At 38.3% G+C, this 72,089-nt stretch overlaps 3 pseudogenes; all 3 read left to right on the plus strand.

The window, feature by feature from the left end:
• Positions 1–25,360: 25,360 nt before the first annotated feature.
• LOC149243358 (vacuolar protein sorting-associated protein 36 pseudogene) lies at positions 25,361–26,200 on the plus strand (annotated as a pseudogene).
• A 6-nt stretch (positions 26,201–26,206) lies between these two features.
• Positions 26,207–27,238, plus strand: LOC149243359 (protein phosphatase EYA pseudogene; annotated as a pseudogene).
• Positions 27,239–31,051: 3,813 nt separating this feature from the next.
• On the plus strand, positions 31,052–31,787 carry LOC149243360 (protein phosphatase EYA pseudogene; annotated as a pseudogene).
• The last annotated feature ends 40,302 nt before the right edge of the window (positions 31,788–72,089 follow it).

Genomic DNA, 72,089 nt, shown 5'->3' on the forward strand with positions numbered 1-72,089 from the left:
GAATCCAACGGTGTGAATGACAATCAAATTCAAGATCATATGCAAAAGTTAGAGCAAATCAAAGTTCAGAGCTGATTGGATGACATGGAAAAGTTCCTAGAGAATCAGGACGAACCAAGTGGTAGGTTGCCATTGGCCCCCGCAAATCGCATATCACATAATGTTAAGAATTTGCTCCCGACACAATCAGGGTTATGATGCGATATATCACAATCGAATATCGCACCCAGTACCCAGCTAAATATATGTGTGTGTGTATGTGTGTGTGTGTGTGTGTGTATACACATATTTTTGTGTGTGTGTGACTGTCGATAACGTCGATTGCAATAGGACTGCAGGATGCGATGTTTTATGCATTGAAATTTATAATCTCGACAGGTTCGTTTTATCGCATAATGCTAGTTGGGTTGATACATTGAAGGTTTAAGCATCGATTGTGATTGCGATGGGGTTCTTAGATGCGATATGTTATATGTTGTATTTAATAATCCTGGCAAGTCTACAAAATGCCTGATGTAAGGGTTTGTATGCAGAGGACATCGCTGATTGCGATATCCGACGCGACTACAGAACTGTAGACTTTTCTGTCGGACCACCACTTCACATGTGACCGCTCTACCCTTAACCTTGAGATAAGCTACAATCATTGTAGAACTACAATTTTTACCTAAGGATAATGAATTTAACTCGAAGTAAGCTTGATTTGGAGGAGAAAATTGTGGAAATACCAACATAATTCATAACTAAGGAAATTTTCGACCAAATGGGATGCAAAAAGGTGCTAGATTACCTTTTTTGGACATTCTAAACTCATTGGAATAGGTTTCAGGAGCATAGGAGAACTTATGGATAGGGTTCTTGTAAATTGAATCTTATGGGTGCCTTAGTCATCGAGAGTGTTGATTCAATTTATGGAGGAGTATGAAGGTGGAGATGACTTTGTAGGGGTCTTCCAGCCTCCATGTAGTTTCTAAGGCAACCATTAGAGTAGAGATGTATCTTTACTTCTTATTTTCTCTATATGTATATGGAGAAAGAGACTTGTTTAAGTACTTCAAGTGGATTGTTGTACTTGTTTATTCTCTTGGTAGTTGAAGTATGGGGTCTTGATTTGAGAGCCCTTAGCTTTATGATTGTTTCATGACTAGCTGTAAGTTGTCATATGTTTAGAGTGAATGTTCTTTGTAGAATAATGTTTCCTTGAAGGGGAAACTAGCCACTCTTTTTTTTTGGTACATTTATGTACTCTTTACCAATGAATAATTTTGAGCATAATGAGAAGGGGTCATGCCTTTAGAGATGATCCAAGGAGATATAGCCCAGGAGAGGTGAAATCCTTTATCGATGGCTAGTGTATTATTGTTTGATACATGCTTCCATTCAATGTTTTAGTTTCATGTTTTAAGTTTTCTCATGAAACTAACTTAATTAAAACACATAAAATTCATGCTTTTACTTGCTATTTTGGAGTCAAACCTCAAGCACATTTTTATATTCTAATGAGGGGAATTAGCACAACATTACTAATCTACCCCAATTCAGATCAGGTTGGTATTAGAGCTATGGTTTTCTTTATGCAAGGAGGAATTGACTATTGTTTCCAAGTGATTTTGTTTTGAAGCTCATTGAGGAGAAGGTTTTGGAAAGGAGAGCAAGATTGTTACAATCTCTACCACCAAGTTCTACCTCAAATTGCAGTAGAAGCTTCAAGCAAAGCATGTCCCAAGGAGTAGAGCCTGCAAGAATGTCAGAGGATGTGAAGGCTTTTAGAAAGAATTTCTTAGACATGGAAGAAATGGTGAAAGTCCTCTATGAAGAGAGGAATACCAAATTGCAAGATGAAAGCTCTAGACCTCCAAGAGGAGAATATTCTGCAAGGGAAGAAGGTAACAAGAATGGTGATAAACCACCATATTCTTATTATAGCTCCAAATCTCACTCTTGATGTTTGTGATGCTGCATTTATGGCCTAGGGCAACCCGTCCTTCCAGACTTGGTTCAAATACTTAAAAAACAATGTTTTACTCCCTATACGCGACATTGCCCTGAGCTAAACGCGTGTGTAGGCGGGTCTGAGTATACCCAACCTGCGTATATGTTTTAAAACACTTAAAAAAATTAAATCTCCTTAATTTCAGGTGGAGATCATGTGTTTTACCTATTGATTACCTATTAGTGCCCGTGGTCCAACTATTCCTAACCAATTCCCAACAAAAAAACTACTTTGGGAGAAGTATAAAAAGGCTTCAATGGGAAGGCCTAAAGGAGGAGAGAATAGAGAGGAAAATCACTCTACTGAGATTATCCTTGATCAGTTCTGAAGATCCTTGTGCTTCCAACACTTCCCCCATTACAGGAAACCTTTGTTTCCTTGAGTTATGATGTCTTTTCACTAGTTGACATATCCTTGTGTGAGTCATGGAAGGAGCCTTTTGAAGACTTGGGATTATACGAATCCGGAGGACAGTTCTGCTTGGAGCCTACAAGAGGAAGATTCAGGTGATATCATTCCTTGCTTTATTTTAGTTATCTGCAATAAAGAAACATTTGTCTTGTTCCCAAAGTCAATATTCTTCATGCTTATGATGTTGTTGTTATGGTTTGCATCTGAATAGTTTTTTCAATTGTATAACTAACTACCTTTTAATATGTTATGAAGTTGATTTCTCTATGATACTTGGTCCATATACTACTATGCTTCTTTGAATTAATTGTTTTGTAGGTTTAAGGATTGAAAATAACTCCAAAAGGGTTTGGACCTTTGCTGGATCTACCCGAACGAAGGACCCCCAGGTGCACCTCTCTTCGCGTATTTTTCTTATTTTAGTATCATGGCTGTGTGGAATGCTTTTTTTTCATTGTAGATAAATCCCTCTCTGCTACAGTATTGACCCAAAACCCAAGGGGACTTTGTCCCTCAACAGAATTGGCGACTCCACTAGGGACAATAGTATTGATGTTCCTAGATAGGTTAATTTAAGCCAATCATGGCTCAGCCTTTGATTTTCTTGTTGTAACTTAGTTGTTTGTTCCTATAGCAACTCAGAATTTAAGCTTGAATAGTTTCTTCAAACCTGTTTTTTGTTTTTTCTTGTGAACTGTCATATATGCAATTTTGTAAGGTTACAGAAGCATATGTACGTAAGTTTCCCCATATGAACCCGCGTATACACAGGTTTCTTTGGGTTGAATTGCATATACACGCAGCTGTGCATTGACATAGTCACGTATACCCTAAATTTCCAAGATTTTTGTAAACATTTGTTGTTCAGTAAATTTGTTTGCTGGTCTGAGTGTTTCCTGAGCAGTCAAGTTTGGTTGTTAGTCTTTGTTTTTACAGCAAGTTTCTGGTTTCGAATTCTCTCTAGTTGTGGAAAGTTTTGGTCTTGTTTTGTTTTGTTGCAAGTGTCATCATTTGTTCTGATTACATGAGATTTCTCTTTGAGAATATTAGCCATTTTGGTCTTCTAGGGTAGAAAGATTGGTTTCAATCTTTGTGACAAATGTTATCTTTGTGATCTTCTTGCTTCGTGTCAAAACTGCATCTTATGGCCATTTGCTTTTCTTGCTTTTTGAAAGTTGTTGAGAGACGATTTTGAGAGTTGTCTTTCTTGATCTTCTGATCATTGTCACCAAGCTCTTTTTGTTGCTTTTGGTCGCTAAGAGCATCTTGAAACACCTATTTTGTTGAGTTTTCGCCCATTTTAAGTTGATAGCTTGCAAAGTGTTTTTGTTGCCTATCTTTCGGTCTCAAAGTTTTCAATAGTATTTGGAGCACTTTTGAAAAGTCATTCTTTTGTTTTTTCTTTTGAAGAAAACTTCTTGAAAACTTGGTTTTTTCTTTCTTTGGCCTTGTTTTGATTTAGTTTCTTTTTGCGAGTGAAAGTGCATTTTTGTTTGTCATGAGATTTGCTTTTAGTTTTTGGACGAAAATGAGCATTAGCAACTTATATTATATCTAAACATCTTAAGTGGCTAATTAGAAGCAATAAACAAGTTACTTTCATTCTTTGCTTTAGAGTAGTCTTAAGTTTTTTCTTTAGCATATACTCATTGCATTAGGATAGTTTGTGCATTTTTTAGGGCATCCATAGTTTTTGTTAATTTTTGTGAGTGTGAAACTTGTTAAAAGAAAAGAAAAGAAAAATTTATTGCTTTCTTAGAAGTTTCATAGAACCTGGTAGAAATTTATTTCATCGTAGAATGAAACAAATGCATTTGCATATAGTTTGTTTTTTATTAATTTATTTTTCATTGAAAAACACCACAAGTTTCATTTCCACTTATCCCTTGACTAAGGAACAATGCATTTAAAAACAAGCACTAATTAAAATATACTAGAACTTTATATTGTCATTTTAAACACACCAACAAGTTTTAGGATATTTTAGGGCCTTGAACTAGGTGTGTGGAGAGAAAACTCTCCAAGGCCACTTTAAACTGTCAAATATAGAATTCTGAATAATGAGTGCAAATCCAATAGCATTAGTGAGACCAAGAGAGATATGGATCTGGGAGTTAAGCATGAGGGTTTTTGAAGATAAGGAAGAGAGATACTCCCTCTCATACTTGTCAAATCTTACCTCAAGACTGTTCCACCTGGCATCTGACACCTTAGTTGCTTCTCCTAGGGATCTACACAAGTGGCTGCGAAGTGGAATACCATGGCACCTGAAGTCGACCTTGTATCACTCTCAGAGACACTTCTGGAGGGCACCCTTGCGAAGCTTGGGGGCTTGCACCAGCATAGGTTGTTGTTAGGAGGTCACCGTAACTTCCTTTGTTACCTTTGCTGGTAGGACTAGGCAATCATTGTCCCAGACTATCTTCGGAAGGCCCCTTACTTCACTTCCTTGTATTTTGGTGTTTGGTCCTCATCACTTGGAGCAGAAATACTTGAAAGTTGTTTGACTAGATGACATGTTTTAGGGACTTTTTAGTGTGTGTTTTGTGCTTTTAGTTGGCCTAGATTTCATCTTTTCTTGAGTATTTAATTAGATCTTAATAAAAAATTCAAAGTGGCTGATTGATTGCCTAGACGGTCTCAAAGACTTCGTGGTCTTTCACCACCAAGTTTAGAGCCTTCTCCTAGAAGGCACGGAGGTAATACTGCTCGTGGGTTTCATCCCATGGCAACCGATGCATCGGGGATTGATCCTCTCCCCGGGGGCATTAGTGTTTAGGATAGACCTGGTACTTCCGCAGAACTAGATAGGAACCCCGCAGTTCTTTCTCGAGTTCTCTTTCAATCAGAAGATAAAATTGAGGTACAAGAACTCCCAGAGTCGTTAGCAGCTTCTAATTCTCCTCTACCTTCTAACCATCTAGACGTATTACAATACGTTGGGACTTCGACGCATAGACTGTCAAGTCCAGGTCATATTACACACTTACCTTCGATGACCACCACTGGAAGCATGGCTTCTACCGCAAGTGCTACAACCATGTAGACTCCAACATCAGTACAAGGGGGAGGAACTATTTCCATCCCCTCTGCATCTTTATTTGGGTCTTTTTCTATCACATCCTTAGTTGGGTCTACCTCTATTCCTTCTACGAGTGGAAATTCCCAAGCTAATATATCTAGTTCTAGAATTTTCTCATTTGGCACCCAATCATAGGGTATTTCGTCAGTTCCATTTAGTGCCTCCACTCCATGATGGGTGGGTCAGCTTCATTTCAGGGCTTTCCTTTTGGAAGTGGTCATATACCACATTCCAGGTCGACGATAGGATCTATGCCTTTCTCCTCTATAGGTCAAGGCAGTAATCCCTTTCAAGGTTGGACTAACATTGCAGTTAGTGGCATAGGAACTGGGAATCTATTTTTCGGCCAACAAGGGAATAGGCCATACTCCACAATTAGTTCGTTTTGAAGTATTCCTCCCTTAGCTTTTGCTTGTAATCCTTATCAAGGGTTATCGACTCCTTATGATGCTTTAGGAGAGAGCTTCACTGGTTATGGAGGGTTTTCAGCTGGAGTTGGTCAAACTCTGAGTTTTGCTGGATCACAAGGTTCACCTTTTTGTTTAGCTAGTTCTGTTGCCTTACAAAATCCAGGCCAATCTTTTCAGAACTTTGGGAACTCCACCCAATCTGGGTGGAATCCCCAAGGTCCTCCTAGGCTCCCTTTTCTAGCAACGCTGAATTTTCCAGATCTCACGAAATTGACAAACAATCCAATCAAATACAATCTAGCATGGCCTTCAGTCCCAACGAAACTCCCATCAGACATTCCAAAGTTCGAGGGCAAGGGTGGTGAAGACCCAGGTGACCATGTAACCACATTCCATTTGTGGTGCTCATCAAACTCCCTCATCAATGACTTGGTTAGGTTGAGACTTTTTCAATGCACCTTAACTAGAAATGTGGCCAAGTGGTATATGCTTTACATTGTTTACCAATTTGGCTAACATTTTTCTAAATCATTTCCAGTTGCTCATCCGTTATGATGCCAGAACTGAACTTCTGGCCAATTTCCGTCAGGATACAGAAACTCACATTTTTGATCATATTCAAGAATGGAGATAGAGAGAGAGGCTCATTAAAGCCAAAATTCCTCATGAATACCATCTCAAATGGTTTTTGAAATCCTTACAACCTAAGATATCTAAGGATGTGTCTCTGTCTGGAGTCTATTTTGAAGAGCAAGCTAGTTTTAGGGCCCAACAATTAGAATTGATTTACTCTTAGTCTGGGATTCTACAAAAAATCTTACCTGATGCTCCTGGGACTAAGGCTTATATAGCCAAGTCGAAGCTAGGTCCCCATGCAGATGGTATCGTTGGATCCATAGACACCAATGCGGTGAACCTATTGAGCCAATTGCAGCAGTTGTCTTTACAAACTACTCCTACCAATCAGGTCACATTGTCTAACCCTTCGTCTTCTCAACCCTCTTCCATTAATGTTGTCCAATATTCCAACCCCAAACTAAATCAAAATTCCAATGGGAAAAAGAAACGACGAGGTAAGAAAAATAGTCAAGATGGGAAGGCTGACACAAATAAAACTAGCAATAATGTTGCTGGTGGTGGAAATGAGTCTAGAAAGAAAGTCAAGTTTCCATGCAAGCTATGCAATGGAGACCATTTAACTCATATCTGCCCAAAAATTCAAGACACTCAGTGCTTGTTAGGGCACCAAGGGACTTCTAGCTCTCAAGCTGTGTTAACCAACCCTTTTCCCCAAGGGCAGTAGATGCTTGCCGGCGCGAATTCAAATCCTGGTACCTCTGCTGGGGGTAACCAGGAAGGGGAGAAATCATCAAATGTTTTCATGATGGGTTCTAACGTCCATTTGGCCACTCAGTCATGTGACTACAGTGAAACTCAAACATCCAAGGACAAATCTACTCCTGGAACTACCGACCTTCATATTGAGCGACCCTCTTTAGAGACTATACCTAGGATACCGAAAGGTTCGACTAAACGTGCGACTATCAATCCTAATGCTAGGGCTACCCAGAATTACTCCATTGTTGAGGATGTGGCTCAGAGTCCATGCACTATGTCTACTTTAGAGGTTCTCCAATCGTGTCCAGCTTAACGAAGCGCTTTGCTTTCAACGATAGGGGCAGTAGATCCAAATAATTGTTTAGTGCTCACTTTCGACATGCTTAATGTCAAAAAGTGACTCCCTCATCACATGGATTTTCAAATAAAGTCTACATATCGGAAAATTAACATTTTTCAAACCATTATTGATGAAGGAGCTTCCACATACGTCATGTCGATGTCATGCTGGAAGGCCATTGCATCGCCTTTGGCTATTCCTTCACCTACCCTTTTGACAACATTTGATGGACATTCTCATACGCCACATGGGATTATCCCGACCTTTCCCATATGTGTTAGGGGAAAGGTATTCAATATCAAAGTAGAAGTAATTGATGCTAACCTAGATTACAATCGCCTCTTAGGAAGGAACTGGGTATATGAAATGGATGCCGTTGTTTCGACTCTGTTTCGTGTCATTTTCTTTCCTCATGAGGGGAAAATTGTCAAGATTGATCAATTGGATTATTCTTCAGTTGATCCCCAAGCAACTTCAGATTGTACTGTTCCTTTAGTGGATAACCCTCATCTGCCTACTGAGAATCTGGGAGTTGGGATGTATTCTTCATTGATGGGTACATTTTATTTTCCCTCTCCTATTGCTAGAATCAATGTCGTTTCATCATCCAAGGAGTCTTCATGGGAAGAGTTCTTCCGAACTCATTATTTTTCAGACCCTTAGACCTTTCCTTCACCTATGACCACATTAGATAAAGGACAATTTGGTGGAATGGCATTTCCTATGTCCGCAGCAGAGCTTAGATATTAGTCTGTCATCAACTCTCCAGACAACCATTCTACTTCTTTCTCTAAAGATGAGTTAGATGGTGATGTGGCCCCAGCTTGGACCCTTAATTCTACCTCTGTTATGGATTGCTTAGATATGGTTTTAGCATTCGAAGAAGAAATCCTAGAAGTAATGATGGGTGTAGATTGACCTTAGGAATACTTACACCATCGTTCATATTTTCTTCCTCCATTGTAGGAAGTAGAATCTAGGTTCTTCGAACTGTTTACTAGTGATGTTTGTATGGTGTCAAATCCTTTGGCTCCAGCACACTTTCATGCCGAAGGTAATATGTCGGTGATTTAAAAAACGATATCTATAAACATCTCTAGGAACCCTAACATGATCAAGAATCTCTTCATCGGAGCCAAATGTTCCCTTGAAGAAATTAAAAGTTACACCAACCATTTTAAGGAATTTCAAGATGTATTCGCTTGGTCTTATGAAGAAATGGCTCGCATTGATCCATCCATAATTCAACATGAGATCAAGACGTATGCAAACACTAAGCCTTTTCATCAGAAGCTTTGGCCAGTGAATCCTAGGAAAGTAGCAGCTATTAAAGCTGAAGTAGAAAAGCTGCTCAAGGCGGGTTTTATATACCCTATTCCTCTTACGGATTAGGTTTCTAATCCAGTCCCTGTAGATAAAAAGCAAGGAATAGTCCGAGTATGCATTGAATTTAGAGACCTAAACAAAGCTTGTCCTAAAGATAACTACGCCATGCCATTTATTGATCATATTATTGATGAATGTGTGGGTAATGAGATTTTCTCCTTCATGGATGGTTTTTCTGGTTATAATCAGATCTCTATCAGTCCTAAGGATCAGCATAAGACAACTTTTATATGTCCCTGGGGTACGTTTGCATATAGAAAGATGCCCTTTGGTCTTAAAAATGATGGAGCTAACTTCCAGCGGGCAATGTCATATGCTTTCCACGACATCAAACATATCATCGAAGCATAATTGGATGATTTAGCTGCTTGTTCTCGAAAGATAATTGATCATCATAGGGTTTTTGAGCGATGTCGATTTTATAAGATCCGGTTGAATCCCAATAAGTGCATTTTCGTGGTTACATCTGGTTGGTTATTATGGTTCATTGTGTCAACTGAAGGGATTCAGGTTGATCCCTTCAAGGTAGAGGTAATAATTTAGCTACCTCCCCCATCCTCAATTCGAAAACTTAAAAGTCTTCAAGGGAAGGCTAATTTCTTAAGAAGGTTTATAGCAAATTATGCTGAGATCACTAAAGGGTTTATGTGTTTGCTACGGAAAGGAGTTCCAGTCATATGGGATGACTTTTGCAACGGTCGTTTGATGCCTTGAAAAGGGCATTAGTCTCTACCCCACTTTTGAGTCCACCATATTATGGTAGGGATTTCATTTTATATCTCGTTGTTGTAGAGTCAAACATAGGTATGGTTCTCATTCAGGAGGACGATGCTCTCATGGAGCATGTCATTTATTACTTGAGCTGAGGCTTGGTAGGTCCTCAGCTCCACTATTCTCCTGTTGAGAAGTTGGCTTTGGCAGCTGTCCATGCTGTCCGGTGGCTTTGCCATTATATCTTGCTACGAAAAACGTTTTTCTTAGCGGCTGTCAATCCGTTCCAATTTTTCCTCAGTAGGAGAGTGATTGGGGGCAAATACAATCAATGGATCATCATTTTACAAGAATTTGATCTCGAATTATTTTCCGCCAAGTCTAAGAACTCTATGGCTTTTGTGGAGTTAATTTCCGAGCTGCCTTGTGGAGAGGATACTGTTTATGAGGAAAGTTTTCCCAATGAACATCTATTCCTCATCTCTTCACTTGACCCTTGGTATGGAGATATCATTGTCTATCTCTAGACTTCGAAGTTTCCCTCTACTTTCTCTAAGGGTGAATGTCAAATATTATGTCACCTGGCTAAGAACTATGTCATCATTGGTGATACATTATATCGTCGAGGGGTTGATTCAATCCTTAGGCGTTGTTTAACCTTAGAGGAAGTAGAGTCAGTGTTCAATGATTGCCACAATGGAGCTTGTGGTGGTCATTTTTCAAGGCTTGCTACAACCCAGCGTATCTTGCGTGCCAGCTACTTTTGGCCTTCGCTCTTCAAAGATTTTGTTGAAGCAGTCAAACAATGTCACCCCTATCAAGTCTATACTCAGAAGATGCGTGCACATCTAGCTCCTCTTTTCCTCATCGTCATTGTCAGTCCTTTTACTAAGTGGGCTATTGATTTTACAACTTGTAATCCACCTTTAGCAGTGAATCACAAGTACATTATCATGGTTGTAGACTACTTCACGAAGTGGGCTAACGCCATGCCCACTTATAAAAATCATAGTGAAATAGCGACATTGTTCCTTTTCAATCAGATTATCTCAAGATTCGGTATCCCGAGAGAGATTTTCACTGACCATGGCAGTCATTTCCAGAACCAACTAATGTTTGAATTGGCTCTTAAATTGGGTTTCCGATAGGAGCACTCATCTCCATATTATCCTCAGGCCAATGGACAGGTCGAGGTGGTGAAAAAAACCCTTAAGACGATCCTACAAAGGATGATCAACAAAAATCGGTCCAATTGGAATCTTATGTTGTATCTGGCTCTTTGGGCATACCGATCCTCCATAAAGACTACTATAGGTTTTACACCTTTTCAGTTAGTTTATGGGATGGAATCTATCTTCCCTGTTGAATGCAAAATTCCATCTTTTAAGTTAGCTATTGAGCTCCTTCCAGAGACATCTAGTCTCGAAGAGTGCCTCCTTCATTTGGAATGTCTCGATGAGCAGCGTTGATATGCCGCCATAATCAATGAGGCTCATAAGAAAAGGGTTAGAACTCGGTACGATAAAGTTGTCCATCCTCGAGTCTTTTTTAAAGGCGACCTTGTCTTGGTCTATGACCAAGATAAGGATGCCTTGGGGGCAGGCAAGTTCAAGCCTATGTGGTACGGTCCATTTATGATTAAATGAGTTTTAGAAAAAGGGGCGTATGAGTTAGTCGATTTTGAAGGAAACAAGTTGGCAGAGCCCCGAAACAGACTCTACCTCAAGAATTACTTTTCTTAAGTAGCAGCTAGGTAATGGATTCTTCGTACATTTTGTATTTTTGTACATACCTCATCGAGATTTTTTTGATATCAGAACTTTTTGGTCTGCTGTGGCAGGTGTTGATGGATGATTTGGTCTATTTTGGATTCCCCGATGGTGCTAGTCGGCACGCTCGGAACCTCGCTTCCACAGCTTGGGTAATTTACTATCCAACTGGTTAGTTGATGGTGTCAAGGGGAGTATGCATTGGTCCCACATCAAAAAATATGTCTGAGTATACTGTCGTCATTAATTTACTATCTGAAGCAATTTCTTATGGAATCAATTCGTTGGTAGTCTATCTTGATTCACAACTGATAGTGTCACAATTGAATAACATTTATCAGGTAAGTGATCCATGTTTATATCGCCAGTATTTAAGGGTGAGGTTGTTGCAAATATCATTTAATTACATTAATTTTTTGCACATTCCAAGGTCTCATAATTGGTTAGCAGATTCTATCGCTAATCAAGCTTTAGACTGGCACATCATTCATTCATCACAATACAATCAAGCATCAAAAAGTCGAAGCTATATATATATACATCATAAAACATCTCAAGTGTACATGAGTGTGTCCAAAATAATATACAAAAATTGGGACTCAAATGCCCATAATCATGTCATGTACATTTAATGCCCTAGCTTTGAATGAGCGGCTAAGTATGCGACTACTGCTTTGGCCACACGCCTAAGAGTCTCAACCCAGTCCTGTGGCATGCCAACCATGTGACGCTGCATATCTATAGGGAGATCCTCTATAGCCTCCATCGGTACTCGGTGAGTTAATCTCACCAAGTGTCACTGAACCGTGTGTAGGAGTCGCTCTATATTGGCAGTCACCTCTTCGGCACCTCGGTCGCGACTTCCATGCCGTGGGAATCCATCTGGTCGTACTGGCCCAATATGTGGAACATGATCGTCATATTAGTCATTTGAATCCTATCAAAAATATTTTTCAAAGTCCATTCTTATATTTGAAAAAAATCATAAAAATCATAAAATCATAAAATAAAAAAAACTTTTTACCTATATTGCCCCATGTCACGACTGGTGGTAAAGCTAGACCAGGAACTCCTCGAAAGTCCAAGCTGACATAGTGGTAATCATTCACTGCGATGATCTGCTGCTCCCACCAGGAGAAGAAGTCATCGTCGAAAGCAGTTCATGGTACATCCCCACCTCCTAGTTGTTTCATTAGGTCAACCCACCTACCCATTCATGGATCTCGCAGGTTGCTAATCGAAACTGATACTCTAGGGTGGAGTGTTGGGACCCTCTTAAAGAAGAAAGAGTAGAAAATTGTTCCATACTGAAAGTTCTTGTTCTGGACCTTTTTGATAGATGTTAGCTGGCTCTTCAAGTTGGCAGGAAGAGGAGTACACCAATCAAATACTGTGGTGAGACAGTCTACCGCTAAGCTCATGGCAAGCCGTGAAGCCTGGTGTAAGGAAGTTGATTCGTTCAATCTGGCTATAGTGAAGAGGATGATCCTCAATGATAAACTCTCCACGTGCTTGATTGGAATTTGGCTTCCAATCTTTTCTGGATGACCTGGGCAATATATATGCACATAGTCCTCGATAGAGAGCCTACCTCATGATGTACCCATGGAATGTACTACCTCTCCCCTCCGGGAAAGGCCTGTGATGAAATAAATATCCTCAATATCTATCTTTAATGGCATTTGATCGGTCATGAATGAGTCATCCTTGATGCTCCAATAGTGAATGAGCATTTCAAGTAAGCGAGTGTTTGCTTTCATGTTTGGCATTTTGAAGAACTTTAGCAAACCACATCCTCTTAAGGCATCCAAGGCCTGTGGATTGTTCATAACCTCATCATCCACTGTGGCATGCTCTCTTTCCCTCCAAGTGATTGGCATCCTAAGGAAAGAACAAGTTTGGACCGTTAGTTTTTTGTTTTGAAGTTTTCACAGCATATACACAGGTCTGTTACATACACAGTTGCGTTTGGGCCTGCATATATGCGGGTTGCATATAGCCAACCCACATATACATCGCGGAATTTTTTTTAACATAAATTCAATGATGAAACTTGAATTTAATTTTTTAAAACCAATCACAAATGAATGCAAAATTAGTTTAAGGGTTACTTGGTGATTTTGGGAAGATTTGAATGGTTGAATTCGGCAAATGGAAAAGCTTGCTTCTTTTTCTTCACTCCTTGTGCTCTCAACTCAACAGTGATAATGGTGTGTCAAAAAACTATTTTATAAGCTTTGAAAATGTCAAAGTTTTTCAAAACTTGATTTTGTTTTGTCTCATGTAACTTTTAACTTGGGAGATTTGAATGTCGAGAATGGTTTGATTTTCAGGACATTTTGGATGCTTTTTCGACACTTTCGAGACGGTTCCATGACTGCTGACCCATCATGGCAGGCATTGTTATCTTACTGGCATATAGGTTAGGGAAGCCATTTTTGCATTGCATTATGCAAACTAGCCTCCATTTGTCGTTACACTTGCCATAGGGTCTATTCCATCAAGTTATGGTTTGAAAACCATCTTCACTCGCCGATTTTTTTAAATCATAGCACGATGGTAGAGCCATCATTTTCATGGGCATCGTAGTTAGCACCTCACTGACATTTGTTGCCCATGATGCTTCGATTTGAGTAGGCTCAGGAGTCCCCTATAATCCCGCCATGACTTATGTGATGAAGACTCATTCCTCTTTGCTTCTTTGCTTTGTTCTGGCCTTATACCCTAGAGGCTCCTTTGTGTTGATTTGTACTAATGCATTGCATTTTGACCATTTTCACCTTTTTGCCTTGAGCTGTCTTCACTTGGACTCATGTTTAAGCCAACTTTTTACCATGACATCTGCAAAATCAAACTTGCATCCACTTGACTTCTGTAACTTGACACACCCTGACCTGTGGAAGCAACATACCTTTGAGTGTCTTTGACCAGTTTTTGCCTCCCTGCATTAAGCATAGGATTGTTCCAATCCCAGGAACTAGATCATCTATTTCACTAACACTCCTTCTTTCCACTGTACTATAGCATTCTTTTATTCTTTTTCCAGCTTAAAGAAAAAGAAAAAGAAATTATATTTGAAAAAGAGCAGGAATGGGACAATATTTCCAGTTATTGTTGGCAGCTAGAGTCAGTCGTGTCACCCTTTAACAAAGCACTCAAAACAAAGTCTCCTCCATTTGGGCGGGATCTAGTTTGACTTAGGTACACCTTAACCTTGTTATTGAGCCAGTTCTCCTACGGTTGCTTATCTCTTCCAATCATATGGAGGGTTTTTTCGTGCCTCCTACTTGACGAACTTATACAGAGTCATCATATGATGCCACATAGTCACATTGAGTCATGCTTTTGTTCAAGGGAAGTTAGCCTGAGCTGGCCTCTCTGCGGTGTCTCTTGACTCATTTTTCAGTCGGCCATCCCTGGTTGTCAGTGTCTTTTCTATCATCACATTAGTTATATTGGTCCTTTACTCCTGCTAGTTTGAGAAGGTCTCCATTGACTTCTTGCTGGAGGGTCTTGTCCTTATCGACGATGACATATTTCTCTGAGGACAGTCCTAGAGCCACACCCTAGCCCTATTTTCATTATTGATAGGTCACCTTGTGCTCAACATCGATCAGTATCATGGGTCTTTGACTGAGTGGTTTCCCTTGTGTTCGACATCAGCTTACATTATCACACATTGGGATTCATGCAGTACCTTGGTTTCCATTTGACCCTATTGGTGGATACCTCGCCTCTATGTCAGCTTTCATTATTCGTTGGTTCAGAGGGTTTCTGTCGTGCGCTAGCCACATCTTGTGTATGCCAGAAACGTGCTTCAATCGGGTTACTACATCTTTTTTGTTCGATTCCTTCCACATTATTGGTATGTGGGTTACACTCGCGCTAGATTGATGAAGGATGCCTTAATTCCTTCCTTCTAGTAAATCTTTGCCCATTGACTACGACTCATTGCTCTAGGGCAAAGGTCTAGAGTCCATTTGGTAGTACCTTGGGGTTTGCAGTGATTAGTGGCAGATCCTTCACTATTGAAATTGGGAAACCATCATTGTCTCCTAATTGGTAGATTCTTATAGGTGTTCGACTCCAGCTCATCTATTCACACTTGTTAGATTATATTGGGTAACTTGACCCTCATTATCATTATCGGTGAGTAGTCTCGCGTTTGTTAACAGTATACATCAATGACGGGTAATCAAACGATTTCTCACATGGTTGACTTTAGATCATTTATTCCTATGGTGTAGAAATGTACCACAGCGGTCGGTGAAGACCTCGAGTTGCATCAGCATTCACTGGTTCACTTGACAGTTGCTCCTGTTGCTGCTAGTTGATACCACTCCACTTTATATGTTGAAGTCATTCATGGAAACATTCTATATGTTGGCACCTGAGTTTGCAATGTAGTACCATCTTACTCCATCATGTTCATTTGGTACTTTTGGGATCAGTCTTTGATATCAGTGATCAACTTCATCCTTTAGCATCATTGACATTCTTATATGTGATATTCAGACATGTACTTGTTCGATCGTGATCAGATGATCCATTATGTATTTTCCAGTTCTCTATACTTGTATACTTAGTGGATCCACTTGTACTTGATATGCATACATGCTTTACTTTCTCTAAGCATGGGTATGCCCGCCTCAGACAATGTTTCTTTCTGATCTCCTTTTGTGGCTTGGCAGGTTGAATTCTAGTGAAGTCATTTTAGTTTTTTGACAAGTTTCCTCTCCATGTACTTACTTAATACATTTTGGCCATCATGTACCCCTTATGACCTCATATATTAGGGGTATCTGTTATAGCTCCCAATCTCACTCTTGATGTTTGTGATGCTGCATTTATGGCCTAGGGAAACCCCTCCTTCCAAGCCTGGTCCAAATACTTAAAAAACTGTGTTTTACTCCCTATACACGACACTATCCTGAGCTAAATGCGTGTGTATGCGGGTCTGAGTATACCCAACCTGTGTATATGTCTTAAAACACTTTAAGAAATTAAATCTCCTTAATTTTGGGTGGAGATCACAGGTTTTACCTGTTGATTACCTATTAGTGCCTATGGCCTAACTGTTCCCAACCAATTCCCGACTAAAAAACTACTTTGGAAGAAGTATAAAAAGGCTTCAATGGGAAGGGCTAAAGGAGGAGAGAATAGAGAGAAAAATCACTCTGCTGAGATTATCCCTAATCAGGTATGAAGATCCTTGTGCTTCCAGCATTTCCCCCATTACAGGAAACCCTTGTTTCCTTGAGTTATGATGTCTCTTCACTAGTTGAGATATCGTTGTGTGAGTCATGGAAGGAGCCTTTTGAAGACTTGGGATTGGACGAATCCAGAGGACAGTTCCACTTGGAGCCTGCAAGAGGAAGATTTAGGTGATATAATTCCTTGATTTATTTTAGTTATCTGCAATAAAGAAACATTTGTGTTGTTTGCGAAATCAATATTCTTCATGCTTATGATGTTTTTGTTATGGTTTGCATATGAATAGTTGTTTCAATTATATAACTAACTAACTTTCAATATGTTATGAAGTTGATTTCTATATGATACTTGGTCCATATACTGCTATTCTTCTTTGAATTGATTGCTTTGCAAGTTTAAGGATCGAAAAGAACTCCAAGAGGGTTTGGACCTTGGCTGGATCTACATGAACGAAGGACCCCCAGGTGTAACTCTCTTCGCATAGTTTGCTTATTTTAGTATCATGGATATGTGGAATGCTTGTTTTTCATTGTAGATAACCCCTACTCTGCTAGGGTATTGACCCAAAACCCTAGGGGAATTTGTCCCTGAACAATTCTCCACAATATTCGTGCTTTTCTACAACTATTATGCAAGATGCTAGTGTAGAAAGTCCCTCTGAGAAGGTACATGGACAAGTTTGTACCTTTTGTCCACATGATGAGGGAGATGAGGTTCTATCAACACCAAAATATGAGGAGTTGAAAGAAGAGAGACAAAATCTTGAATCAAAATGGAAATCAAAAACATCTTCGTGTGTTAATCAAAAGATGAAGCAAATGGTAAGAATTTACATGCTTCTTCCTTATGTGAAAGTGTTGATGTAAATTCATTTTCAGCCTTTTAAAAACACAGTAAACACATTGGATCCAAGCTCTTGACCGAGATGGGTTACAAGGGAGGAGGCCTTGGAGTAAACTAGAAAGGCATTACAAATCCAATTAAGACTAAGGAGAGGCCTAAATATGAAGGCTTAGGCTATGTTGCAAAATAAGAGTTGTATTCTAGCGATAGTTCATGGATATCATTTTCCTTTTGCCGTAAGAAAGGAAGCGAGGCAATATGTTAGGAGTTGCATCCAAAAATGGTTCCCACTTGGTTCATAAAGAGTAAGGAGGACATATAGTGCAAAACGTCTCCAAAGAGAGATGAAGATGTTGAAGAAGAAGGGAAGATAAATTCTTCTTGTCATGCATGTTCCTCACGCAGGCAGTAAGCCAAAGGAAAACAAACAGAGGTATAACCATTATGTTAATTCAAATGTTGTTAATGATGGAAAACAACATGAAGATTTGAATAACATGTTGAGGAAAATGTTTCCATGCACCTTTTCCTTTCATCTAACGATTGTTTAGATAAGTGTGATAAAAGAAAATAAATCATCAAGAAGATGTTTATGTCTACTGGAACTGAGACCCAAAGGAGAAAATCTCATCCAAGGATAAAGGCAAGTGAGCCGAGAGGAGCTCAAAATAACTTCTATACTCACTGCAATATCAGTGGGCATTGGGTCGAGAAGTGTTGGAAATTATTTCCACAACTTCATCTAGGTAAGGGAAAGAAAATCATGCATGCACCAGAAGAGGAAGTGACAAAAGAAAGAGTGGCACATGACGTGACCATCCCTAAAGTAGCTTCAGAAGAAGAGAAAGTTCAAATAGAGGGTTCATTTACCTGGTTGGGTAAGAAATGGGTGAACTAGTTGTCCAACTAAAGTTTGGAAATTTCTGTTTTGGACTAGTTTCATATCCCCATAGTTGGGTAATTTTTAAAAGTGATGTTCATAAATAAATCACTTATATGCAACAATGTTTTCTTTAAGAAATTACAATGCTAGTTTGGCTTGTTGATAGTCAATTTGCTTGGAAAATTCGGGAGTCAAGTTTATTCCATTTTGTAAAAACAAAAGGGGCATTTTAATATTATTCTATGAATAGTTGCAACAAATTTAGTATGTTTCAAATGTGTGTAGCACCCAAGTTATACAAGTATTCACTGTGTGAATCTTGTTTGGGTTAATTTGGAAAAGTATTTTAGGATTTTATCATTGATAACGATTTTGTAGATAAGCAACTCCAATGTGTTCATCTTCTTGGAATTCTTATTAGATGTTGTTGTGGATGACCATACTGACATGGACAGCTGTCGGCTCATCACTTATGGCTCCAAAGAACAAAGGTGAAGGAGAAGGAAGGATGAACTATCAGACACTTGCAGTGTAGAAAAAGTACATAGTAGTTGTAGGTTATTTAAACTTTTGGAGACCAAAAGTTTTTCAGTGGGGAAGAGTGACCAGGAGCTCAAAATTTTCCAAAAAAGGTGTAGAATCATAATAAGCTTAGATTTAGATCAAAGAGCTCATCATTCTGAATCCAATGGTGCGAACGACACTCAAATTTGAGCTCGTACACAGAAATTAGAGCAAGTCAAAGTTCAGGGTTGACTAGATGACATGAAAAAGGTCCCAGCGAATCAGGAGGTGCCAAGTGACATGTTGCCAATGGCCCCCACAAATCGCATATCATATAATGTTAAGGATCGGCCCCCAACACAATCAAGGTTACAATGCGATATATCACAATCGCATGTCGCACACGATACCCGTCGATATGTATATATATATATATATATATATATATATATATATATATATATATATATATATATATATATATATATATAACTCCGATTGCAATATGAATGTTAGATGCGATGTCTTATGCATTCCCGGTGGGTCTGTATTATCATAGAACGCAAGTTGGGCTGATACACTGAAGGTTTAAGCACCAATTCTGATTGTGATAGGGTTCTTGGATGTGATATGTTATATGTTGTATTTAATAATCTTGGGGGGTCCGTGTTGGACCTCAGAATTACTCTCTCTTTGACAACTTTTCTGACTTCTTTCTCTTGTTTTTCCATGAAAGACAGATCCCCATCATTGATAAATGATAGATTTTGTCTCAAGGAATAAATGAAATGATTGACATGTTATACTTTTATGTTTTTGCTATTTGAAATAAGTTTTTGCAAATTAGCTACGAAATGTAGCCCATTCTACAGCTAACCGTGTGTTCCATAGCTACTTCCATGGTTGAGCAGGTTATAGGTGTCAAGCGAGGAAACCAGCCACATGGGCATCTCTGGAATGGTCACGACATGGATCCCGTCCTAGTTACCCAGTCCAGATCAACAAAAAAGCCAGCTTAAGTCCACAGCGAAAGGTGGAGTCAAACAAAGAAACATGAGAGCAATAGGACTCTGTGTCCACTCTTCATGGCTAATTAATAAATCCGACAATTTTGTTGTAGCATTAAGTCGAACCTGCCATCGGTGATAGCAGTTCATGCAACCATCTTGTTGACTTGAACTCACCTATAGCTGATCAACCATTTACATAGATCTGTTGTAATACATGGAGACCACCTGTAGCTAAATTCTCTCAAAATAAAGTTAGGAATGTTTCTTTAAATATCAGTTGTAAAGAACTGAGAGGGAGTTCGAATTTCCATATGTATTAAGCTCAGAATTACATCTCTGTAATTTTGGAACTTATTTTCCTGTTAATAATATGAAGTCGTGTTTGACCAAGTGATCATTCGAAAGAGTATCTTCAGCTAGGTAGCATCTCAACTCATTCAATTGCAGAGGGCCCTTGCACTGAAGGAGGTTTCTCTTTTGTTATTTTGTTTACTGTTCAGTTTAGTTTCATTATTTACTTTTAGTAGTATTTGTAGTTTAGGTTGATTTCCTGTAGTTTGTTTTATTTTAATTCTGTTCATTAGCATAATGTTAGAATTCGATGGTGCACTCTTGTTTCTCCTATCTATTTCATAAACGAAACTTGTTTTGTTTTAACAGGGTCAGGTGGAAAAGTAACAAGGATGCATTGATGATTAGTTTACTTACTGTTTGTTTCCTCTGTTATTTATTTCATCTTTCAAATTGCCAATGCACTGTGTGGATAAATGTTTTTGGTCACCATTTCAAGCTGATATCCATCCTAACTAAATGGTTAAACATTCACTTCACACAAGTATTGAAATCAATTAGTTACACTCTGCATATTTGATTTAGTTCTTTAAATTATAAAGTACTGTAAGTTGCTTGTTTGCCATCTCAAGAAAGTTATCTGTCAAAATTGGAGGCTTGGACAACTAAAAGTGATTTAGTCAGTTTCATTCTCTGTAATTATTTCAATTTTCCTTATAAATTCACCTCTTAATTTTTGACTTATAATTAAATGACAAGATAGGATATGTTAGTTCCAATCTTCGCAGCCTGTCACCAGGGATCAACATGAGCTCTTACTATGTCTGATTTATCAGATATTTTGCACATGATATTTAGCACAAAACATGTCATAAGTCTACACATTAGGCGCAGCTCGGAAAGAGATTTCCAACGGTATACTACACTCCAAAAACGGGCTCCCGGATCAAAAGATATGACCAAATGAGTGATTGACTCAAAAATCCTCTCATGCCGCAGTTTAGATATTGAATGATCCAGAAGATGCTAGGAGATGTCAGTGACTAGTTTTTTTTCTGGATTGTGATCGAGAAGGAGAGAAAACAACATTTGAAGGCTTTTTATCATGCTACTAATCTTCATCTCAACATATGGCGAGCTCGTTTCTCTGCTTTGATTGAAAGAGATATCCTATGCAGACGACATTGTACATTACTGACAGTGATATTGCCGGTGAAAGTGGGACTGGATTTGGTTGTACAATAGAAGTGGAGAACAAGTCCATTGAAGAAGACGTTTAGAGTTTGTTAGAGCCTAAATCTACTTTAGGCTAAAGGAAGGCAAAATTCAAGGTAACCACAAACCACGCTTAGTCTGGTAGCTAGCCCTACCAGAACAGGAGAGGGCTCTCTCCGGTTCACACTTAGTAAAAATACACAATAAAGTCTGAGATGACTCAAATTGAAATACTGATTTTAGGCTAGTAAAAAGATGTGGAAAAGGCGATTTTTGAATGACTAAATTTTCTGGGCTCTAAGGGACCAAAGGAACACCTGAGCTGGGAAATTAAATCAAGGACACAAAATATTTCGTGAGGCAAGATAGGTAGGAGTTTTAGCAGTAAGATTGAAGTAATATGGAATGGAAAGACTATTAAGAGGTTGAAAAGGGCATAGCAAATGAATCCTTTTCAAACAGAAGAATAAACATACAACATGAATACCTTACCGAGGCAGAGCAGTGAACTGGATTCCGCCTTTCTTACTTTAAAGCATTCAACTGGAAATGGTTATGAATGGACTGTATAAAACATAACAAATACACATATGAAATAGAAAGAAGAAACATCTGCTAAACATCATACCACATGAATCTCATGAATCAGAGCTGCATCATTTTATTAATTCCCTGGCCAAAATGTGCAGTGCAGAGCTGAGTTTTCTCTCCCACAGTCTCCCAGAAATTACAACCAACCCTTTGCAAATGGTTTTTGCATACAATAAATAGACTATGCCATTGTGAAATAGAATGACCCACATTTGGGGATTTTTTAAAATCATTACAAAATGGCAATGGAAAGTCAACCATTAGTGACAGGTGCAGCATTACAAAAATGACAAATTGCTTAGGTGACTGCTCGCTTTCCTTCGCCGCTTGGATAGAAGCCAAACTTTAGTGAAAACATTCTTCAAAATTTGCCTTAGGTGCCAAAAAAAGTGTAGTGTAAATGAGCAGGCCCACTTGGAGAAAGTCACGAATCGAAATTTCACGGAGCGGAAGTGATTTTGGCCTTTGGGTCTATATGCACTGCGCCCAAAAACTGTATGCATCACGCTAATTTGGAGCTAGTTTTGAGGCCCTTTATGAAGTCCAAATTGTGCCCAAATGTGCTTGTTGGAAATCCCCACCTATCTACTCTCTAACCTAAGTGGAATTTCTGAATTTGGTGCCCATTTTACCCTCCAAAACTTCATTCTCCCAAGACTAATTCCTGTGTGTCAAAATAGGGGCAGAGAGGTCATTTTTTGAGTGTTTTTGACCTCATGGGGACTAAAAGCTTGCCCAAACTTCTTGTCCATGCACCAACAGTCATGAGTTTTCATGCTGAATCCAAAAATGCAAACCATTTGTGATTTGGAGCTTCCAATCCTAAGAGTCGCGCCAGTGGTGCGGCGCACAGGGAGAAAAACCCTATTTTTTGCACAAAAGTTTCCAAAATTACAAAAAGTGCCCCAAATTTCCTGAAATTTGTGCTGGAGCTTCCTTATCAAGTGTTATGCTTGGCCAAAGAGGCTTCGGCCAATATCTGAAATCGATCGAGCTCCCTTTGCCTCTTTTGCTTCTTGATTGCCTTCCTTAATTTCGCCTTCAAATTCCTTATCCGAGCCTTGGAACTCATATTGCGTGCCCTGTAATGATAAACCATATGCCTCAATAATGCATTGTCCTTTGTTTCTTTTACCAATAGCTTCTCTAAGTGGATGTTGATCTGCTTGAGCCAAATCTCTCGATCAGCCTCTATCTCCTGCTGAATAGGTGTCCTCTCATTTAGGTTTCGTTGGGCAGCCTGCTGGTCTTCACGAATGTTTTGCCACCTCTATGAGGCCTTCTAGTTGCATGTACCTCTGTTGGAAAATCACTGTGTGTCTCTTCTTCATGATCATATGACGGATCAGATGTCATGTCTGCTGGTGGACAAACTATCTTGGACAAATAGGTGTTGATATGTAACACTGTCTTGTAATGCCTTTGATGATGTGCTTGACCTTTGTCAGCAAGAGAAAAATAATGACATGAGGGACAGTAAGGGGAGGGAAAAATAGTGAGGGAATAGGGACTATTGGGGAAAGATTTTTTTGGGAAATATAGGAGGGTTTGAGGGGTCTTATGCGTGGGATAGGGTTTAAGGTTTCGCCTTTGAAAGTTTTGGGAAAGGGAATTTAGGATAGGGTTTAGTAACTTTAGGGGATGGGGAACAAAAGGAATTAAGGAAAACAGAAATAATGGAAAAGAGTAACCTTGGTGGTTTTGAAACCCTAGGCAACATTTTACATGTGAGGAATTCAAAATGAGAGGGGTTGAATTTTTTTTTCAATCATTGGCATCCATAAACCACCATACCCTAGCACAAACTTCGATGAAACACCAAAATGGACGCTTTATCTACTTGTGGAATGAAGCATTTTCAATTTGGAGGAAGATTTCAATGAATTTTAGGCCTTTTAGCCCTATGCGTCGCGCCTCCCATGTGCGCCGCGCCAGTGTAAATTTACACTGGAGAATTTCTCCGAGTGCGCCGCACTCCCTCTGTGCGCCGTGCCTTTTTGCAGGAGCCTTTTGGATGCCTTCCCGGTGTCCAAATTGGGTACAGGACAAGTCATTGGAAAGGTATTTGAGTTTACCTTCCAACCCAACTAGAAGTGTTCAATTTGGAGTTCATTTGCCCTATCAAAAATCAAATCTCCCATGACTGGTCAAAATGTGCCAAATGAGGCTGCCTCAAGGCCGAGTGTTGTTACAGTCAACTTTTGAATGCCTTTCTCAACTTCAAATTGAACTCATGATAGCTCATTGGAAAGATATTTGTGCTAGTTATCATTTGAATCGTCAAGAAAGTCATTTGGCCAACCAAGCTAGGAGAAAACTTGATTTTCCCAAGGTCACTTCAGAGGTGCATCAATTCTCTCGAGGCAATTGTATTTTTGACATTTCTCCAAAACCATGACACCTGTGTAAAACGTGAAGGATTTTTTTCTTCCTTGGCTTATTTTGGACAAAAACCTCTCTCAGTTTTCCTAAATTCATCTTTTATTGCTCAGAAACATCATCGGAGTAAAACCTATCCCAATGTGTGGAACAAGAGATTTGTCGAAATGAAGCGAAATGAAGGGGATAAGCGGCTTCTAAATTCTTGGGAAAATTCTTGGAAGTAGGGAGGGATGTTAAGAAGTAAGGGAAAGTGTAATTTCAAAGATTGAGTGAGGGGAAGGGGTCCAAAAAGGAAAAACACAAGTCCAACCTAGAAAATTGCCAAGTTGTAGCAAGAAACTAGGGTTTGTGCGAAAATGAGGAATTTGGCGGATCTCAGTGATGGGAAGTGTTTGATAAGGTACTTTAAGGATAGGGTAAGGTGTATGAACATCAGGATACAATTTTTACTGATGATTTGACTGTCCAAGAGAAATTGCCTTCAAAACGCTAGGAGAGGGAAATGACCTTACCTAGGCGCAACTGAAGCATGAACAAGGTGTAAAATGACCCAGTGGAACTTGACATGATAATGAAAACCCTTTGAATGATGGTACACTCAGCTGAATGGTGACATGGACTGACAGTTGGACAACTTTGACAGGAATAAAAGCAAACCCTAGATCTAATGCCTAGTGACCAAATTTTGCTTGAAGACTTACTGAAATGACAAAATTTGACCTTGACACTCTGAGACCACTTTGTAAGAGCATATTTGATCACTGGAGGAAGGATGCAAAGCCTGACACTAACAGAGTTTATGTGGTGATGGCATTATTTTGTTGGTTATTCTCATGGAGAAAGCGAGGCTCAAAATTAATCACAGTTAATAGGATTGATGCTACTATAGCTGATGGAAGTCCTTAAGAATGGTCCTAAATCACTGACTTAACTGCCTTCACTTCTGCAAGAGATAATCTTCGTGAACTGAACACGGTTGAAGCTTCAATGGCAGAAGATACAAGCCCATCTAGCCAGGATAACAACACCTCTGAGCATGGAGATAGAGAAAATTGTGCTGTAAGAGAATAGGACAGGTTTATGTCTATTTCAAATGTCATCAAGATCATGAGAAAAGTCCTCCAAACACATGCGAAAATTTCTGAAGATGGAAAGGAAACAATACAAGAATGTGTTTTAGAAGTTATCAGTTTCATCACTAGGGAAGAAAATGACCAGTTCCAAGAGGAACAAAGGAAGACTATCATTGTCGGGGATGTCAAGAGATGCAAGATTGGTCTCTCAGTGTTGGCATTGCATCACTAGTCACAAAAGAGAGTTCCAGTGCTCTTTATCATCAGTAGTTGTCTCGTCAGGTGTGATTGAGAAATAGTTTTCAATGTTGGAAGATTTTGTCTGGATACTACTAGAAAGGGCTTGAGGCGCTATTGCCCTGATTGATGTATATTGTATGTTTAACTGTGCTCGAAGAACAGAACTAATTTCTGTAGAAGATTTACTGCACGCTTGTGCCACTGGAAGAAAATAGATGTACCAGTAATGTTCAGATAGTTTGATAGTAGAGTTATTGTTATTCAATTGAAAGCCAAGAATGATGATGAGGTTTTTTCTAGAATAAAAGATCTTGTTGTAAAAACTGAAGCCTTACAGACAGGAGTTGGTGCAAGTGAAGTGGCTAGAACCTTGGGTGTTGCACCAACACTCGCAAAGGAGCATCTTCTTGCAGCTGAAAGTAAAGGATTCTTATGTTGAGATCATGGTCCCGATGGCCTTAGGTTTTATATCAATTTTTTTAAGGAAATCAATCCCAATAACATACTTTTGTAGAGAAGAATGGTTGAAAACTTTAATGAGCCACATCCGAATACATGGAATGAATATGATGATGGCATGGATCTATCGAATTATGATTTCAACAATGATGGATTAGCTCAACCTTGTGATGATGCAAACAAAATAAAACTTGCCTATCAACTCTGTTCTATAGGCAATAAGGGTTGCATAGATTACTTGATGATGAGAAAATTAAGGTCTGGAAAGATCTATATGATGTCACTGATGCGTACACTAATGGATGGCTTTCTGCAGGGCGGGCATTTTTAGAGGAGTTTTTGAAAAAAGACTCTATTTCTAGACAAGGTGTTGTCAATGTAAAAAGCAGTGAAGGTCTAACTGAGGATCAAACTCCTTCATAGAATGTGAATGTTTTGGTCACATCTGGGATGCTGATACCAACCCTAGTCAAACACTTGATTTTCCAACTAGATGGTTTTATCACATGTGAAAATGTGTATAGTTCATGGGACGTGGGGAAGTTGCAGTGATTTATATGGATCAAAAAACATTTCCAAGGACTAGGTGTTTAGTTTTGTGTTAATGGAGACAGCATGGAAGAATGTTAAGTAGCTAAGAATCTGGGATGGCCTTTTGTAAAGATTGATCCAGTCCTAGAAGGAGGGCATCGATTTCCAGGACTCTCTCTTTCTATAGTGAAGCACTATTTGCATTGTATATATGTTTTCGAGGAGTATGTATTTCCTGGGTGTTGGACTTGTTCAAGAACCATCTAGCAACTCAACAAGCCCAGTCGACGATAGTGGAGAATGTCTTAAACGACAAACTACCCATTTGAATGACATTGCCTTACTTAATAATGAACAGCAGCAAAAATCTTCAAATATGACAGTGGGTAAGGTTGAAGATAATTCAAGAAAGGATAATTGTGTTATTGCTTCAAATACATCAGACTTCAGTAACAGAAGTAATTTCGTGGCACATTTGACTGATCAACGCACCCAAAAGGTGAAGAAAACAAGCACTTCTTTGTCAATTGTGGATGGTGTAGTTATAAGAAATGGTAAATAGGAATCTCAAATATGCCATAAAGTTTTCAATGAGAGAAATCATTACACTGGCCATGTTGGTGTTCATGTGAGAAATGCAAAAAGGCTTCATGATCCACCGGGTGAAATATCAAGTGCCAAGGCTTCTCAAGGGTGAAGATAAATGCATAAGTGGCAATTTAAGTCAAGTGATTCCAGATCAGTCATAAATGGCTACATTTTTAAATCAACAACCGAGAGTGAGGTAGCAAAGTTCTGAAGCATAATATCAACCGAACTCCAAAATTCGTGCAGGTGCAAGGTGGCAGTATTCAAAGTATTCAACGAACAAATGGAAAATATTTCAAGAACCCAAGGCATCTACAGAGTGCAGGTGGAGGGTGATTTGATCATCATCCCAAATTATCCCTGATTTCCAGCGATGTTCCACAATGGATTTTGGCAATTCGACTTGTGGCAGCAATTAATTGTTCCTTTTTTATTTTTGAGATTTAATTAGTTATTTTGTTATAATTTAATTTAGGTAATTTGACCGCATAAAAACATATTTAGGTTTTTGTTTTTTTTTTCTATTTTAATTATTTTGATTCCTATGTTTAGGAATCAATAATTAATATGTAATATTATATATAGGATTATTTTTAAAATATAGAGGTTTGATTTTGGCAATAGAGAGGCTGTCTTGGCTTTGTTTAATTTTTTTCCTGAAATATAATTTTAATAAAGCAGTCTTTTGCCCTTTGGATCTGGGATTCATCACGGTGCTGATGTTTAGTATGTTTTTCCTATAATTCATTTACACATTATGTTTTTATGCCTTGTTACAACATTATCTAAGTGATTTATTAGGAATTCATCCGTTATGATTCTCCTTTAGTGATGATTTTGCTGTTAGTTGTAATGGTTGTCTTAGTAGAATTCATCCGTTGCTAGATGCTCTATTGAGCAACCTCAAGATTCTCTTTCATCTAAAGTTGTTGTTGCAGATTCATCCTTTGTCTGATGCCTATAGGGTAGTAGGCTTTCTCCCTTATACTTCTCACATTTACAATCTTCACATGGCTGAACATGACACTTAATTTGCCCCAGGTTTGCCAGCAGAAACTGACATCGATTTCATAGTCCATATCATCCTTTCTCTTGTTATTTTGACCCAAAACAAATCCAATCAAATCCCTAGAGCTACTATACCTAGCCTAAAATCCTTATTTGATCGAGTCATATTGGCTGAGATTCGCAAGGAGAGAGCCCTCTCTCGACCCAGTAGGGCTAGCTACCAGGTTAAGCTCGGTTTATGGTTAGCTTAGGATTACCTCCCTTCAGCCTGAGGTCAATCTAGGCTCTAACATAGTCGTCGCCATATTGGGATAGAGGTTACAGATCTTCTCCAGGAATGATCATTCAAGTTGCAGACCTGATTGTTGATGGTGGATAGTAGTCAGACACATATGAATGCTAGAATCATCTACCTGATGACTCCAATGTTCAAGATCCTGAGCTTCGATTTCACTGCCCAAGAATCCAGTTTTCAGAATGTTGATGGTAATCATCAATGACAGGGTATGTGGAAACTCCGTTATCTAGTGTAATGTTATTGATTTTAAGGGATGAGATAGCAAAATTTCAGATTGATCAGAGTTTTTTAACATCATTGCTTCTTAGCTTGAAATCCAGCCGACTCACACCTGAGAATAAATATTTTTTTCTTGGCTTAGTGGTTGAAAGATTAGAAAATGAAATTGAATTATTGGATGTTCAAATTAAATCACATGAATTCCAAGACCCTAAATAGTTCTTGGAAACTCTCCCTCCTCCTAAAGAAGAGAAGATGAGGCTACCCTTGGATGGTTGGATTGAAAGATGTTATGGTTTACAGTGAGGATGTGACAATCTCCAGCCAAGAGCATATGGGGCAGTAGATAGAATCTGGTTTCTATGATCCTATAGCAGCATATATGGAATATATTTTTAAGTTGAAAGAAAAACCAGGTTGCCTTTTACAGAGCCAGAGGTACTATGGGTATATATTGCTGGTAGGATTTCCAACTATGTTCTGGTTCAAACACTATCAAACAAAAACATCATTGTCACAGTTGCTTGATTGGTTGGTCTGGCATTATAGCATTAGTTGATCTATTGATTTTACATCCGAGTAGGGTAGCTTTGTAAATAAATAAGCTGCCCAAGGCAACATGCTGTTTGTTTATGTACAGGTTGCAGTATGTGTATGTTTGGATTGGTTTGAGTTGTTTTGAGTTTGCAGTTGTTAGACCATATTGCCCAATGGATGAGGCACTTGGTCTACAGTGTTATTGACACCTTCAAGGAGCTGCCATCCCCAATGGAGCTGATGATAGTTCCAGTCTTTGCATCCTGTCACCAGGGATCAACATGAGCTCTTACTATGTCTAGTTTTGTTAGATGTGTTTCACATGATAATCAACACAAAACATGTCATAATTCTATTCATCAGGAGTACCTCGGAAAGAGCTTTCCAACGGTATATTACACTCCAAAAACTGGCTCCCAGATTAAAAGATATGTTCAAATGAGTGATTGACTCAAAAATCCTTTCGTGTAGTAGTTCAGATATTGAATGATCCAGTAGAAGCTAGGAGATGTCAGTGGCTGGTTTTGTGTTTGGACTATGATCGAGAAGGAGAGAACATAGAATTTGAATTTTTTTTATCATGCTGCCAATCTTCATCTCAACATATGGCAAGGTCGTTTCTCTACTTTGATTGAAAGAGATATCCTGTGCAGACGACACTATACATTGCTGACAGTGCTATTGCGGGTGAAAGTGGGACTAGGTTTGGTTGTACAACAGAAGTGGAGAACAAGTCCATTGAATAAGATGTTTAGAGTTTAAGTGGTGATGGCATTATTTTGTTGGTTATTCTCATGGAGAAAGAAAGGCTAAAAATTAATCATAGTTAATAGGATTGATGCTACTGTAGATGATGGAAGTCCTTAAGAATGGTCCTAAATCACTGACTTAACTGCCTTCACTTCTGCAAGAGATAATCTTCGTGAACTGAACACTCTTGAAGCTTCAATGGTAGAAGATACAAGCCCAACTAGCCAGGATAACAACACCTCTGAGGATGGAGATAGATAAAATTGTGCTGTAAGAGAATAGGACAGGTTTATACCTATTTCAAATGTCATCGGGATCATGAGAAAATCCTCCCAACACATGCGAAAATTTCTGATGATGCAAAGGAAACAATACAGGAATGTGTTTTAGAAGTTATCAGTTTCATCACTAGCGAAGCAAATGACCGGTGCCAAAAGGAACAAAGGAAGACTATCACTGTCGAGGATGTCAAGAGATGCAAGATTGGCTTCTCAGTGTTGGCATTGCATCACCAGTCACAAAAGAGAGTGCCAGTGCTCTTTATCATCAACAGCTGTCTTGTCAGGTGTGATTGAGCAATAGTTTTCAAAGTTGGCAGATTTTGTCCAGATACCACTAGAAAGGGCTTGAGGCATGATTGCCCTAATTGATGTATATTGTATGTTTAACCGTGCTCGAGGAATAGAACTAATTTCTCCAGAAGATTTACTGCAAGCTTGTGCCACTGGAAGAAAATAGATGTACTAGTAATGTTCAGACAGTTCGATAGTAGAGTTATTGTTATTCAATCTAAAGCCAAGAATGATGATGAGGTTTTTGCTAGAAAAGAAGATCTTGTTGTAAAAACTAAAGCCTTACAGACAGGAGTTGGTGCAAGTGAAGCGGCTAGAACCTTGGGTGTTTTTGATGGCCTTAGTTTTTATATCAATTTTTTTTAAGGAAATCAATCCCAATAACATATTTTTGTAGAGAAGAATGGTTGAAAACTTTAATGATCCACATCAGGATACATGGAATGAATATGTTGATGGCATGGATCTATTGAATTATGATTTCAACAACGATGGATTAGCTCAACCTTGTGATGATGCAAACAAAAGAAAACTTTCCTATCGGCTCCATTCTATAGGCAATAAGGGCTGCATAGATTACTTGATGACGAGCAAATTAAGGTCTGGAAAGATCTATATGATGTCACTGATGTGTACACTAATGGATGGCTTTCTGCAAGGCAGGAATTTTTAGAGGAGTGTTTGAAAAAAGACTCTGTTTCTAGACAAGGTGCTGCCAATGCAAAAAGTAGTGAAGGTCTAACTGAGGATCAGACTCCTTCACAGAATGTGAATTTTTTGGTCACATCTAGGACTCTAATATGAAGCCTAGTCAAACACTTGCTTTTCCAACTAGATGGTTTATCACTCATGAAAATGTGTATAGTTCATGGGACATGTGGAAGTTGCAGTGTTTTCTATGGATAAAAAAACGTTTTGAAGGACCAGGTGTTCAGTTTTGTGTTATTGGAGACAGCATGGAAGAATGTCAAGCAACTGAGAATCTGGGATGGCCTTTTGTAAAGATTGATCTAGTCCTAGAAGGAGGGCATCGGTTTCGAGGACTGTTTCTTTCTATAGTGAAGCACCAATTGCATTGCATATATGCTTTCGAGGAGTATGTATTGCCCAAGTGTTGGACTTGTTCAAGAACCATCTAGAAACTCAACAAGCCCAGTCGATGATAGTGGAGAATGTCTTAAATGGCAAACTACCCATTTGAATGTCATTCCCTTACTTAATAATGAACAGTAGCAAACATATTCGAATATGACAGTGGGTAAGGTTGAAGATAATTCAAGAAAGGATAATTGTGTTACTGCTTCAAATACATCAAACTTTAGTAACAAAAGTAATTTTGTGGCGCATTTGACTGATTAGCGCACCTAGAAGGTCAAGAAAACAAGCACTTATTTGTCAATTGTGGATGGTGTAGTTATAAGAAATGGTAAATAGGAATCTCAAATACGCCATAAAGTTTTTAGTGAGAGAAATCATTACACTAGCCATGTTGGTTTTCATGTGAGAAATGCAAAAAGGCTTCATGATCCACCGAGTGAAATCTCAAGTGCCAGAGCTTCTCAAGGGTGAAGATAAATGCATAAGTGGCAATTTAAGTCATGTGATTCCAGATCGGTCATAAATGTCTACATTTCTAAATCAACAACCGAGAGTGAGGTAGCAAGTTCTGAAGCATAATATCAACCAAACTCCAAAATTCGTGCAGGTGCAATGTGGCAGTATTCAAAGTATTCAATGAACAAATGGAAAATATTTCAGGAACCCAAGGCATCTACATAGCGTAGATGGAGGGTGATTTGATTATCATCCCAACCCTGATTTCCAGCGATGTTCCACAACGGATTTTTGAAATTCGACTTGTGGTAGCAATTAATTGTTCCTTTTTTATTTTCGAGATTTAATTAGTCATTTTTTTATAATTTAATTTAGGTAATTTGACCGCATTAAAACATATTTAGGTTTTCGTTTGTTTTTTCTATTTTAATTATTTTGATTCCTATGTTTAGGAGTCAATAATTAATATGTAATATTATATATAGGGTTATTTTTAAAATATAGAGGTTCGATTTTGGTAGCAGAGAGGTTGTCTTGGCTTTGTGTAAAATTTTTCCTGAAATATCATTTTAATAAAGTAGTCTTTTTCCCTTTGGATCTGGGATTCATCACAGTGCTAATGTTAGTATGTTTTTCCTGTAATTCATTTACACATTATGTTTTTTCTGCCTTTTTACAACATTATCTAAGTGATATATTAGGAATTCATCCGTAATGATGCTTCTTTCATGATGATCTCGCTGTTAGTTGTAATGGTTGTCTTAGCAGAATTCATCCATTGCTAGATGCTTTGTTGAGCAACCTCATGATTCTCTTTCATCTAAAGTTGTTGTTTCAGATTCATCCTTTGTCTGATGCCTGCAGGGTAGCAGGCTTTCTCCCTTATACTCCTCACATTTACAATCTTCACTTGGCTGAACATGACACTTAATTTGCTCCAAGATTGCTGGCAGAAACTGACATTGTTTCCATAGTCCAAATCATCCTTTCTCTTGCAATTTCGACCCAAAACAAATCCAATCAAATCCCTAGAGATAGTATACCTAGCCTAAAATACATATTTGATGCAGTCATCTTGACTGAGATTCACAAGGAGAGAGCCCTCTCCTGACCTGGTAGGGCTAGCTACCAGGTTAAGCTTGGTTTGTGGTTATCCTAGATTTACCTCCCTTTAGCTTGAGGTCAATCTAGGCTCTAATAGGATAGATGCTCTATTTTTCTTTCCTTTAACTTAGACTTTGACTAGTTCACCTCTAGGAAATTTAAATTCAGTTTCTCATAATTCAGACTTTACATCATTAGGAATCAAGGAAACCCCCAAAAAAAAAACAATATAAAAATACAAAACAACGAAGTAAGAAGGGTTAAATAGCACATACAGTGCACTACACTTCATTATCTTACGAGCCTCAATTGATGATTTATGCAAAGAAATTTAGGAAACTAAATTGACTAAACATTTTGGCGCTATTTCTGGGGAAGTGTAATTAGCTAACTTTATCTCTTACATTCAAAAAAAAAATGATATGCATAGAGAAAGAGACTCTAAGGGTAGATTTATAGCTAGAGGTAGGAGTTCAATTCCTACAACACCACCTACTCCACCAAGAACAAGAAAATATATATCTCCATCACAAACTCATAATCCCAGCCATAGAACTCTTGAAATTCAAGGGGAAAAATTCCAATCAAAATAATTTCCTACTTCATCTACTAAGTTAGTCCTAGGGGAGAAAAATCTTAAATCTCGAACAGCAAGAGTAGTTTTTTCACCTCCAAAGGGGAGCACATTTTAGTTGAAGAATTAGGAATACCAGGTGAGGAAGAAGAGGTAGAACCTCTCTCCCATATCCCATTAATAGAAGAACTAGAGGAGGAGAAAGTAACCTTGCAGGTTGAACCCTATACTGACCCTGATGAAACTATAATGGCAAAAGAAGAATAGGATGGAGAATTCACACTGTTTGGAGGAGGGGGTAGAGGAGGAGGTCGAGGAAATAATTGAGGAGGCAGAGGAAATAGGGAAATAGATAATTATTTTGGATTCCTTATAGTGGATGAATAAACAAATTCCACAATGAAAAATATCTCACCTTCTATCCTCCCAAACTTCCATGGGTTAAAAAGTGAGGATGCTGAAACATTTTTATTTGAGTTTGAAGTTTTGTGCAGAACCTATGATTATCTAGAAGACTTTCAAAAACTTAACTTGTTCCCTTTAACACTGAAAGGAGCTGCTTTGAAGTGGCTCATGGGGTTAGTCACTCAGTCCATTAGAACATGGAATGAAATGAAGAAACTATTTTTGGATAGGTATTTGGATTATTGCATGCCTACCAATCACAAAGATGAAGTGTTCAAAATGATGCAAAGAGAGGATGAAAACTTAGAGGATTTGATTGAGAGATTTAACTATAATTTGCAAAGAGCACGGATGGAAAATTTAGATGAATATACCTTAAAAGCCCTTTTATTAAAAGCAATTAGAGATGAGTGGATAGATATCCTTAACATGATGGGAAAGCGAGATATCTATCAACTTCCATTAAATGATATAGGAGAATTATGTGTTCATCTCTCAAGAGGGAAATCCAAAACTAGGAAAGGTCCAAGAGATCCTTCTCTTGTTAGAGTAAATAAGTCTGCAACTGGATCAGTGAGTAGGGAAAAAATTGGTAATATGCTTCATGAATTCAAAATAGATATCCTAGGGAGTCTTAGTGAGCAAATAGACACCCTTAAGTTTCAAAACAAGCAGAAAACTGAGGCTGATGCTTGGGCTACTTTCTATCCAAAATGCAAAAAAAGAATCCTCTAAGAGAATGCCCTTTAGATGCAAAAATTATAGAGACTTGTATGATTTGCTTAGAGAATCATGAAACCAAGGGTTGTCCTTTGATTCTAGGCCTTAAGGCTATTTTCCAAGAATAAACAGTTCCAAATTCAGTAGAACCTCTTTGCTTTGTATCTAGAAAACCTTGCCAGGGGCCACAAAATCAGGGATTTAACAATCAAATGTGTCATTAGCCCCCACCAAATTAGAATTTTTGGCAGCAACCTTGGCCTCAACCTCAATCTCAATCTCAACTGTGGGCACAAGGAGTACAAAATCCTTATGGGAGATTTTCTCAATATTACCAATATCCTCCATCATATTAGAATTATCCTCCCCCACACATTCCACAACAAAATTAGCAGCCACAACTTTAAAATTAGAACCCTTATCTTTCATTACCATTTCCACAACAAAACCAAAGTTCTCAACTCTTACTACCATTTCAGTAGAAACCAAATCAGCTACCTGCCCAACCATTAACAAACCCCAACAATAAAAATCCTTAGAATGCTTACATGGTGGAAGGACAACAATTTCCAGCTTATATGATCACTCCTCTAGATCTTAATGATGTTCAACTGAGATCTGATAAGATATTAGAAAAGGGAAGACCTTTTGTAGTTATTCAGGAACAAGACAATTTTGAGGAAAATTTTCTGCAACCGAATAAAAGTTTTGAGGGAACATCTCTCCAAAACCAAAATACTGAAAATGAAAAACAGAAAGAACCAGTGAACTCAACTCCTATCATTGAGCAGTCAGTATCTACTTCTGCACCTCCTTTTCCTGAAAGACTACAAGTTGATAGAGTAGTAGAAAAGCAGATCATGTTGCCCAATTATGATTTTCTAGATGAATTGAAAAATGTATGTATCAAAATTCCTTTATTACGTGCCATTAAGGAGATTCCAATTCTAGCTAAAAAAATAAAGGAGCTAAGCATAAAGAAACCAGGAAGAAAAGCAAAAGAAACAAAAATAATTCACCTGGTAGGAAAAATAGCAGATATAATGATGGGAAAAATTGCCATACAAAAATATGTAGATCCAGGAAGTCCAATTGTGAAAACACACATCAATGGAGTTGAAATTCCAAATACATTGATTGATTTAGGGGCAGCAATAGACATCATGAGCAAACAAACCATGGAACAACTCAAGCTTCCTAATCTTCTTTACACACCTACAATACTGCAATTAGCGGACATATCTGTAATCAAACCAAATGGAGTGTTAAAATATATTTCAGTATCCTTAGATTCTTGGGAATATCCTATTGATTTTATGATCTTAACCCCCAAGAACAGTCTAGGAGGACATCCACTCATATTAGGAAGACCTTGGTTGGCCACAGTTGATGCTTTCATTAGTTGTAGATCTAGTGATATGTATATTTTTGATGGGAATTCAACAAAGAAATTCACTCTATATCCTCCAGCAAGAACAATAACAGAAATAGATGACAAAGAATGGATTGGTGATGAAAATGACATTCAACCTCTCTTTACTATTTCAGATATTAGTGAAGATAGTCAAATCTTAAATACAATGGAAAATTTTGAATCATCTCCAGAATATGAGCATGATCAATTTCAAGAAAAATCAAACGTTGAATATTTGTCATCTAGGCAGATGTCTCTTTATTCTATGGAAGAATTTGGTAGCTCTACAATTTAAATCTTTCCAGGGAGAACATTGAACATAAACAATAACTTGGAGAAATTACAACAACTTTCTGCTGCATATGCATGGGAATATACTGACATGAAAGGAATTAGTCCTAAGACTTGTATACATCACATCTACATTTAGGAAAATTGTATACCTATCAGACAACCTCAGAGAAGGATGAATCCAAATCTTAGAGAAATTGTGCAAGAAGAGCTGCAAAAACTGTTGAATGTAAACTTCATTTACAGAATTTCAGACAGCCAATGGGTTTCCTCTTCAGTAATTGTGCCTAAAAAGAATGGTAAATGGAGGGTGTGCATTGATTACCGAGAATTGAATAAAGCTACCCTTAAAGATCATTTTCCTTTTCCCTTTATAGATCAAATGTTAGATACATTCGTTGGCATTATGATACAGGTATTGTCCTTGATGGCAACTCACTCAGAGGTATGATACAGGTGTTGTCCTTGCTAGCATCTCAATCATATGACAGATCATAGTACAGCAAGTCAAGAGAGAGGTATACACAGGTTAACCTTGATGAAAGTGCGTATACACACGGGTGAGTATAAAAAAAGTCACATATACGTACACACATAGGTTCACAGAAGGAAAGGCACATACATGTTGGAAAACTAAGTTTTGGTCTGTGGTATTTGGTCCATGGTATTTTGGTATTGGTCCATGGTATTTTGTCTGAAGTGTTGACCCCAAGTATCGGGTCCAAGGTATTGGCTCTTCATGGTTTTGGACCATGCTATTGAGAGAGGCCTAAACCTATATAAGGAGAAGATCATTAGGCCAAGGGGAAAAGGGTGCAAGTATTGAACATCTGATGAAGTGTGAGATCTAGTATGCAGGTTATGGGTTTGTGATGCTTTCTTGATTTGAACCAAAGATGCACCCATGTGGATGATGATGAATGATGGATTGGGATCTTAAGGTTTGGAATATTTTATCACTATATGGTTTGATCATGGATAGACTAGATCTGAATTATTGACTCATATTTATTTTGTAAATGTTATGTTATGGGTATAATTGATGTTTGGAATAGCTGCAAAGTTATAAGTTAGAATTTGCAGATTTGTACACGGGTTCGCTTTGGTAAAAGTGCGTATACACATAGATTGGGTTCATCAGAGTAGCGTATATGGTATGAAGTATGATATTTTGAAGTTGCAGTTGGATCTGGTTGTTATTTCAAAGTTCTATTGTTTGTTATGTGTTCTAGTGACTATGTTGTTGACAGGGTTTCAGTGTTTCAGTATTAGGTGATTCAGAGATTAATGATGCAGTTGTAGTTGATGGATGTATTGCAGTGGTGATATATTTTTTTCTTCAATGTTGTTGATGGGTCCAGCATGAAAAATGGATGAAACGTGACCTTCAGATTATGGTGTTGTGCTTCAGGAGTATCCCATATGAAAATTTATGAAACATGGTCCCTAGAGGAAGAGAGATGATCGTAGCCTTTTGTAGGCCAGTGCCTACGTACTAGTAAATGTATCAGTTAGTACAAGAGCTAAGGGGGTTGTATCTCCCTTTCAGTAGAAACTGGAGAACTAGAGGAGGTTGTAGCCTTCTGCAGGTAGAAGCCCGCGTACTAGTATAAGACTGCACCAATATTGTAAAAAGAAGTTTCTTATTAAAAGAAGATAGAGACGAATTGCAGCAGGTGGTTTTCACCCACATTGGGTTTCCACCTTATATCTTGGTGTTCATGTGTGCTTCTTATGTGTGATGATTTGTTCTGTTTTACTGCACCTGTTTACTATTAATGAAGTTCTGATGCATTGATTAAAGATCAACATATAACGGATTAGTTGAATCATAAGTTTACTGGATATACGCTAGTTGCATTAGACACAGATGCGTGTACACGTAGGTTCCCTTAACTGAAGTAGCGTATATATATTTGAGTATGAAAATGAAAAAAATGTTTGATTTGATAATATTGATTCACCCCCCCACCTCCCAGTATTATTTCCAACAACATTAGTAGGTAAGAAGTATTTCTCATTCTTGGATGATTTTAATGGTTATAATCAAATTCAGGTGGAACCTAAAGATCAATAGAAAACCACATTTACTTGTCCATGGGGAACTTATGCCTACCGAGTACTTCCTTTTGGGTTATGTAATGCACCCGCAACATTCTAAATAGCAGTACTATGAATTTTTTCTGATCTAATATATGATTATGTAGAGGTATATATGGATGATTTTACAGTCTATGGGAACACATTTGAAGAAGCTTTGGAAAATTTGGAAAGAGTTCTTAAAAGATGTAAGGAAGCAAACCTTTCACTAAGCCATGAAAAATGTTTTATGATGTTTACAGAAGGTATTGTTTTAGGGCATCACATTTCAAGAGATGGGATTGAAGTTGATAGATCTAAAGTAGAAGTCATCTCTAAATTATCAATTCCAAACTGTGAAAAGGATGTTCAAAGTTTTCTAGGATTCACAGGATACTATAGATGATTTATATAAAATTTCACTAAAATAGCATCCCCACTCTTCAAATTACTCACCAAGGATTGTGAATTCAATTGGAATCCTGACTACCAATTAGCATTTGAGACTTTAAAAACAAAAATTTCTGAATCATCCATCTTGAGAGGTATAAATTAGAAACTACCTTTTCACATTTCAACAGATGCTTCAGATACAACTCTAGGAGTTGTATTAGGACAAAAAGACTTGATTCCCTATGCCATCTACTATACATGTAAGAATTTGACTCCCACTGAGTTGAACTATATTGTAACTGAAAAGGAATTTTTAGCTGTTGTTCATGCAATCAACAAGTTCAGACATTATATAATAGGCTATGAAACCTTTGTTCATACAGATCACTTTGCAATTAGATATTTAATGAATAAACCTATTACTAATGGTAGAGTTACAAGATGGCTTTTACTCTTGCGAGAATTCAATATTACTGTGCTAGATAGACCTGGAAAATAAAACAGAGTTGTTGATTTCTTATCCAAAATTCAGAATATCAAAGATGACACTCTGGTTGAAGATAGGTTTCTTGATGAATATCTTTTTGCAGTGACTACTCAACCTCCTTGGTTTGCAGATATTGCTAATTACTTAGTCACAGGGAAATTTCCTTCACATTTTTTTCCTAGAGAAAAAAGAAAAATAATTCATATAAGTGCAAGATACTCATGGATCACTAATGAATTGTATAAAAAAGTCCCAGATCTTATGATCAAAAGATGTATTAGGGAAGATGAAATGCCTGAGATTCTTAAGTCATGTCATGATGAGCCGTGTGGTGGACACTTTGTTAACAAGAGGAAAGCCTATAAAATTCTTTCTTTAGGATATTATTGGCCATCCATCTTCAAAGGTGCCAAAGAATATGTTAGGAGGTGTGACAGTTGCCAGAGGATAGGGAAACCTGCTCCTTCAAATGAAATTCCACTACAAGTTTAGGTACTCATTGAACCTTTTGAAAAATGGGCCTTAGATTTTGTTGGGCCAATTAATCCTTCATCTAAGAAAAAGAAATATATATTGGTATGCATTGATTATGTCACTAAATGGGTAGAGGCCAAAGCATTAACTTTTGCTAATGAAAATCTGTAGTTAATTTTATTTTTGAGGACATCTTCACTTGTTTTGGTTTTCCAAGATAAATTGTGACAGATCAGGGATCTCAATTTACATCTAAAATGCTGGAGGGTCTTGTGGAAAATTACAAGATCAAACATAGGAAATCTACTCCCTATCATCCATAAGCAAATGGTCAAGTTGAATCTACAAATAAGGTGATTGAAGGAATTCTCACTAAGATTGTGCATCTACATAGAAGAGATTGGGTAGAAAGGCTTCCTAAAGCCTTATGGGCCTATAGAACTACATGGAGGAACACAATGGGACATACATCCTATGAACTTGTTTATGGGAAACAAGCCATGTTCCCTATAGAGTTGTTAATTAAAACCTTCAATATGGCAGTCCAATTGGGATTGGATTTATCAAAGGCAGAGAAACATAGATTGGAGCAACTCAATGAACATGATGAAATCATTCAAGATGCAATCCAAAGAACCAGTATAGTCCAACAACAAAGGGCTAAATGGAATGATAAATATATTAAGGAAAAGAAATTTCAAACAGGATATAGGGCACTGTTGTTTGATTCAAATTTCAAAGATTTTCAAGGGAAATTTCAAACTCATTGGCTTGGGCCATATGAGATTGAAAAAGTCTTTAACAATGGAGCAGTGAGAATAAGAACAATAGATGAGGAAAAGGTACCTCTTCTTATAAATGGTCATCGGCTAAAGATATATCAAAAGCCAATTTCAAGAGAGGAGTTCATTAGGATTTTCCTGGATAACTCGGAAATGAAGCTAGTGAAGAAGAACCCTTCTTCTCCACTAACTTAGTCTTTATTTTTCCCAAGAAATGACTGATAAAAAATAAAAAATAAAAAATAAAAATAATAAATAATAAATTGTATAAGGTTGAAAACCAATCATTGATTGGCATAGTTATACAGAAAATATAGGGTGAAAATTAGAGATTTTTGACATCCTATATTTTCCATTTCCTTTTTGTAATAAGTAGTGACAAAAAACTACATTTATTTGCAATATAGAGTCTACAATTTCATAGTCACATTCCATCTCATTCAGTTTTCATTCTGTTTACAGTTCCACTTCATGTCATTGACAATTTTCATTTACATTTTATTTTTACAGTTTTACTACATTTCACCCTATTTTTCATTTTATCTTACATCTCATTCCATCTCACTGTCATAACTCATTTCATTTTATTTCTACATCCATATTTCATAAGACATATTTCACTTTTCCTTCTTTTCACATTCTGCAGCTGGTTCCATTCTGCATCTAATCTAATTCTGTAGCTACAACCTACTTATCAGCTCTGGCACAATTGTACAGCTCAAAAATAAATCATGAATGCGGGAAATTGAAGAATCAAGCTTTGGAGATAAACCATTCTCAAAGTACCTATGGATCAACACCAAAAGACTTATCAAACAAAAGGTTAAGTTCTAAGGTAAAAAGTCAAATTTATTTCAAACAGCAAGTCATAAACATAAGTTATGTATAATATGAATGATCATATGTCTCTTAATAAGTCATCATTTGATTTGACAACTACATCTCCGTGAAATCCTCCACATTCGATACCCAATGGTCTATAATGATTTCATCATACCACACCTCCACTACAGTCTCCATACTATGTACTGAAAACGGTCTCTAATAACTCCATCTGCTAATAGTCACAACCAAGAAATGACCAAAGCATTCACATCTCTCAAAAGCCTCACTGTCTAATTATTCCACGCAAAATCATATTTTTTTTTCACCATACCCATAGATAGTCCATTTCATAGACCAGGAGAGTAATTCTGAAGGATAGCAAATTCTATGAAATAGAGACCATGGGAATCATTGTCAGGGCAGAACTCATAGGGGAAAAGTTTATGGAATGGTGCCCACAACTCAATGAGATGCTACAGAAGATTGGGTGGTCTCAAATTCATTAAAAAATTTGATGGATATCACAAGGAGATCACAAAATCTTTTGCTAGATCATTCAATGGTACAAAAGTAGAGATTAGAGACATTAATTTTGTAGTGTTAGGATATTCCACACATAGGAAATAGTTAAGTATAACTTGGTCTAGTATAGAGTTAGGTAAAGTGTGTTTCTTTACTATGTACATTTTGTAACTTACAATCCGACGGTCATGATATGTAGTGATCCGACGGTTCATTCTCTCCTCGGTATTATCAATACTTGATCCGTGGATTAACACCCGATTGGTCCATGATCTCTATTTAAAGAGCATGGAGGGTCATTTGTAGGTTAACCGTTCATGAGAGAAGCTTATGAAAATTTTCATTCTTTTATTAATAAATTGCCTGAAGTGGCCGCGTTGGCTCAGGCCGTGGACTGTTTCCCTCTTTGAGGGTTTTAACCACGTCAGAAGTACTGGTGTATTGATCTGCGATCTGTTTATGAGTGGTGTCCTTTGGTGTTCTATTTGAGGAACTTACCCTATAAATTCCTACATGGTATCAGAGCTATTTGAGGGCCGCGTCCATTGGTGATCCAAATCTGAAGCCGGTAGAACTGCATCCGACTACCGTTTCCTAGATCTATTGTTTCTAACTGCTTTCGGGCCAAGAGGATTACTCTGTTGTGTTGGGAGCATCTGTTCCAGTGAGGAACCCCTTTCGTTTCATGCGAAAAGGTTTCTAGTAGCCCTAGCTGCGTCATTTTTAAGATCTCGAGGTATACAGTGTTTATTTACAGTTTGCAGTTATTTTCTCTTTGTTTATTTCGGTTTCGGTTTATTTAGCATTTTTTATTATCGGATCTATACCTTTCATTTCTGTGTATGCTCTTTGCCCCGTGACTCTGTGAGATCTGGGCAAATCAGAAACAGAAAGGAAGGATTTTTCTCATGCGTATGCTCTTTTCCGTTGCACCTTAGTGTGATCTCAGAAAATCAGAAACATTGAGGAAAATATTTAGTTTTCGGCTAAAGCTAACTTCGAGCCGTAAGGTTCATTTTTTTTGTATGTCCGTGTTGGGTTTTTTGTTTTTTGTTTTGTAGGGAAAAAGAGCTTTCTCAAAGCAAGCACGCAACCCAAAGCTTTAACCCCCCCCCCCCTCTCTCTCTCTCTCTCTCTCTCAAATTTTCTTCAAAAAGCCATAACTTCTTCATCCGGAAGCCGTTTTCAGAACCTTTTTTTTTAAAATAGCCTAATTTTTCGAGATCTTTCCATTGGAACACTTAGTTTCAGCATCTATAGCTTTATTTTCTGTTAAAATGGAAGTCCATGCCAATTTATTCTTGACAGCACCAACTACTTCCAATGGTGGTCCTACATTGTGGATTTACTTAGAAGTAAAGGTCTTTACAGAATAGCCACAGGCCAAGAAACCAAACCGAAAGATGAAGATAAGGCAACTAAATGGGAAAATAGGCAAGATCAAGCACGTGGGTTGATAGGGATGTCTATTTCTCTAGATCTTAGATTCCATATTGCAGAACTTGATACTCCTGATGAAGCATTGAAACAGATTACTAAAGTTTTTGGAATAAAAAATGAACTTAGAGCCCATCAACTTGAAAATGAGTTGCTTACATTGGACCCCAATAATTTTTTTTGCATTGAAGATTTTTTGTCCAAGTTCAAGACCCTTAGACTTCTCTTGGAAGGTGTTAAGGTTAAGAAAGAAGATAGTAACCTTATCTATTCCATTCTTACTAAGTTGGGACCAGCCTACTCTGTGTTTGTTTCCACCTTCCATTCTACAAGAGAAGCCTTCATTTCTCAAGGACAAGACTACAAGTCCCCTTCCTTTGATTCTTTTTATGATTATTTAATAAGAGAACAAGAAAAACTCTTACACCTTGGTCTTCTTAATCTTGGAAACTCTTCTAAGAAAGCGTTAGCCGCCCAGCAGCAACCAAATCCAAAGAATCCTAAGAAGTTGTATCCTAAAAGGAATGGTCCTAAACCAAACAAGGGTCCTAAGCAATTTCAGCCTCAAAATGAAAAATCATTTCAAAAAAATGATAAGACAAATAAAAAAAAAAGGAAAAAGACTGATAGACATTGCAACTTTTGTAATCGAGATGGCCACTTAGAATCTAAATGCTTTAAGAAGATGGAAGCCTTGGAAGCAGCAATGAAGAAGCATGACATCCATTTGGAGCACTCTTCAACTTCAACTTCATCTTCAGGAATGGCACTTTCTACATGTGGTTGTCAAGAATCTCGGTCTGGCTATGCACTAAATGTATCTTCTTCTTCTCATTCTCATGAGTGGCTCATTGATTCTGGAGCTTCTTATCACATGGCCAAAAACAAAGCCATGTTTTCTTCTTTAAATGATTGTAACACCAAAAATATATATGTTGGTGATGATAGATCTCTTAGTCTTGTAGGGACTGGAACTGTTCATATAGACAATGGTCAGTTTAATGATGTATTATGTGTTCCAACCTTATCCTACAACCTTCTATCTGTATATCAGATAACCCATTTAGGTGAAGGTAAAATCGTTGAATTTTCACCTCACGATGTTGTAATTAAGGACCTAAGAGATCCTAGATAGATTTTAGCTCCTAGCATTGCTGATGATTCTACAAGGTTGTATAAGTTTCACAACTTTGGGTCATCAAATCTTCCCTCAGTATTTGTTTCTCATAATGATGAAGTGAGCAAACTTTGGCATGCGCGACTTGGTCACTTAAACTATCGCTCTCTTCAGAATCTATGTAAAGAAAATATGGCGACAGGTCTTCCAATGGTATCTTGCAGAGATGGTGTTTGTTCCGGCTGTGTACTCAGAAAACATCATCGGGACAATTTTGAAAAACGTGCCTCTTGGCACGCCTCAGCCCCTTTACAGCTCGTGCATAGTGATTTATGTGGTCCCCTTCCAATTGTTTCATTCTCTGGCTACAAGTATTTCTTAACTTTCATTGATGATTTCTCCAGACGCACTTGGGTATACTTCTTAAAACTCAAGAGTGAAGTATTTAACATGTTCTTGGCCTTTAAGGCCTTTGTTGAAAAACAATCTGGACATCAAATTCTTAAGCTAAGATCTGATAATGGCAGATAATATGTTAACAACAAATTCATCAACTTTTGCACTGAGAATGCAATTCAGATGCAACATACTGTTCCATATACTCCACAACAAAATGGTGTAGCTGAAAGGAAGAATCGCACCTTAAAGGAAATGGCTAATTGTATGCTTCAATCTAAAGGACTTAGTCTTAATTATTGGGCAGAAGCAATTAACTGTGCAAATTACATAATAAATCGCACTCCTACTAAGGTTTTAAATAATATCACTCCAGAAGAAGCATGGAGCTCAATCAAATTAGATGTAAGTCACTTTCATGTTTTTGGAAGTGAAGCATGGGCCCATATTCCAGATGAGAAACAGAAAGCTTTAGAACCTAAGAGTGAAAAATGTATTTTTGTTGGATATTCTGAAGATGTCAAAGGATATATACTTATTCCACTTAAGTCCAAAAATGTTATCATTAGAAGAGATGTAAAGTTTGCTGAAAATATATCATCCTACGAGCCTAGTTCGGCGGATGTGCCACCTCTCCCTATCTCTTCTACTTTTGAAAATATTTCTTCTTCAGATGATGAAAGCGAGGATGAAAATCCTCCCCCACCTTCTCAAGATCCTCCTTCAACTCCTGAGCTTCCAAAATGGGTCCGTGCTACTCGGGATGCAGCAGGTGATCTTGTTGGTGATCCTACAGATCAATGACGTACACGTTCTCAGTTTGATAGAGCCTCTTCTTTACTGGCTCAAGCTTCAGTGAATTATGATCCTGACACCTTTGCAGAAGCTTCAGGCCATCTAGATTGGGAAGCAGCTACGAATGAAGAATATCATTCATTATTGGCAAATGATACATGGGATCTTGTTCCTCTACCAAAGGGACGAAAATTTGTTAGATGCAAATGCGTTTACAGAACCAAGTATGGACCAGATGGGAAAGTTGATAAACATAAAGCTCGTATTGTTGCTAAGGGTCTTTCACAAGTTGAAGGCATTGACTACACTGAAACCTTTTCCCATGTTGCCAAAATGAACTCTATCCGCCTTGTTCTTTCCTTTGCTACCTCTTTCAAATGGGAAGTCCATCAGATGGATGTTAAATCCGCCTTCTTGCATGGGGACATGCATGAATAAATCTATATGGAACAACCTATTGGCTTTATACAAACAGACTCCAGCCTTGTATGTCGGCTTAAGAAATTCCTTTATGGTCTCAAGCAAGATCCTCGACCTTGGTATGCCAAAATGGATAACTTTCTTTTAGAAAATGGCTTTTCTAGGTGTCCTTTTGACAATACTATCTACACCAAGAAAGTGGGAAAGTCTCTTATCATTCTTGTTCTTTATGTTGATGATCTTATCCTGACTGGTAGTGATCCCAACCTTATAAACCATGTGAAGACTAGCCTTAAAAGGAAGTTTGAAATGATAGACTTAGGACACTTACATTATTTTCTTGGTCTTCAAGTCTTGCAATCCAAGGAAGTTATTTCCCTTTCCCAGTCCAAGTATGCCTATGATATTCTATGCCATTTTCACATGGAAGACTGTAAGCCAGCCCCTTCTCCCTTTTAGTCTGGAGTCAAACTTTCAGTCACTTGTACTTCTCCTGAAGTTGATGCTACCTTATACCATCAATTTGTAGGAAAACTTTTGTATCTAACCCATACTCGTCCTGACCTTTCCTTTGTTGTTGGCCTTGTTGCTCGGTTTATGCGAAACCCACATGAAATTCATTGGAAAGTAGCTAAAAGAATACTTCGTTATGTTCGAGGTACAGTTCAGTTTTGGATTCATTACAGTGCCGAAGCATCTCCTCTATTGGTTGGTTTCACTGATTCTAATTGGGCAGGTGACCCTGATGATCGGAAGTCTACTGCAGGTTATGTGTTCACTCTTGGTTCAGGACCTATTACATGGGCTTGCAAGAAACAAGGTGCCATTTCTCTTTCTTCAGCAGAAGCAGAGTATCGTGGTGCCGTAGAAGCTAGTAAGGAAGCCTTGTGGCTTTGTCAGATCCTGTCAGAGTTTGGCTTTCAGCAGCAACATCCGACTACACTTTGGTGTGATAATCAAAGTGCCATTCAACTATGCAAAGATCCAGTCCAACATCAGCGCAGAAAACACATTGAACTGCACATGCACTTCATCAAAAAGCTCATCCACGACCATGTTCTTGAAGTGCAATATTGTTCAACAGATGATCAAGTTGCAGACATCTTTATAAAGGCTCTCACAGAGGCGAAGTTCACTAAAATTCAATTTATGGTTGGAGTTCAAGAAGTTGTCACTAAGGGGGGATAGGCTCTAGTGCCTCCTTCCTTCTCCTATTGTGTCATATTTGTAAATCCTTCAATCCTATCGCAAGTTGTTCTTAAGGGGGGATGTTAGGATATTCTGACACATAGGAAATAGTTAAGTATAACTTGGTCTAGTATAGAGTTAGGTAAAGTGTGTTTCTTTACTATGTACATTTTGTAACTTACAATCTGACGGTCACGATATGTAGTGATCCGACGTTTCATTCTCTCCTCGGTATTATCGACACTTGATCCGTGGCTTAATACCTGATTGGTCCATGATCTCTATTTAAAGAGCATGGAGGTTCATTTGTAGGTTAACCGTTCATGAGAGAAGCTTATGTAAATTTTCATTCTTTTATTAATAAATTTCCTGAATTGGCCGCGTTGGCTCAGGTCGTGGATTGTTTCCCTCTTTGAGGGTTTTAACCACGTCAAAAGAACTGGTGTATTGATCTACGATCTGTTTGTGAGCGGTGTCCTTTGGTGTTCTATCTGAGGAACTTACCCTGTAAATTCCTACATGCAGTAATAGAATCTTACATAACAGAGGCTACAAAACTGCCAAGAATTGGTGAGAGATGGTTCAAAAACAAAGGATTTCACAGTGAATCATGGAAGGTAATCCTCAAGGACCTAGGTATGGATATCACTGTGTTTAAGAAAGGAATTCCTATATCAACACTCAAAATTAAATGGAGAAGCATGCTTTTGATATTACAAAAATTTATTACCTATGAGGGAAGATTCAGATGTATGTATGTTTATCATATACGTTTATTGATGAACTTTCTAGAAAATGGAAACATCAATCTCCCTTTCTTCCTTCTAAACAATCTAAGGAGGATGGCTTCAAATGTACAGAAGAAAATAGAATCCTTGGAGACAACCATGTACCATCATGGGTTGGTCATAATACTGGTTGAGTATCATCTGAAAAGAATAGGAGATACCTGGGAAAACTTTCTAATAAGAAACCATTTCCAAGAGGCACAAAAATCTTCTAAAAATGATAGTATCAGAAAGAGTAGGAGAAATAAGACTAGTCTAACCATTCAAAGCAATCTTGAGCCCTCATTACAGAAAAATGATGAAGAACTAATCTCTGAAAAATTAACAGAGATGAGAGAGCAAATCAAGTAGAAGAAGAAGATAAAAAAAAAACGCTGGTGGAATTACTGAGAACAAACCTAGATCTCCATTACAACAAGATGATGAACAACCAAACCCTAAAAAATTGACAAAGATTAGGAAACAAATCAAGATGAATGAAAAGACAGGAAAGGAGAAAAAGGGTAGAAAAGAGGAGAACATAAACCCCCTACAACATAGAAGGAGCTCTAGACTCTGAGGTATGGTGAAGAAGATATCATCAAAGGAAAAAGAGTTCATAAATCTAGAAGAAGAAACTCCAGTATTATCTCCTAAAAATGTTCCATTTACATACAGTCCTCAAAACTCTCCTAGACAGTATTTTGAAGGCAGCCCCAACAGAGGATCCCCAGGCATAGATGCAGTACAACAACAAATTTATGATTACATAGAATAATTAGAAAATAAAAGTGCCTCAATGGATCTAGGATCCTCAACCAATCCAGAACAACCTGTGAATCCATAAGAACCTCTAATTGACTCTCTCAAACAATAAATCTATGAGTTGGAGATATTGAACAGGCATATCAAGAAAGAAAATGAAACCCTGAAGGAACAAAGCAAATTGGATAAAGCCATTCATGATAATACAATACTGCACCTAGGGCTATGGTACAAGAAGAATAGGAATTTGAAGAGGAAGAATAGAAACTTGAACAAAACAGTGATCAACCTTAAATATAGACTTCTCATGAAGAAACCCGGGATGGCAGTCACTTCAAAGAGGAACAACAGAAGAAATTTAGATGTATTGGCAGAGGTATTTGAGCAGATGCAATAGAAAAGAATAGTTCACAATTTTGGAAAAATTGCATGGGGACATGCAATGAGTTTGGAGTGGGGGTATGTTGGACCTCAGAATTACTCTCTCTTTGACAACTTTTTTCACTTATTTCTCTTGTTTTTCTGTGAAAAATAGATCCCCATCATTGATAAATGATCGATTTTGTCTCAAGGAAAACATTAAATGATTAACATATTATACTTTTATGTTTTTTCTATTTGAAATACGTTTTTGCAAATTAGCTACGGAACGTAGCCCATTCTGTAGCTATCCGTGTGTTCTGTAGCTAATTCCATGGTTGAATAGGTTGCAGGTGTCAAGCGAGGAAACCGACCACGTGGGCATCTCTAGAATGGTCACAACATGGATCCTATCCTCGTCACCCATCCCAGATTGACAAAAAATCTGGCTCAAGACCACAATCAAAGGTGGATTCAAATGATGAAACCCGAGAGCAATAGGATTATGTGTCCACTCTTCATGGCTAATTAATAAATCCAATAGTTTTGTTGTAGCATTAACTCGAACCAGCCACTGGTGATAACAATTCATGCAACCATCTTGCTGACTTAAAGTCACCTGTAGCTGATCAAACATTTACGCAGATCTATTGTAATACGTGGAGACCACATGTAGCTAAATTCTCTCAAAAGATAGTTAGGAATGTTTCTTTAAATATCAGTTGTAAAGAACTGAGAAGGAGTTCAAATTTCCATATCTATTAAGATTAGACTTACATCTTTGTAATTTTGGAACTTATTTTCCTGTTAATAATATGAAGTCGTGTTTGACCAAGTGATCATTTGAAAGAGTATCTTCAGCTAGTTAGCCGCTCAACTCAATCAGTTGCAAAGGGCCCCTGCACTGAAGGAGGTTTTTCTTTTGATATTTTGTTTAATGTTTAGTTTAATTTCATTATTTACTTTTAGCAGTATTTGTAGTTTAGGTTGATTTCCTGTAGTTTGTTTTATTTTAATTTTGTTTAGTAGCATAATGATAGAATTCGATGGTGTAGTATTGTTTCTCCTATCTATTTCATAAATGAAACTTGTTTTATTTTAACAGGGTAAGGTGGAAAAGTAACAAGGATGCATTGTTAATTAGTTTACTTACTGTTTGTTTCCTTTGTTATTTATTTCATAGTTCAGATTGCCAATGCACTATGTGGATAAATGTTTTTGGTCACCATTTCAAGCTGATATCCATCCTAACTAAATGGTTAAACATTCACTTCACACAAGGATTGAAATCAATTAGTTACTCTCTTCATATTTGATTTAGTTCTTTAAGCTATAAAGTATAGTAAGTTGCTTGTTTTCCATCTCAAGAAAGTTATCTTTCAAAATTGACGGCTTGGACAACTAAAAGTGCTTTAGTCGGTTTCATTCTCTGTAATTATTTCAATTTGGCTTACAAATTCACCTCTTAATTTTTGACTTAGGATTAAATGACAAGATAGGATAGATGGTCTATTTTTCCTTCCTTTAACTTAGATTTTGATTAGTTCACCTTTAGGAAATTTAAAATCAGTTTCTCATAACTCAGACTGTACATCATTAGGAATCAAGGAAACCCCCAAAAGAAAACAATATAAAAATACAAAACAACGAAGTAAGAAGGGTTAACTAGCACATACAATGCACTACACTTCATCAACTTACGAGCATCGACTGATAATTTATGCAATGAAATTTAGGAAACTAAATTGACTAAACAGTCTGGAGAGCGCCTGATGTAAGGGTTTGTACGCAAATGGACTTCACAAATTGTGATATTCAATAGGGTTGCAGAATGTAGCCTTTTCTTCTAGACCACTACTCCACATGTGACCATTTGGCCCTTAACAACGAGATAGGCGAGAGTGATGGCAGAACCACTGATTTCGTCGGAATTGCCAGTTTTAACTTTAGATATTGAATTTAACTGGCAGTAAGCTGGATTTGGAGGAGAAAATTGTGGAAATATTGATAGAAGCCATAGCTAAGGAAATTTTCGACAAAATGGGATGCAAAAAGAGGCTAGATTGCGATTTTTGGACATTCTGAACTCATTGGAACAAGTTTTAAGAGAAAAGGAGCACTTCTGGATAGGAGTTTTGTAAAGTAAAGCCTATGGGTGCCCTGGTCAACTCGAGTGTTGATTCAATTTATGGAGTATGAAGGTGGAGATGGCCTTGCAGGGGTCTTCCAACCTCCATGTACTTTCTGAAGTAGTCATTATAGCAATGTTGTAGCTTTATTTCTTCTTTTCTCTATATGTATATGGAGAAAGAGACTTGTTTAAGTACTTCAAGTGGATTATTGTACTTGTTTATGCTCTCAATATTTGGAGTATGGGATCTTGATTTGAGAGCCCTTAGTTTTCTGATTGTTTCATGACTAACTATAGGTTGTCATATGTTTAGAGTGAGAGTTCTTTGCAGAAGAATATTTCCTTGAAGGGGAAACTAGCCACTCTTTTTGTCACCACATTTGTGTTCTCTTTACCATTGAAGAATTTTGAGCATAATGAGAAGGGGTCATGCCTTTAGAGTTGATCTAAGGAGATGTAGCCCAGGAGGGGTGAAATCGTTTATCAATGGCTGGTGTATTATAGTTTAATACATGCTTCCATTCAGTGTTCTAGTTTCATGTTTTAAGTTTTCTTCATGAAACTAAATTAAGTAAAAACACATAAATTTCATGCTTTTACATGCTATTTTGGAATCAAACCTCAAGCATATTTTTATATTCTGATGAGGGGAATTAGCAAAACATTACTGATCTTCCCAAATTCACATCATCTATACTTGGGCACAACCCCATCAACAACCATGCTTTTGGGGGCCTTTTGCTCTCTCGGGGTGCTTACCCCAGGGGGAAACATCTATTTACCAGTCATCCTAGCCCACCGTAGTCTAAAGTCGGGGCGAACCCTTTTCTTCACCAGCAGGTGCATCATTCCACTCTTTGATTGGGGTGACCAAGCATGAGGTAATGGATTCTCTTTCCTATGACCCATTTGGTCAGAGTCAAAATCCTTTTTTGTCTTCTCTCGATTTACCATATTTGGCGAAATTGACTAATGACCCCATCCATTACGATACCTAGTGGCCACCCATGCCCGCCAAATTACCATATAATATTCCAAAGTTTGAAGGAAATCTTGGGGAGAATCCATCCATGCATATTACCACTTATCATTTATGGTTTTCATCGAATTCTTTGGTGGATGATTGTGTTAAACTTCACTTATTTAAACATACGTTGACTAGGGATGCCAGAAAGTGGTATATCGAGTTGGATACTGCATGTGATGGTGACTTTGCCTCCTTTGCTCAAACATTCTTGACACACTTCCAGTTACCAACTCAGTATGATATTGACTCTAACCTCTTGTCCAATTTCAAGTAAGATGATGCCACATTAACCTCTGATCATATTCATGAGTGACATCGTCGCAAGTGGTTAGTAAGAACCAAGTTACCTGATTATATCTTATGTAAATGGTTCATTCGATCTCTCCAACCTCAAATTTCCAAGCATGTGTCTATGTTTCTATATTTTACTGAGGAATAAGTGTTGGCTTGAGGGGGCCTAACCCATGTTCAGAGTTACTTAGCCAAACAAATCCCTGTACTACTGGCCCTTTCAACAGTAACCCACGGACCACGGATTGAGGTCTCACCTGAAGCAGTATGGGGGGATGCTCGAACCAAGTTTCCACACCCTTGAGATGTCTGAGGGGAAGATTTAGTACCACTATGAATACCTTTGCGTAGGTCACTTCGCACACTTTCCTGACCTGTGATGCCTTCACGATCTATTATAATCACCTTCGCGCAGCCCTAACCATGGGCTAAGGTACTTTTGCATTGCTAAAGCAACAATCTGTGCTATTTCCCCGAGTTACACAATGGATCTTACTTATCTTCTTATAACAGTTAGTTATCGTCTCGTAAATAGATACTTTACCTTATATTCACTTTATCAACACATTCATATAAGTTCACACATAATATAAACAATAGAAATGGAATTTATACCCAATACATTTGATGCACAAACTAGGAAAAGATACACAAAAATGATGTAAAACTTCTCTTTATTAATGCTTCAATTGGTTACAGACACAACCTACCTTGCACACTCAGCTGCAGGGGTTCGTGCACTCAGTTACGGACTACTAGGACTCTATGCACGTAGCTATAGAGCCTTCTCCTACTCTACAATCGAAAGACTCGACTTTACACTTCAACTTAGACTCAATGCTTCATCTTCTCTTAGATTCTTTGATTCTTCGATTGTCTCTTTACAACTTAGAGCCTTGCTCTATTTATACAATCCCATGGTCCACAGACCATGGGTAGAACTCTCAAGATGACATTACATTACAAAAGTAATGGCGGACAACCCTATGACTCAATTACAACTTCGCGTTTTGCGCCCACAAATCGCGAAGTCTTTACATCAGACTTCGTCAAAACTTGGGTTTTAGGCCCTAGAACTTTCTTTGGGGGATCTTGCGCCCAACAGGCCCCCAACATAAACATCGTGACTCACCCTCGAGTCACTCTGTTGGTGTAGAGATCTTCACGCGGAGACCTCCCAACTCTGTTCGAACTGCTGCAAGGTTAGCAACGCACTGAGCGGTGGCTCGCTGTATCTCCTGGATATGCTATTTGGAGACCGAAGTATATGAACTGCTTCCCGATATCTTCTGTTGCATCCCCTGCATCTATTTATAGTCCTGTGCCCCCTTTTAGTTGCTTAGAGTGATAAGACTGTGCTTTTGTCGCCTAGTCGGATGGCTGAGCCACCTGTATACAACTTCAACTGACCATCAATCACTTTTCCTAAGAAGAATATGCCTTTTAACTTTACTGTCTGCATTGCACACTTCACCATCTACATCATGCCACCATTGTTGATCCCTTTGGTAATATACGGTCCAATCAAGGCATCAAGCTGATGAACTCTCGACGGTAGTCCCCCAATTTGTCAACGTAATCATGTGAATCCTGCTTTATCACCAAAATATTCTTATCAAGAAAATCCTTCTTTATTCCTACCTCAAGCTTCTTGACTTCTTCTTCCATCATGGCACTTTTCGCCCTTAACCAAACTCTTTCCTTCATGAGTTCTTGGAGCCTAAGACCACCCTCTTGGATCTCTTCATCATGTCCCAAGTATTCTTTTTCGTCCAGCTGCGTGATCCCTTCTTCCTGGGGTCCACGAACCATCATGTCCACAGGTGTTGCTATGCGTGGACTAGGCATAAGATACTCCATGGGCATTACAACATTTGATCCATAGGCCAGCCTAAAAGGCATCTATTTCGTCAGTTTCTTGCATGTTGTCCTATAAGCCCATAAAACTGCTGGTACGCGCAGGTCCCAATCACTTTGTTGTGCATTGCATACCTTGTTTAGTTCTTCACACACTTCGTTAAATGCTTCTGTGTGAGTAACCTTCTAGGAATTCATTCTTCTTGTACTCTGTTGTTCAATCTCGAGGGACTATTTGCACAATTGCCCCCTCCAAACACATGCTTATTGACTGTCTTCCCCAACATGAATTTCATGTGCATCTGCACAGGTTGTTTACCATATGCATGTACCCACCTAGACAGATGCACGTACAGACTATCCCATCCATTGTATTTATCTGCTAGTTGCATCTTAGGCTTCCCAATACACATGCACATCATTCTCCTGCATTCGCGCTAGTCCTCAAAGCTTCCTTGGTGCGTACCCCACCACCTCGCAGGCGTAGCACGCAGTACCAAATTCAAGGCTTCGAAACATTGTTTTTCCAGCACCTCCCTTTCAGATCTGTCCAAGAAATCATCTACCTCATCTATCTCATTTATGTTGATACACATCACAGTGATATTGTCATCATGTTACAGTTTAAGGTGGTTACCTCGTGTAACTAGTTTTTCCATTGCTTTATCTCTTCATCTAAATCCGAAGTGAAGGAGATTTCGCACCCCCATGAGATTCATCCATCCACGGTGGGATTTACCCAATCTTGATATTGTAGATGCAATCCAAATCATCGTTGCTTTCATAGCCGCGAACCATCTCTGTATAGTGTGATCCCTCAGTAGGGTCCAAAGTTATGACTACGCGCAGAGAATTTTTCTCAAAAATCATCTTATGCTTCTTCATAGTAATAACCCCATTCATGTCAGTGGCTCAATCAATTCCTAAGAGCGCAGGGTAGGGATTGTTGTCATCAACAATCTCTATCACTTCAATGTCTGCTAGCGCGCTCGCTCCTTCAATATCCACGGTGATTCCTGCAATCTCCCCATAGGTATTATCTTTTGTTGGTTCACCATTCGAAGCTGGATAGGAGACCATTGCAACGTAGGTCTTCCCATGCACTCCCATGTTTTCTTCGGCAGAATGTTTATGCCTGATCCTAGGTCCAGAATTACATGGTCCATCTCATATTCTCCAATCTGCACGGTTAACCTCATTTATTTTCCTGTCCTTGTTGTATGCTCTCCAATCTTCCGGACTATGCATGGTTCTCCTGGCACGGTCCCAACTCATCTATTAATGAGTTCCTGCAATCCTTTTATTGCCTTATTGTCATGTAGTAGTTTCATGCACGTTTCTAGGAACGTTGTAAGCATAGATGGGTCCATTTCTGGCTCCGATATATCTTTTTTTCCTGAAGTGAAGGCATTAGCGAAGCTCTTCTTAGCAACCTTGAAGGTTTCCTTAGCGCACTCCAAATCAAAATTTGCTTCTTTCATCAGAGCCTTGCGAACCCAAGTACCATCTTTGGGTTTTTTACCTTTATCATCTCTTCAGAGCACATTGTTCACATTTGGATCTTCCTCACATGGCTCAGACCTCATCATCTGTAGGTTCTGAGTCAGGGGAGGTGGTAGTGCTCCCTTGTTTCGTATCCTAGCTATCAGCGTAGGACAATCCTCCGTCTCATGATCAAACAAGGTACAATACAGAAATGATGGACGCATTGGATTCATACAATCATGGGCATAATGTCCCGGCCCTCCACAATTGTAACATATCAATTGTCTGCGACCTCTTCTAGGTCCTGCCTTGCCCACGCCACTGAAATCAGGTTTGCACCACTCTTGTGTTCTAGTCAAGGGGCCACGTTTCGACCTGAACACTCTAGGTGGGAGTTCTATCCATCATCAGATCATAGCTTCTACAAGTGTGCTCGTCATGTCCAACCGATCTACAAAAATTCCAGAACAACTCTTCCAAATTCTGTGTGTACTTCTGCAACAAATGTCAATTGCCCATAGCACAATTTCCTCTTAATTGAAAAATTGCACACCACAAAGCAGATGACGTGCTAGGTCTTCCTTATGCCTCCGGTCTTAATGACATCGGTCCTCCTACTGCGAGGTAATTCGTGAACACTGGGCAGTGGTCTTTGCCATGACACTAACCCTTACATTTAACACACCATACTTGTTTGTGCACTTCTGGTCGCGTTGTCCTGTCCTATTTTAGAATCTACATCTCAAGGCATAAGTTTCTCACACAATAACATTTTAATCCAAGTATTTAGAGACTTGTTACACTAAAAAATGTCACCTTGACTACTTACAGTTAGTATGGCTCAAATCAACAGTCATGCTACCCTCTTAGGCAAGTCTCATGCCTCTGTTATCCATCTCAAACTCAAAGAAGAGAGAAAGTCTTGTAAAAACTATGTTTATCTCTGGGGTCGCAGGTTCTCTCTAGCCTTACCTGCGGGGACGCTGACCATGTTCACAAAATCTGCGTCCATGGACGCTCTGTATGTTAAGGGACAGGTGCGTCCCTCTGTAAAAGGCAAAATGCGCGAGTTTTATCTTGAAAAAGTTACTTGTGGTTACTTCTAGAACATTCTAGAGGTCGGTTTGATGAAATGGATGCGCCTCCAGTTGGTTCATGTATCTCTATTAAGAGGGAACTTATCCCATCAATAAGGGAGCTATCCCACCCAAAGAGGGGGATGATCCCATTGATAGTGGACCTGAATAACCTCTTTACAGCACTATAAATAAAGACATTGAGCCAGAGGGAGAAGAGGTTGGAGCTATACATTTTCTTTGGGTAAATGCTGCAGGATTTAGGTCTTCCATTAGAGCCTTTGTGAGGAGAGATTGTCTTTACTTGATTCTACTTGGAAGAGGGTGAGCTTTGTCAAAGTAGAGGAAAACCCTTGATGGACCCTGGGAGGAACTTGCACAACACCAAGGCCAGGTTGTAAGAGTTTCTTTGTTTCGTTATTAATACAAACTGGTTTATTTTTCTCAATAGCTTGTGTTAATGAGTTATTTCATGTGTTCCTTGGTCTGCATGTTGAATATATGTTTTATTATATGAAATGCAAGTGCTTGGTAATTGTTTGATTGTTTGTGGTTGCAGGAATTGACTTGAAGGAGGAGCTCATCCGGATCGTCAAGAACGGACTTCAACAACAGCGTTTTGGAATAAGGTAAGCCTAAACACTTGTATTTTTCATGTTGTAAAAGGTGTATTTAGAGAAAGATCACTCCATTTTGTCTTGTTTGTCATTAGAACGTCTTAGACTTCTAGGAAGGTCAGTCGTGTCCGCACCCTTGACCAATTCCGTGTGACAAATTGGCGACTCCGCTGGGGAATCCATTAATGAGAAAGTCTTTTCCTTTGTGTGAACTTTGCTCTGAGAAAATCATTTTTATTTTCTGGTTTTTGACTGTGAGAATTAGTATTTGGGTGGCTTAGCTTTAGATTTAGTTAGATTTGGTTTTTCTTAACTTTTCCAGAAGGACGCACCCTCTGAGTACTGCACAGTGCGTCTTTGGACGCGCTGTTGCCGTTTGCACAGAGCGGGCCCGCGCCTGTTCTAACGGGTTGCCTGCGTCTTCCTGTAAAAATTTAGGAAAACTCCATTTTTTGCTTTAATTGCTTTTAGATTTTGGTTTTTCTTAGTGTTTTCTGCCCAGATCCTTTAGTACCCTGTCAAAAATTTTCACCTGAACTTGTTTCATTAGCATTCCTGCTTTTAGCTTTCATCAATTGGGTGTTTTGAGTCTCTTTTTTGAGAAATTCTTAATTTGATTTCCTTTGGTCATTACTTGGAGGTTTCTCTCAGTCTTTTCACAATTTTGCATCTTTTTGCTTTTGTTTTTGCAAAAAAAAATTCCCCCTCATTCGCCGGGGGGGGGGGGCTAAATTGTGTATGAGTGTTAATTGCCTTTGAGTGTTTTTATTTTTTGATCTTTGGAACTCTCACCCAATTTTCTAGACTTGCACTTGATTGGTTCTTAGATTACATTAGAATCATCTTGTGTTTGAGAATTCTCTTGCATAGATCACATTTTCATAATTAGAGTTCTCAGTTTCAGAATATGAATGAAAAATGTGCATAGATTACATTTGCATACTTTTCATGTGAATTGTGCATAGATTACAATTGCATAGTTTACATTCTGAAAAATCAATCGTAGATTTAGATCAGCTTTCTTTGATTTGAATTTACACAAAAATAAAAATAAAAATTGGTTTGGAATTGATTTGCATTAGTTTTTCTTGATGAAATTAGTGCATTAGAGAATTTGTTAAATTTTCTCTTAATGATCAATTTTTTGCATTGTTGGAAGTGAATGGAAACTTTCTCCTTACTCTAGTTAGGATTCATCGAATTGAAAGGATTGCATTATCATATTCGATTGCATTCAGTTAAGTCGGGTCATAACACCATTGGTTTCATCTCCATTTACCCATTTGAGTAATAACAGCCTTAATAACACAGCGCTTAATTAAAATTCATCTAGTAATTTTTACATTTCTAGGGCTCTGAAACACCAACATAGCTTAGGCTAGGGTCTTGGAGTAGGTGAGTACTTAACTCTCCAAGACTACAAAACCAAACAGATAGTTTATCTTGAGTAGAATAAATCCAATTGTTACATTTACACTCTGGGAAAGCTCCTCTTAAAGGAGAAGCACGAGCTCGTGTCCGAACCAGTGAGGGGATCAATCCTCCCTCGTTGGGAACGACGCCAGACAGTAGGTATTACAAACGGTAAACCTCGGATTAACCATTGTCGAGGAGCCAGGGGTCACTTATCGGTAAACCTTGGATTATTGTCAAGGAGCCGGTAAGGGGATTGAGCTTGCTACTCTGCCCTTGCGTGCTGTCGGAGTTTAGACTGTTCCCCTAGGTGTATTTGTTACTGTTGGTGACCTTAGTGAACATAATCTTTAGGGTTCTACCGAGGTGACGGTGGAGGGAAGGTCCCACTGTACCTGGAGCAGACGTCGGTTATACTCACTTGGATTTTCCGGGGGGTTCACTTCACTTCGAGACGGTTAAAGTGGAGGAACTTGTGCCGGTCTATTCATTAAGCAGGTTGCCGGGGTAACTGTTCCACCCACCACTTCTGTACTGAATTCGGCGATGTTGGGCTTCATCACCAACTAGTGTTTTCGGTCCGGAAGGCTACTGTTTGTGTATGGTTTAACTCCTAGATTTGATAGCGCGTGTTAATTTGTTTGTTTTTTACTTTTAGAGACCATAGGTGTGAATTGTGAATTTTAGTTGTTAAGTGTGAATTGTGAATTGTTAATTTTAGTTTTAAATTGTTAATAAAATTCACTGAAGTTGAATATAATGGCAAATGTTCCGGAATTTATCAACCTAGGAACCCCTCCTAATGAGAATCCTAGTACTTTTCCTTACTTTGGAAATGTTGGTCCTCCTTATATGGCTACTTTGTCATTACCTGGATTTACAATAGGTTTACCGATATGGTTATTTTCAACTTCGTTGGCCCAAAATACTCCAATTGTTCCATCTCAACCGGATGCTTCACCTCAATAGAGTTCACCATCTCAACATCACCAACCTTCTGTTGACCCTTTACCTTCTTCGCCTAATTTTTCTTCCTCCATTTCTTCCTCTTCGCCTGGTAAAAGCCTTGATGCTAGTAACCAGGAGGCTAAGAAGAAGAAGAAAGGGAAGAAGAAGAAGAAGAAAAAGAAGCAAGATAAGAAAGAAGTCAACCAACCAACCATGGCTGTAAGTGTTAGTTGTGTTGAGGAAAATTTCGACATGCATCGTCAACCCAAATACCCTTGCAGGCTTTGTAAGGGTGACCACTTCCTTGTCAATTGTCCTGGTATACCAAAGGTCTTGGAAGTATGGTCAGAAAAATCTCATCAACTTTCCGTTGATCCATCAACCAGTGATAGTCAGGTTCCTGGGAAAAAGGGTAAAGTTAGGTTTCCTTGTAAGTTATGCAAAGGGAGTCATCAAACTCACATTTGCCCTCACATGGATGAAGCCTCAACATTGTTGGAAAAACTTACTGTTCCACAGCAAGAATTTCCAACTGGTTACCGTAAACTTTCTCCCAACCTGCCGTCAACTGACGGAGTGATTGATCTAAATTCAAGTACAGTCAATCACACTCTTCCATTGGAGAGTGAAACTCATGTCACTCAGGTTGATGATCCATTAGTTGATCAAGTGGTCGATTCAATTTCACATTCGGTCGATCACACTTTCCCTTTGGAGAGTGAACTTCATACCGCTCAGGTTCTTCTTGTTACATCAGATTCTTCTATGTCGGGGGGCATTTCACCTGTTTCTACAGAACCCCCTCCAAGCACTGAGGTCTTTTCCTTTGATTGGAATAGACTGACAGAACCTCATCTTCCTTCCTCCATCCCTTTCCAAATCATTGTTAAGGCTGGTGGTAGGGACATACATCGTACTCAGGTAGATGAGGGTGCTTCTGTTAGTATTTTATCCTCAACTGTTTCGAAAGCTTTGGGTTCCCCTCAGCTTGCGCCTATTACGCAGAATCTGAAAGCTTTTAACAGAACCATTAGTGAACCTTTAGGGATCCTTCCTAAGTTTCCTATTACCTTGGAAGGTAAAACTGTCTGTATTGATCTTATGGTAGTTCGAGGTCCCTTGGATTTCAATTTACTCCTTGGGCGAGACTATGTTTATGCAATGAAAGCTGTCGTATCGACACTCTTTCGCGTGATGTCTTTCCCTCACAATGGCAGTATTGTGACTGTAGACCAGCTTTCGTTCCCTAGTCTTGTTTCAACTACCAATAATATGACAGCCTTAAATGTTCCTGATTCTAAAGTGGTATCTACCTTGCCACGGGTTAATTATGTGGCAACTGGTCCCATGTTTTCAGTTACCGATGTAAGTCAGCCTCTCACTGTTGATTTAGATCCGGTAATTGACATGGAAAACTCTATGGGATTACTTGAACACGATGTTCTTATCCCTTTTGAGTCTCTTGACATGTGTTCCTTCCAGAGAACTATTCTTCCTTCTGATGAAGACCTCTTGGAAGCTATGATCAAGGTGTGTCCATTGACATGTCTTTCTTCCAGTTAGAAGCCATGCTCAGTGTGTTCGAGGACAGTTCCTTTTCCTGTGCCAACCTCGTTAAAAAATGAAACAGGCTGTGCGAGGATAGTTTTTTCCTGTATCAACCTCGTTAAAAAATGAAACAGGCTAGCACGAGGATAGTTTGTTCCTCTCTCAACCTCGTTAAAAAATGAAATTGGATGTTATGAGGAAAGTTCCTGTTACTGAGTCAACCTCATTAAAAAATGAATCAGCTAGATTTTAGGCTATATAGATTGTAGAAAGTAGGATTTTGAGGATAGTTCCTGTTACTGAGTCAACCTTGTTAAAAAATGAATCAAGTTTGAGGACAGTTCCTTTTACTGTGTCAACCTCGTTAAAAAATGAATCAGTTAGTCCGAGGAAAGTTCCTTTTACTGTGTCAACCTCGTTAAAAAATGAATCAGTTAGTCCGAGGAAAGTTCCTTTTACTGTGTCAACCTCGTTAAAAAATGAATCAGTTAGTCTGAGGAAAGTTCCTTTTACTGTGTCAACCTCGTTAAAAAATGAATCAGTTGATGAGGATAGTTCTTTTACTGAGTCAACCTCATTAAAAAAATGAATCAGGTACGTTTTAGGATATGTAGGTAGATTGTAGAAAGTAAGTGTGTGCGAGGATAGTTCCTGTTACTGAGTCAACCTCGTTAAAAAATGAATCAGGTACGAGGATAGTTCCTGTTACTGAGTCAACCTCATTAAAAAATGAATCAGGTATGAGGATAGTTCTTTTCTTGTGTCAACCTCCTTAAAAATGAAACAACTCCCTTTTCAAGTTAAATATTGAAAGTAAACCTTCATTTCATCCAGCCGGTTGAATGCAATGAAGCCTGGGGGGCATGTACCTCATTTTGCATCATTAAACTGGGGACATGCGCAATTTTTGAGCATAGTTCCTTGTCTTGTGTCAAGCTCGTTAACAAATGAAACAAGGGTAGGTTAAGTAGGCAGATTGTAGAGTAGTTATGAGCATAGTTCCTTGTCTTGTGTCAAGCTCGTTAAAAAATGAATCAAGGTTTTTAGAGCATAGTTCCTTGTCTTGTGTCAAGCTCGTTAAAAAATGAATCAAGGTTTTTAGAGCATAGTTCCTTGTCTTGTGTCAAGCTCGTTAAAAAATGAATCAAGGTTTTTAGAGTAAAGTTTTTGTTAGGTAGATTGTAGAGAGTAGTTATGAGCAAAGTTCCTTGTCTTGTGTCAAGCTCGTTAAAAAATGAAACAACTCCCACAAGTCTTTCCAAGATCTTGAAAGTAAAGCTTCATTCCATCCACCTCATTGAATGCAATGAAGCTTGGGGGGCATGTACCTTGATTTGCATCATTATGCTGGGGGCATGTGAACTTATAACAAGCATAGTTTTTCGTTTCAAGCTTGCATAAACATGAAACTGAATCCGAGCATAGTTCTTTTCCTGTGTCAAGCTCGTTAAAAAATGAAACAAATCCTCCTCTAATTGAGTCGAGAGTTTGACTAGACCTCATAGATGTTAGGTTATACGTTTAGGTTAGTTATTTCAGTTTTTGCATAATTTTCTTACAGTTTTAGGTCGAGTCTTTCAAATGATCTCATTCTTGAACCTTCATTTCATCCACCTTAGTTGAATGAAATGAAGCTGGGGGGCATGCGCTCTAACAGTTATGCTTAGGGGGCATCAAGCACAGTTTTATCTCTGTTTCAAGCTTGTGTAAAAATGAAACTAATTTGAAGCATAGTTTTTATCTGTTTCAAGCTTTTGTAAAAATGAAACCTATTTCGAGTCAATTTCAGTTATTTTCAAGACTCGTTAAACTCATGAAAATCCCGAGATTATTTTGCTAACAAAAATATCAGAGTCATCTTTTAAGCCCTTTTCTGACTCCTAAAACATGAAAAGATCGCCGAGCGTTTCTTTTACACTCGTTAAAACGGAATTAAAAGACGGTCCCCTTTTAGCTCTTTTCTGACCATAAAATCAGGAAAAGATTGCCGGGTTTTTGTCGTTTCAAACTCGATAAGGAAATAAAACGACGTGTCCTTGATCGCTTTTTACTTTTCAGGTCAACGACACTATTATGAAAGTACTCCTTGGTCGCAAGATCAAGCGGTTCCCCCAGGTATTATTTTATACTTTTTCGGGCTTGAGGGACACAAATATACGAAAAAGTTCAACGTGGAGTCTCCTTTAGTTTTTTCAGACTCTCTAAAATTGAAAAACGCCGAGTTTCTCCTATACTGGGCTCGTTAAACTTTTACAGTAGAGGACCTGTTCAATTACAAACAGGAACGAACCACTCCTTCCTAGGGTTCGAATTTAAACTAGGTTGGACTCGTCCGAAGGATGAGCTTATAATCGAGCATATGTTATCCTCCTCAAGCTTGTTAAAAATAAAGAGGTACTTGCCAGAAATGGTGGGGGAAAAGAGAGAAGAATGAACCTGTTTGTCACCTTTTGTCTCAAAAGAAACTTTATTACCGCTCTTGAACACGACACTTTTTATTCACCTGAGTTGGGAAATCTTTTACCTCACAGTTGACCAAACCACTTTGAAAGTCTTTAACCGGGTTCCGGGGATTAACTGTGAGTTATTCGTCACCAAGCCATCTGTTGTGTCGTTATGTGTTCAAGAGGTCTGCAAGAAAAACTTTCATCTGCAAAATACTTGTCATCCATTTGACCATCCCTGAGTCAGTCCTTACAGCAACATTTCTTCAACTTGAACAATGATTTCGTGTTGTGGGCTTGCCTGCAACGGGTCGCTTTCTATCGACATCGACACATTATCTAGAAAGATGACTTAGGAATCGACAGTACCTTGAAGTCTGCATGCATCAATGGCAGGTTTCTCGCCTTTGACGTCAGTTTACATCATTGACTTTCGATCAAAGGATTCCGTGAAGTGTTCGACATCAGAACATCTATTCACATTTCACGGGTTGTGCTTGGTACTTTGAGAACCATTGACATTACTGGTGGTTTCTCTCACGCTTGTTAACAGTTTACATCATCGACTGGTAATCAAGTGGTTTCTAACATGTTCGACATCAAATCATTTAATCACATGGCTAGAATCGTACCAATTCGGGAAGTAGAAGTGAAGACCCTGGATCTAGTTTCTACCATCCAGGCTGCGAGGAGTTTTGTATTCATTATCTATGTAGACTAATCATAAACAGATGGCTGCATCCATACTGTGTCTACAAAAGTCTATAAAAATGATGTACTGCAAGATCATTCCTGTATCAGAGTAGTTAGTCCATTAGTTAAAGTTTTGAATCTGAGTATGGGAATGCCTACCTCAGTGATGATATAATCTTATCCATGTATTTTGTGTTGAAAATTGCAGGTTCCAACCAGGCCATCCACAAGACAATCCTTGAAATGATAAAGCGCTTCACCCTTCCTAGAATTACAAAACCCTACTCTATTCCAGGCTTCGCACTTTAGGGGGCAATCTGTTACACTAAAAAATGTCACCTTGACTACTTACAGTTAGTATGGCTCAAATCAACAGTCATGCTACCCTCTTAGGCAAGTCTCATGCCTCTGTTATCCATCTCAAACTCAAAGAAGAGAGAAAGTCTTGTAAAAACTATGTTTATCTCTGGGGTCGCAGGTTCTCTCTAGCCTTACCTGCGGGGACGCTGACCATGTTCACAAAATCTGCGTCCATGGACGCTCTGTATGTTAAGGGACAGGTGCGTCCCTCTGTAAAAGGCAAAATGCGCGAGTTTTATCTTGAAAAAGTTACTTGTGGTTACTTCTAGAACATTCTAGAGGTCGGTTTGATGAAATGGATGCGCCTCCAGTTGGTTCATGTATCTCTATTAAGAGGGAACTTATCCCATCAATAAGGGAGCTATCCCACCCAAAGAGGGGGATGATCCCATTGATAGTGGACCTGAATAACCTCTTTACAGCACTATAAATAAAGACATTGAGCCAGAGGGAGAAGAGGTTGGAGCTATACATTTTCTTTGGGTAAATGCTGCAGGATTTAGGTCTTCCATTAGAGCCTTTGTGAGGAGAGATTGTCTTTACTTGATTCTACTTGGAAGAGGGTGAGCTTTGTCAAAGTAGAGGAAAACCCTTGATGGACCCTGGGAGGAACTTGCACAACACCAAGGCCAGGTTGTAAGAGTTTCTTTGTTTCGTTATTAATACAAACTGGTTTATTTTTCTCAATAGCTTGTGTTAATGAGTTATTTCATGTGTTCCTTGGTCTGCATGTTGAATATATGTTTTATTATATGAAATGCAAGTGCTTGGTAATTGTTTGATTGTTTGTGGTTGCAGGAATTGACTTGAAGGAGGAGCTCATCCGGATCGTCAAGAACGGACTTCAACAACAGCGTTTTGGAATAAGGTAAGCCTAAACACTTGTAGTTTTCATGTTGTAAAAGGTGTATTTAGAGAAAGATCACTCCATTTTGTCTTGTTTGTCATTAGAACGTCTTAGACTTCTAGGAAGGTCAGTCGTGTCCGCACCCTTGACCAATTCCGTGTGACAAGACTTCACGTACTTACCTTGCGGTCCATTTAGAAAGTGTGGCTTTGCATCGTTGTAGCTAACTGAAGTATCCACCGCGAACTCAGTAATGAATCCTCCTATCCAACCAACCTTCAATTTCCTTCTTAGTTGGATTTCAATGATACAACATCAGACATATTTATGCAGATTTGGGTCCTAACAAAACAACCATTTTTTGGCTTTTGGGGGCCTGAGCTAGGTTCACGGTTATTTATCTAAACAAATCCCTGTACTACTAGCCCTTTCGGCAATAGCCCATGGAGCACTGACTAAGGTCTCACCCGAAGTAGTATGGGGGGATGTTGGAACCAAGTTTCCGCACCCTTGAGATCTCTGAGGGGTCGATTTAGTCGAACTGTGAATACCTTTGCGTAGGTCACTTCGTGCACTTTCTTGACCTACAAGGCCTTTACGATCTATTATAATCACCTTCGCGCAGCCCTAACCAGGGGCTGAGGTACTTTCGCGCTACTAAAGTAGCAATCTGCACTATTTTTGCATGTTACACTACGGATCTTACTTATCTTCTTATAATAGTTAGTTATCTTTGCGTAAACAAATACTTTACCTTATATTCTCTTTATTAACACTTTCATATAAGTTAGCACATCATATAAACAATAGAAATTGAATTTATACCCAATACATTTGATGCACAAAATAGGAAAATATACACAGAAATGATGTAAAACTTCTCTTTATTAATGCTTCAACCGGTTATAGACACAACCTGCCCTGCGCACTCAACTGAAAGGGTCCGCACACTTAGCTACGGACTACTAGGCCTCTACACACTAAGTTGTAGAGCCTTCTCATACTCTACAACCCAAAGACTCAACTTTACACTTCAACTTAGACTCAATGCTTCATCTTCTCTTAGATTCTTCAATTCTTAGATTGTCTCTTTACAACTTAGAGCCTCACTCTATTTATATAATCCCATGGTTTGCGGACCATAGGTAGAACTCTCAAGCCGACATTACATTACAAAGGTAAGGGCGAACAACCCTATGACTCCATCACAACTTCCCGCTCCGTGCCCACAAATCACAGAGTCTTTACATCGGACTTAGTAAAAACTTGGGATTTAAGCCCAAAACTTGCCTTGGGGGATTCCATGCCCAATAATAATAGCTTCCCAATAGTTGGATCTCATCTATTCATAATCGGCTACACTTTACGAAGTATTGCCTAATGCTCCCAGACCTATCGTTGACCCTCCTAAGCTTCTTCCTAGCCTGCATGTCGATGGCGTGATTGGGTCTATTTCTGATTTTATGAGCTAAATTGCTACCCAACATGGGTAATTGATTGTTATATCTCCAGCCCCAGTAAGTGCATCTTGTTCTATAAAGAAACTCCTCCTGAGCAGTCTGATGATGTTCCCACGGTGAAGTGCACTCAACCAAAGAAAAACCAACAATCCAGTAGTAAAAAGAATAATAAGAGAAATAAACAAAAGAATCAAAATGCTCAAGAGCCTCAACCAAACCCTTAGAGTTAAGGAGGGGGCACTAGTGAATGTCACCATAAATTCAAGTTCCCTAGTAACATTTTTAAGGTGACCACATTACTCTCAACTTCCCTCAAATGGATGAAGTCCATAGGCTTCTTTCACCACCATCTACTCAACAACGTTCCGTTTTGACTCATCCATTCCCTACACAACCACAACAACATATGCTTTCTCAATTTTATTGACCTCTGCAAGGGGCAAATGAGGGGTCATCTTTCCATCTTCATGTGTAAGGAATATGTCAATGTGACCACGAGAGCCAAATATTATGATGTTCCTAAGTCGAGTCCCCTCTTTAAGGACTCGTTAGCTCCACTTACCTCCACTGGACCTCTCACTTTCGGTAAGCCTGTGGAATTAATCTATCACCCTCCCAAGGGTGTTCTTCAGAATACAAGACACAATCCTTCTACCAGGGCTTCTTAGCATTACATTATTTTCAAAGATCTAGCCCATGCTCCTTGTTCCATGTCTACCTTGGAAGTCTTGTAAAGTTGTCCTCATAAGAAAAAAGCTTTGTTGTTTGCCATTGGTGGAGTTGACCCGTCTAACTCTAATCTCATTGCTTTTAAAGCTGACAAAGCCACTCCTTGGCTTTCCCATCAAATTTCTTTCTATATCATTGTGCATATTTTCCCTCGAAATATTCATCACACTTTGGTGGATGAGGGCTCTTCCACATGTCTAATGTCTGTATCCAGATGGAAGGCTCTTGGCTCTTCAATGCTCGCCACGTTCAACATGACTGTCCAAGATTTTGACAGACACAAATTTGTACACAAGGGTATTCTTCCAAATTTTACCATTGATTTAGGAGGAAAAACTGTCCATTTTGATGTCGAAGTTGTTGACGCCACATTAGATTACAACCTCCTCCTTTTCAATAGTTGGTTTTATGCGATGACCACAGTCATCTCATCTATTTTCTATTTGTTTTTATTTTATCATGAAGGAAATATTGTCATTATCGATCAACTTGACTTCTTGTGTCATCTTCTTGGCCTTACACTACTGGGAATTCTATAGCACTCGTGGGAGATCACCCCGATCAACTACAAAGTATTGGTGAGGGGTTGTTCAAAATCTCATCTCTTATGGGAGTTTTTACTCAACTCCCTCTGCCCAACACTCCTTCTAATTTTACCACAACTCATATACATATGATATCTTCCAGCATCTATGGACCCCATCGACCTCCTAACCCTTGGGTGGTGTTGTATGTTATTATGGAAATTGATAAAGCTAGTGAGCATCGTCTGCGACCTCTTATGGAAGATATTGCCTCTTTGACAGTCCTATTAGTACTTCCTGATGATAGTAAAAAAATCGATCATAATATGGAATATGACTAGGTTCCTTTACCCACATGGGTCGTCACTCTACCTGTTCCACCTGACTCCCTCGATGACAAACCTCCCTCACTAGTCAACTTGGAGGTCATGGATATATCCACTGATAATCATGGGGAGGTTATTCCTCTTTCTGCCTATAGTCTCCCCCATTTGAAACATGCAGAGCTTGACAACATAAGTCTTGAGTTGACCCAAGGGGGATCTCCTTAGACTTCCTTGGAATTTCCACCCATGTACTAAATCAAGTCTTGGGATTCTACTACTGAACTTGCTAATGAATTGTCCAACTCCTTATCACCTATCGACGAGCGTATTGTACCGCCTTTATGTCTTGATCCTCCCTTATGTACTCATGTTAATTTTGAGAGAATGATTATGTTAGAATGTTGTTGGCATGGACAACCTCTCCATATTCAGTAGTTTGACTTCCTTTGGCATGACACCACATTGGTTAATCATATGGTATATTTACCTTCCATGAGTTTACTCACCATGAGTTCATATATAGAAAGCCTTGTCTTATGCCTGGTTGTGGGCACCCATTAGCGTGACCTATTGGACTATGTTGTGCTTGTACATATGGTACATAGGAGTGTGATGCTTTATCTCCTTTTTGGTTTGGTGTGTGATGTGAGTATTCATCATGCCTTCTTTATGCCATAAAATCCAAAAAGAAGTGATATAAAAAAAGGTATTATTTTTACCGAATCCACTTTTATCTCTTTCATTATGTGATTTAACCATGGGTCCAGTCATTCTAGATGGTTTTTATAGGATAGGGTGGAGTTTTTATTGCGACATCCATGGGCCTTAGGTATGTTTCCTCTTCTTAGAATATAGGGCTAGGTCATATATTACTATCACCACTGCATTATTCACTGTTAGTGCCATCATTATGCTTTAGGCCCAACCCCATCAAGTTGTGACTTTTTCCACTTCCTTTATAACAATGTAAACTTTGAAATGGGAACTCTAAATTCAAAACGAGATTTCTGGCAAAATAACCCCCAAAAAGCATGAAAAACAGTGTTAAAAATGAAAAGTGTGTATATTGGAATGATCGGTTTTTTTAAGGGTCAAATTTCAACATTTTTAAAAAATGCTAGTAAGACCAAATTTTTATTTGCAAAAAAATAGCTATTTTTGAGGAAAAAAACACACTAATGTTTTTGTTAGAATAACATTTTTCTTTCCTAAGTATAATTTCAACATGTTTTAGTAATGACGATGAAGGTAAAATAATGGGATCTGAAACACATTAAAATTCTATTAGTTTTCATCCATGTTGTTAAACATATAATAACATGACACTAAAGATCGCTAAAATTATACTTGTTTTCAACCATAAAATTAACGATACAAAAGAAATTGGAAATTTTTCAACCATAAAATTAAAAAACCATGACATTATGAACAAATTACATGACTAAATTAATCAAAATGTCATTATTTGTAGATTGAAGGAAACATACATTATATCTCTAATTTTTTGTTGCATTGTAGATATTCTAAACAATAAAAATCATCATAATTAAAACATATAATCGAAAAACGTAAAAGTGACTCATAACTTCTGATTTAACACCTTATGGAAATCTAAATTTTTATTTCAAGATATGATGCAAACATCAACTATATAAACTGTCTTAGATTATTGTTCAAAATCACTCATATTTTCTTGCACACCATCAAAATTTGCATCTTTAGATGAATGACTGGATGCAGACAAATATTTTCCTTATTCTTATCTTTCATCAACTAGTGCCCCATCTGAGTCCACATGTATGCTCACCATTTCAGGTTTCAAAATTATTCTAGATCTATAACTAGTTTCAATAGACTCCCATCGTAACATTGTTCCTTCTGGTAACAACATTTTTAGAATCTCTAACATCTTGACGCGAAGAGTTCCTATCTTTGTTAAATTGAAGTCATAAACAAGTATGTCAACATCCTCCAATTTTAAGAGGTCAGTGGGGTGATGATTTATATTTGTGCCCTTTCTTTTTCTCTTTCTGCCAATTTTTTTTGTCAACTAACATCTCTGCCTTATGCACACCATTGAATGGGTGTGTATTTGTGGCATGCCAATGTACTTCAACACCTGTAACATCTTCACTTTCTATAATTACCTTTATAACCTTAGAAACATAGAATGGATAGCCATTGGAATCTCCATCTGCTAGCACTACGATCATGCATCCCTCCTTAATATCTTGTAGTGAACCCCTGTAAAGGTCTTCCATGGCTTCACATTGTGCATGAGACCTTCTGGAACCAATATATTTCTCTTTCCTCTGCCTGTGAAGAATTAATAATACCTTGAGATTGTTGTTGTTCAACAATGTTTCTTTCCTCATGTTCATTTGACACATTTTGTGGCCAAATAAATGGATTTTTCAAAGGTATATCTTCATTTGTCTTTGATTATTGAGAAAGGACTCCTGCCAAACTGAATCAGCAATGTCAAAGTATTCATATGTATATCTAATACATTTCCTAATTTCTTCTAGACAATCAGAACAATTTATATCTTATTCTATCTACGTGCATTATGAACTTTAACAATTGATTGTATTAAAATATTTTTGATGCAAATATTGGATGATCTAGAATGAACTTCAAAAATTCCAAACTTGATGATGATGCCCATTCTGTAGTAGTTGAATACTTATTGCCCCATATTAGTGTTTTCCCATCAATTTTTTTGATACGAAATTGATGTTGGAAGCTAATGCCATTAAGTTGTTCAATGCATTTCTGCTTACCATGCGATCCTAG

This window comes from Pinus tabuliformis, chromosome 8, assembly GCF_031772625.1.
Source record: "Pinus tabuliformis cultivar Carrire ecotype Pingquan chromosome 8, CPIR1, whole genome shotgun sequence".
Lineage (NCBI taxonomy): Eukaryota > Viridiplantae > Streptophyta > Pinopsida > Pinales > Pinaceae > Pinus > Pinus tabuliformis.